This window comes from Lynx rufus, unplaced genomic scaffold (genome assembly GCF_022079265.1).
Source record: "Lynx rufus isolate CCGP_SWC_20201006 ecotype Redwood Valley unplaced genomic scaffold, mLynRuf1.p SCAF_40, whole genome shotgun sequence".
In the NCBI taxonomy this organism is placed as follows: Eukaryota; Metazoa; Chordata; class Mammalia; order Carnivora; family Felidae; genus Lynx; species Lynx rufus.
The window spans coordinates 2930971-3001470 of NW_025814857.1; the positions used below are offsets into that span (position 1 = coordinate 2930971).

At 55.2% G+C, this 70500-nt stretch overlaps 1 protein-coding gene across 1 annotated transcript; it reads left to right on the forward strand.

Moving 5' to 3' along the window:
• The first annotated feature begins 25022 nt into the window (after positions 1 to 25022).
• LOC124525368 (melanoma-associated antigen 8-like) lies at positions 25023 to 26367 on the forward strand. Its single transcript, XM_047097746.1, has 3 exons — positions 25023 to 25461; positions 25684 to 25988; positions 26132 to 26367. The coding sequence occupies exons 1-2, from the start codon at positions 25141 to 25143 to the stop codon at positions 25873 to 25875; spliced, it is 513 nt and encodes a 170-aa protein (XP_046953702.1). The 5' UTR covers positions 25023 to 25140; the 3' UTR covers positions 25876 to 25988; positions 26132 to 26367.
• Positions 26368 to 70500: the final 44133 nt, after the last annotated feature.

Genomic DNA, 70500 nt, shown 5'->3' on the forward strand with positions numbered 1-70500 from the left:
CCCCTGGAGCCCACCTCCGGTCGATGATGACAGCGCCAGGGGACCCCTGGCCACCGGGTCCAGATGTGACGTCCACTGAAGTCCACATGGCAGGCAGGGTGACAGAGGTGGGAGCGTCGGTTTGGGAGGTCCGGTTTAGGTCGGCCGAGAGAAGGGGCCTAGGCCCGGCAAACAGGCATATACATCGACCTGTGAGGGAGCACAGCCGGCCCCCCACCCCAGAATCCAGGTCAGTCCAGCAGGCCTCCCCGAGAGACCCCGGCAGGGTTGTCAGGCAGAGCCCCTCTCCCAGCAGGGCTAAGGGCGGTGGACTCGGGGCCCCAGAGAGACACGCCCCGGCTCTTCTGGAGCGGATGTCGGGACCTGAGGGACAACCACGGGGACCATTCCACCCCGGGGAGAGCCGCTCAGCCCCTGGCACAGCCCAGGGGTTTCTGGGGAGGGAGGCCAAAGGCTGAAACCGCTCAACTGTGCCTTGGGGGTCTGAGGGAGCTGAGGACCTTGGTGTGAGGGACAGGATCCCAGGTCAGGAAAGGTCACGGCACGGGTCAGGAGATCAATATCTTATCATTTAACAATGAGCCTGGGCATCTTGTAGTGCCGGAAAGTAGGGACATGGTAAAAAACAAAAACAAAACCGAAAACAAATAACAAGATAAACCGAACCACACTGTATGTCAAAAGGACTCAGACGGTAACTGACTCAGCTTCTGATGACCAACGATGGAGCAGTCTGAGCAACCAAAGAAAGTAATATTGGAATATAACCCAAAGTATAAAACAAATATCCTTGAGTCCATCGTGAGAGCAATGCATGACCAAATGGCAAAGACACAAATGCCTGAGAGTAGACAAATTTCCCCTGCATTAGAATTCCAATTGACTGAAGTAGATACTCCTCCCGCAAAGAGTGGGAGCATCATCCCTCACCCCAGTGAAGTGAGGGCTGTACAGAGCGACTTCCTTCCAAACAGGACAATGTGGAACCGGCAAATAAAAGAGTGCCTTTACAGAGGGGACACCTGACAGCCTCTACCTCAGCCACATGCTCAAGGTCAATATCAAGAAGAAAACTGAGGAAATCTGAAGGCATGGTGAACTTTAGCTAATCATATCGCATCCACATTAGCTCACGAGTTGTACCTCATGAACTCTACTGATCTGAGAGGTTAATATTAGGGGAAACTGGGGGTGCAGTATATGGGGACTCTCCGTACAAGGAGTGCAGACTTTCTATAAATATAAAACTCTCCAACATCCAGTCTACAGAAATTTAAAAAGTTAAATGGATGATGAACATGTGTTAAAACGCAAGAAATCAAGCGAGCACACACACCCAGTAGCAGGCAGGTGCAGTAGCCTTCCTGATGATGACCTCAGCGCTTTGCCCTCTCCGAGCCCCCAAGCCTGATTCCTACACCACTCTGGCCTCCTCTACCTCGCTTTCATCTCAGGAGCCCGTCCCTCCTCTCTAGCCCCCGGCCAGGCCTAAAGCAGCCTCACATTCATCCTCTCTGGACAATGACGGGAGCCCCCCAAAGGCCCAGCTCCACCCGCAGCCCCCACATCACTCTCCTGAGTGGCCTTCCCAGAACGCGAGTGCGATGGCACCCTGCTTCTGCACCAAGCATTTCGGCATCATACACCATTGAAGAAGCGCCCCCAGGCCTGGGACCAGCCTCTAAGGCCTCGTGGGATCAGCCCCATGCACAGCACGCTGCCCCCTGCCTTGAGCTACTTACAGTTCGTGGGTGCTCTCCCAGGCCTCGGCTCAGGCCCCCATGAGCAACCTGCTACCCACCTGCATCCCTGCAACCTGGTATAAAGTAGATGCTCAGGAAGTGCCCACAAAATAACGGGGGGGGGGAGGTGGTGGTGGTCAGACCATCCCTAGGGGTGTACAACAAGCGGTTCTCCTTCACACAGCCTCAAACCAGGCACCACGAGGTGCTCCAAAGCTCCAGGTTGAGGCGCTCAGAGCAGGAGAGGCAGCCTGGGGGAGGTTAGATGCCTGCCCCAGCCCCATGTCCTCTCTATGCCCACTCTAGGAGCCCTGACGTTCGCCCTGGCCGACTCTAGAACAACTTATACCGTGTTTGCCCAGTTCTGACATGTGAGAGGAATTAGCTAGGCAACAGGTTTGCAGCGGGAAAGAAAAACTCCATCATGTGATGCTCACAGGGATCACAAGACATGCACTGACTGGTTCAGCATCCATCCTCACAATAAGGGGGAAAGGTACAGCTTAGACGCACAAGAACACTAGGTGAGGCTACTGACACCTAATTTGGGCCAGGCGTTTTACACACAGGTCACGTCGTGTACAACTCGAAGCTACACGTTGAATGTGTACTGATACTGTCTGTACCCATTTGGCCATCCAGAAATAGAGCCAGAGAGAGTTGACATGCGGTGTTCAGCTTATGAGTGGCAGCATTCCCATTCAAATTGAGCCTGCTACAGGTGCAAAGCTGTGGTCCTACACTGGCCAGAGGTGTTCTCCCCACAACCAGCAGGGTTCTAGCTGTCCTCTGTGAGGATGTCAAGCACGATGCCTCATGTCCCTTTATGAAGGGACCCCAGGAAAAACGATGCCATCAAGATGCCAGACACTGCACCTTGCCGACACGGCCTCTCCTAGCCCCTTTGGGTCACCATCTGTCCTAAATGGATTCCATGGCTCTGGACACCAAGTGGGGGTGAGGATGGAAGGTGTGAGGATGGAGAAGATCACTCTCGCACGTGGCTGTAGGAGCTTGGCCAACTGAAGGCTGCTCTGGTGTTCATGCTTGGCCCCTGCTGTCCCATTCTCCTGCCCAGCCCGGTCCCCTTCTATCCCAGCTGGCTGGGTGGCCCAGCGTTCTCCTGCAGGCTCACTCCCTGGGCAGGCTGGACGTCAGGCACTCAACGGGCCAGCAGTTCAGAGCACACACCCACTGGGCCTGTGGACTCTCGCTGCATCCCCACAGGGGTGGGGAGCGTCGTGGGGAAACTTTGGACAGATCCTCTGGGCACCTGGCAAGGGTGGCTCGGCTCGGTGACTGAGGACAGGCAGCGAGGTCAATTACTTGCTCATGAAGCACCTAGGGCAGCTGCCAGCGATAACTGCCACAGAGGAGGGCAGGTGGGTGGCAGCCAGACTGCAGGTCAGACCCCTGCCAAGGAGGCTGGAGTTCAGAGCAGGCTTTGCTGGGGAATGAGGGCTTCTCAGAGGAGCAGGACCATGGCTGAGACCCCTCACAGCAGCTCTTTGCAAATAACTGCTTCTCAGGTGCATTCTCGCACAGTCACATGGCTATGATTGTTATTTACCAAGCCCTAGGAGACTGACCACCAGGTTTGTCTAGTCAGCTCTACAGGAAGCACAAGTACACTGAAAGAGGATTCTTGTCTGGGGACTCCCAAGGGAAGAGGAGGGCAAGTGACTATCGGCACTGGGGAGTGAGGGGGGGGGCGGCATGGGGAGACAGGAGGACAAAACCCCAAAGTATGCAGACTGAGGCCAGGGTCAGGATGGACTGGGTAGTGTGGGTAGCAACGGACGTGGGGCCTGCTGGCTGGGCCCCAGGGGAGGACACCCCCAATCCCAACATGGCCAATGTGCAGCTGGCTGCTGGTTTCCCAAAAGAGACAGACACATCACAGCCCTGAGCAGACTGATGGCAGTAGCTCAGGGACCTGAGGGTGCAGGTGGCATGAATGAATTCCTCCAACCCATTTCCTGTGGGGTGCCTCTGTGGTGGAATACCTCTAGCCATGCCCGGGGCTTTAAAGGCACAGAAATCGGGCATGTCACATCTAAGGGTCATACATCCCTGACATAAGTCTCTGGCTGAGTAAACAGCATGATAGAGATGAGAAAAAAAAGCAATGATCTGAAAATACAATAGGAAGTTTCAGAGTGATTCACACACACTAAGTGTAGAGACTCTTTCATGAAATGTTATCCATATTCTAAGTAGACGCTTGGTAGAGACATAAAATACGTGTTTTTTTAACTAGAGGTGAGGGTTAAGAAAGTGAAAATCACTGCACTCAATGATGCAATGTTAGATAACTGGTAACAGAAGGATCTCCCCAAATCCTGCCGCTCACCTTCTTCCACGTGGAAAATAAATCTTTTCGAACAAAACGAAGCCTGGCTGGCTGGCTGGCTGGCTGGCTGGTGAAGAAACATGATAGAAAAGGATGCTTCTTCTCTGACCTCCCACCACAAGTCTTAGGTGCTGCAGCTGGCCACTAACATCAACTATGGGATCCTGAGTCATTCTCTGCAAGGATTGTAGCTAAGCAAAAACTTGGATCTAACAGGGAAGGGGCGTTTCCAAGGCAGCATCTAATCAAGGAGCCAGAAGCTGAGGACACTCACGACTATGGACTGAGGGGGTCCACCCTCTCCAGAGGGCCCAGAGAATCTAGTCCCAACTTTGATGACAGGCTTGGGAGGCCCTGGCAGAACTGTCAGGCTGAGAGGTCCCCTACCCCTCTTCATTCTGCCTCAGTGGTGTAAGAGCAATGAAAGCCTTGGCCAGAAGGGGAAGGGCTCAGGTCAGCAGAGGGAGGAGCCTAAGGCCATGCCAGAAGCCAAGGTGAGGATCTTTAAGGAGCATTGAAGGAACGTCCCAAACCTTAAGAGAGCGATCCCGGCTTAGCCCTGTCCCTGTGGTCATCTACTAGAGGCCTCATGTCAGAAGGATGTAGAGGCCCCTGACTTCCTCCTGGGGAAGAGAGATGCAGGTCTCAGGAAAGTGAGACTTGGATGAGGGGTATGTCTTCAGATCAGCAGAGAAAGGCGTGCCAGTACCTTCCATGAATCAAAATATCCTGTTGAAGGAGTAAAGGGACCCTCGATCACAGAAAAGAAGGGTCCTCAGCCCAACCCCACATCTGCTATTAGCCTTGGGAGTCCCAAGGAATACAAGGCCCTATGTGTCTGCCTTTGAGATCTTCTGGAGGCAGGGGAGATCTCAAGGAGAGGAAATCTTTGATCTGAAAGGTGCTGCACTTGGGTCAGCAGAAGGGAGGGCCTAGGTCCCGTCGGTAATCAAAGGGAGGGTCCTGAGGGAGGCTTGAAGGGGCCCTGGACTCCGGAAGAGAGGGGACCTCCACCAGCAACAAAAACCCAACCTAGCTGTCAGCTGTTGGAAGCCCCATGACAGTCTGGGCAAATGTAGTATTTGTCACTTCCACCTGGGGACTGGGAAGGCAGTTTGGCTTCCTCTGAGGTGTGAATCCTCAAGTCAGCACAGAGAGGACTCCCAGACCCTGCGATGTGAAGGTAAGTAAAGACCCTGAGGGAAGATCAAGGGACCCAGGACGCCAGAAAACACAGAGGGGACCTCCCAGAGTTCGCGATCTTGCATCCTTCATGGAAGGGCCCTGGGCCTGTACAGACTTCCGGATTTCCACAGCCGGGTCTCAGAGACACGGGGGGGGGGGGGGGGAGGGGTTTGGGACGCCTCAGGTCACCCGAGAGCAGGGCCTGGATCTCGGGGCGATTTCTGGTGAGGACGCAGAGGGAGGACGGAAGGAGCCTGGACCCCTCAACAGAACCAGTCCGAGTAGGCCCCCAGACGGGATGGGGACACTGTTAGAGCCTGGGCTTCAGCATCTGGGTCTCCAGGGGCGGGGACCGGGGAGTGGGGGGAGGTTCGGGGGTCGGACGGGTGAGCTGGGGAGGACGGGGGACCCACCATATGCACAGGAGGCCACCTAGGGAACACGGAGGGAGGGACTCTGGCCCCCAGAACGCAGGCCCCGGCCCGGAAGGCGACCCCTAGCGGCAGCCTAGGGGAAGCCCCTAGTGGGAATGAGGCCCCGCGGGGTGTCTGGACTTCCGCATCCGGGTCTCAAGAGACTGGCGGGGCGGGGCGGGGCGAGGGGGCCTCGGCGTCGGCGTGGGCGTCGGCGTCTTCCGGCCGCGCCTCGAATCCAGTCAGGCGCGGCAAGGGCGCAGAGCCTCGTGGGCTTCGAGGTGAGGCCCAGAGGGACGAGCGAGGGAGCCGGGACCCAGAGGGGAAGGAGTCCGGCGGTGGCGGCGGCGGTGGAGGCCGCAGGGTGGCGCGACCACGACGACTGTGACCAGGGCGTGAGGCGTGGGCGGACTCGGGCTCTGGGTCCCAGCCCGACTGAGAGCTGGTTGCGCGCGAGGAGCCGGCGTCAGGCGGCAGAGCCCGAGGCCCAGGCCGCCCAGGGAGTCCGGATGGGGACGAGAGGATAGGGCTGAGGGACCCCAAGGAAGCCACGTGAGCCCCCCGCCATCGGCCCCGGGCCTCCCCGGACTTGGTCGCCTCGTGCGACGCCAGCCGCCTTGGCCCGGACCTCGCCGGGCCGTGAGGGTTCTGGTGGGGGGCAGCGGGCGTGGGGCTCCCCGGGAGAGCCCTGCGGGAGGACGGCCGGGGGCCCCTTGGACCCCAGCCCCGGGGCCGCCCTCGGAGAGCCGCCCCCGCGGTGGGTCTGGGCGAGGGGAGGGCCTTGGTGTGCGGGGCTGGACCCCGGTCAGCCGAGGCAGGATCCCGGGCCCTGGCCGGGGTGCAGGGGAGAGAGGAGGCGCTGCGTCCCAGCCCAGGACACCTGCGTAGGGCCCAGGCCTGCCCTGCCGCTCGGGTCCGCTCTGGCTGTCAGCGGAGGCCCAGAAGGGGCAGGCCCAGGCCTGATGGGGGGTGGGGGGGTGGGGGCTCCCGGGGCGGGGCCGCCCAGAGTCCTGGCCAGAATCCCCTGGCCGCAGTGGGGGGTGGGGGCCCGGGGCGGTGCTCGCGGTCTGCACCCACCCTGAGACCCTGAGGCGCCCCCTCCCTCCCCCCCTCCCTCCCTCCATCCCTCCCTCTTCCAGGGGCTCTGCGAGCTCTGCAGTTGAGGCCTTGGTCTGAGGCAGGAGTCCTGAGGTCACAGAGCAGAGGAGGCGCGGCCGCGTGCCAGTCGGTTGTCCAGGCGAGGTGGGTGCTCCCGCGCGTGGGGCCGGGGGCTCGCCCATCCCACCCCAGAGGGGACCCCTCGGCCCCCAACCCCCACGCGGCCCCGCTCTCAGGCCTGGGAGCTCGGGGTCTGGGTGGGCTGGGCCTCCCCCTGAGGAGCCACCCCTCTTCTGTCTTCAAGGTCTGGCGACCATCATGCCCCTGCGTCAGACGAGTGAGCTCCGCAAGGTCGAGGAGGAGCCCAGACAGGCCCCGCTGCCATGGGATGTACCGCTGTGGGAGGCGGAGGACGAGGAGGTGGAGGTGGTGGAGGTGGAGGTGGAGGTGGTGGAGGTGGAGGAGGTGGATATTGTGGAAGCGGAGCAGGTGCATGCCGAAGAGGAAGAGGAGGTGGATGTGGCGGAGGACGTGCAGCACGTAGAGGTGGAGGAGGTGGAGGAGGTGGAGGAGGTGGAGGAGGTGGATATTGTGGAAGCGGAGCAGGTGCATGCCGAAGAGGAAGAGGAGGTGGATGTGGCGGAGGACGTGCAGCACGTAGAGGTGGAGGAGGTGGAGGAGGTGGAGGAGGTGGAGGAGGAGGGCGAGGCACAGTCTGCCCGAGAGTCAGAGGAGTGAGCTCTGGAAGCTCGAGGAAGAGCAGTGCATCCTGCTCCTGTTGGATGCACTGCTGTGGGATGGGAGGACGAAGAGGAGGAGGTGGATGTGGAGGAGGAGGAGGCACCATCTCCCTCTCCGTCCTCCTCTTCCTCCCTGTCCTCCTCCTGCTCTGCCCAGTTTCTGGTCCCCTGGAGGAGGGATCTGCTGCTGGCTTGCAAAGCCCCAGAGCCCTCACAGCCCCTGCCCTTCCCCAAATGCCATGGCAGGTGCTCCATTGAGCCCGTGGGACCTTGGCCCCAGCAGCCCGGAGGAGATGGGGTGGAGTACCTGGGGGCACTTGGAAGTGGCCCAGTCCCTGGGTCAGATGTGAATTCTTGTACAGTTTTGGCGGGACCGTGACAGGATACAGTTGTGGTGGAAAACGGTTTGGTGTGCCATCGAAAGATTCAGAATGGAATCCCTGCGTGGTCCAACAATCCTAATTAATTCTGGGTATCTTCGCAAAGAGTAGAAAGTTGGGTTCCAAACTTCTTTCGCTCCTTTGCTCACAGATGCAGTATTCACGATAGTTGAAGTGCTGGTGTGATAGTACGGCATATGCAGAAAATATATTTGTGGTCATTGAGATGACTAAAATACATTTCTTTCAAATATCTGTGTGGAGCATCTGGGCGTCTCATTCGGTTAAGTGTGCGACTTTGGCTCAGGTCGTGATCTCACGGTTTGTCTGTTGGAGCCCTGCGTCGTAGGGTCTGTGCTGACAGCTCAGATCCTGGAGGCCGCTTTGGATTCTGTGTCTCCCCGTCTCTCTCTTTGCCCCTCCTCCTTTGTGGGGGAGTGAGTGTTCTCTTTTTGTCTCTCAGAAATGAATAAATAAACATTAAAAAAATCATAAAAAAGTAAACCAAAATACATAGCTGGTCTTGTTCCAGGGTCTGTCTCAGACCTCCCCAAATGCTTTTAATCCCAAAGCTTGAGGAAGGAATCCCTAAAAGATGAAGGTGTCTTGTTATGTCAATGAGGTGAGTCTGGGCATCTCCCAAGCACGGGGCCTGATTGCCAGGTGAGTGGACCATGTGCTTAGAGGACGGGCGCTTTCATTCCTCCTCCCTCCACTGCCAGGGAGGGCCGAGGGGCTGCAGACTGAGTGAGGAAGCCTCCAGAAAACCCCGAAGGGAGGCGTTGAGGGAGGTTTCAAGTGTTTGAACTTGCAGGTGTGTGGGGGAGGGCCGCACTCTGATGGTACGGCAGCCTCGCCCCTCTGCCCACATACGCAGGCAGCTCTTGTGTCTGGCTCTTCCTGAGCTCCATCCTTTTACAGTCAAGAGGTGAGCTACCGGGTAGCTTGTTTGCCTGAGTTCCGTGAGCCACTCTAGCCAATTCATGGAACCTGAGGACGGGGTGGTGGGAACCTCTGATTTAGAGCCTCTCGGTCGCAAGCAGGGGTGACGGCCCGGGGTTTGGGACTGGCGGGAGTAGGGGTGGGCAACCTTGTGGGCCCGAGCCCCGGCCCTGTGGACTGCGATGCTGTCTCTGGGTGGAGAGTGGCAGAAGCAGGATGAACTCTGGGCCACCCCGCCGGGCCCGCCCCTGGCCGTGTGAGAGTGCTGTCAGGCTGCCTCCAGGCCCGGCAGTCAGTTTGCATCGCCAGCGTCGTGGCAGCTTAGGAGGGCAGCGCCTCCGGCTTCCCTCAGGAGGAGGGCTAAGCTTCCAGGAGCAGTTCTGGAACACCAAGATCACAAAGCCTTGTCCGTGCCCGGCGGGGTGTCCGATCCCCCCAAGCCTAGGGCTGGCTTTTGCCCCACGGTCGCAGAATCACTGTGTCCTTTGAGTAATCAGACTATGTCGTTTCCATCGGCCCCTCTTCTCCCCCAGACCCTTTTGTCTGCAGGGGTCCTACCCAAGAGGGACTGAAGCATCTTGGCAGAGCAACGTTGTCGTAAAAGTGAACCACAAAGACTCGTCACGGTCAGGGGCTAGTCAGGGTGACAGCCTGAATTTTCAGCAGTGTTTGAAATGGGGGCACGTGACCCTTTTCATCCTGATCGCTTACCCGGTGAGGGGTGGACAAAAGAGCCTTGCCTTCCTGGGAAAGCTGAGGGAACACGCACACGGCCTGGTGGGTGCGGCGGGAGGAAGGCGAGGGAACAGGCGGCCAGTGCTTGTTGCGGACCGCAGATAACCAGGCCGGGCCCGCACAGCGAGCCGAGAGCAGAGGGCCGCCCCCTCGAGGGGTTCCGAGTCGGATCTGCCCTGAGTGCACGGAGGCCTCAGGGTCCCTGCGGTTGGCCTTCCCGGGACCTGCAGCTTCAGCGGGCATCCCAAGCTCGGAACACGCTCCCTCGTCTGTGTCAGAAATGCCCCTGGGCGGCTCCGTTTCTCTTGGTCTCCTGGGAGAGCGAGTGCTTCCTTGCGCACACCTGGAAGGGACCCAGATGGTGCAGGGCGGCACCCAGGATATTTTGACAGATTTGGACCCCACAGAGGGGTGTCCCAAATCTGCAACACGCCCAGAGGCCAAGACCTGGCGGTCGGGCTTTGCCTGCTCTCGGTCCAGCACAGCACCTGCTGAGGCTGAAAAGGCCCGCCCACGGGGGCCACGTTCAGGTTTGGCTCGGCATTAAAGCCAGGCAGTTAGGCTTTGTGGTTCGGGTCTAACAAAGTCGGTGGCGCTTCCGCAGCAACTTCCCGCAAGAAAGCCAAGACCCGGCCAGGCCAGACAGCAGATGCCCAAGTCCCCATGGCAAGCAGATGCTTTCCTAAGCCTTTCCGGCCTCGCCATCCTTAGAGTCTCGCCACCTGACCGCTGCAAAACCTGCACCTCGGGCCAGATAATCGTCATCCTCTAAGGGTCAGACCTGTGATTTCCCCAGGGCTCCTTAGCAAACTGTAGGGGGTTCTGGGGATTGGGGGCTGCTCCGGGAAGAAGACATGACCAGGAGACACAGCAGCACACAAGCTCTCCTGGGTGGCGCCTGAACAGCCCCATTACCCAGGAGTCCCTCACAGCATGAGACCATCCAGGGGCTTATGGGCAGGGAGCCTATGCAGAACGGGAGTGCTATGGTCTGAATGTTTGTGTCCTCCCCCCCTCCACCCCCCAATACATCTGTTGAAATCCTAAGTGCCAAAGAATGATGGCATTTGGAGGTGGGGCCTTTGGGAGGTGCTTAAGTCACGAAGGTGGAACCCTCATGGGTGGGAGGAGCACCTTGGGAAAGAGGCTGCAGGGAGTTCCCCAGCCCCTGCCACCATGAAAGGACACAGCGAGAAGATGGCGGCTGTGACCCAGGAGGAAGGCTCTCGCTGCACCGTGCGCGGGCCCCTTGCCGGCACCTTGCACTTCCAGCCTTCAGCACCGTGAGGAATAAATGTCCCTTCTTCATAAGCCGCTCAGTGTGCGGCGTTGTGTTACCGCAGCCCCATGGGCTAAGGGATGAAGGCAAGGGAAGGGGCCCCTGGGGGAGGCCTCCCTCAAGGAGGGGGCTCAACTCAGCAGCTCAGGGCCCTGGCCTGGGGTCTTAGAAGCATAAGGCTCTATCTTGTGTATTCTCCGCAGATGCAGGGTGAGGTTTGGCGAGGCACGCCAAGCACGCAGGCTCCAAACGGCCCAAACTCTGCTGCTTTGGGCTACGTTGGAAACAATCACAAACGTGAGAGAAAATGTGAGTCGGGTGCTGGCGGGTGTTTGAGCCAACAGGGTGCAGCAGCCTGCCATGAAGAAGTCCACCGCCTCGGGGGCCCCTGTGCGCAGGACCCGTTTGGCCCATTTGTAGAACACGACCTGAACCCTGCTTTTCCAGTCTCTAAAAGGCTCTGCAGGCTGCCTCTCTCTCCCACGTGGTCCTCCTTTCCCCAGGGCCTCCAGTAGGCAAAAAGCACCAGGAGACGCCTTCTGTTACCAAGATTCAGAGTTCACAACAGAGAGAGACACTGATGGAGAGTGACTCTAATGGCACAGTTCCCGATGGGAGAACATCTCCGAAGGAGACACGTCCGATACTGCAGAAAAGAAACGCTGATGGAAACCCCGAGGACCCGGGTCTCCCTGTCTACAGCATGGGAGGGAAACCGGCTATTAACAACACTTGCACATGGTTCCTCGAGAAAGCACCCAATGGCCCCGTGCCATTTGCAACCTTCCCAGTGTCCCCGAGCCGTGGGCGACTACAGAATGTAACGCCACCAGATAGGAAAGGCTCCTTTGCTGCTGGTCTGTGCAGTACACGGGAGGCTTCATGGCTTCAGGGCTCTATCAACTTGGTCAGGTGGAACCTGGGCCCCTGACTCCACCTTCCACGGTCTAGGTTGGGCCTTTTCTGACACCTTCCCAGGGGACCGGGGCCCAGAGGAAATGGCCCAGACCCCGTGGAGTGCTCAGCACAGCCGCTGTGATGCGGGGCCCTCCGTGCCTGCTCCTGCTGTCCCGTTACCTTGCAGGGCTGTAACGTCAAAGACGCTAAACCCCGCCCAGCTCCTGGTGGGTCACACACAACTTTCTTCCTTCCAAAATGTACCCCCTGGGACCGGGTTCACATCGTGGTCTCCACTGTCCCCAAGGACTTCCTTAGTCTGGAAGGGGAGACGGAGCACCCAACTGGGACTCCACGTGGGAGCTGGGCCGGATGCGGGAGCCCCGGGAAGGGAATCGTGAGGGGGACCGGGCCAGGAGTTAGGACTTCCGGAGACAGCGACCTCGAAGCCAGACCACAGGAGAGGGTAGCACGGGGTCTGACCCTGACACGGGCTCCAGGTGTGTCAGACAACAGTGCTGGACAGACGAGCGGCGGGCCGGGCCAGGGGCCGGTGCCCTGCAGAGGGTGAGAAAAAGCGGCTGGAGGGCTGGAGGGCTGGAGGGCTGGTGGGTGCAGGCGAGGGTGAGGTGAATGCAGTGGCCAGCAGGGCTGGAGAAGGCAGGCCTGGGACGTGGCGGGGATTTGTGTCCACAACGGACGTGCTCCTTCTGGGCCGTGGCTGAGATAGACCCTCGGGGTGTGAGGTGACCCAACAGCAGGGGAAGGGTGGTGCCTTCCGGGGATGGGGACCAGGAAGGGGGTGGCTCCCGGGACACTGGGAGCAACGGTGGGGGGGGGGGGGGACAGGGGGATGTTAAAGGATGGAGTCCAGGGGGTGGGGGGTGGGGGCGGCCGAGGGCAAGGCCACAGAGCCAGGCTTGCCTGGTGGAGACGCCGGGCCTCGGGCCCTGTAACCTGGAGCTCGGTGCCTTCCCAGTGGGCACCAGGCTGTGTGGGAGCCGCGGAGAGTCAAGATTGAAATCGCTTTCCCTTCAGCATGGCTGTCCTCCTGGCCTGGTCAGCTGTGCTCTGCTGGAGTCGCCCAGCCTGGGGTTTGGTCCCTGTAAGGTGGCGACACGTCTGGGTCATCTGTGGGGCCTTTGAAGCCCTGAGGGCCAGTCATTTCTCCCAGAGGGTCTCGCGCACAGAAGCTACCTGAGACAGACTCGTCTGAGCGGTGGTCATGGGTCCCAGGGTTGTAATGCTGGGACTGAGAAGGTCAGAGGGTCTCGCGCACAGAAGCTACCTGAGACAGACTCGTCTGAGCGGTGGTCATGGGTCCCAGGGTTGTAATGCTGGGACTGAGAAGGTTTAGCCAAGAGAGACTGGGATTTCCATCGTGCCCTTCTTCATGTAGACTGAAGATGGCACGGTGGCTATTTCTTCTTCAGGGGACGAGCTGAGCCTCCTGCCCTAGACTGTTAACCCCAGTGGAGATTCGGGGACTCTTGAAACAAAGAACATAAGGCAACAGTCCTACAGAAGACTTTGGACCTAACAGTGCCTAAATCCAATCAAATCTCTGCCTGCTCTCTGTAGAGCACCACACTGTGTCTTCATGAATCTTCTTCTCTCCCACATCCCTCCCACCAATAGGTCCTGTCCCTGTCAGTAACCAACAGAGCTCAGGGGCTCTCAAGGGCCACAGTGAAATACCGCTTCCACTCCTTAAAGAGCTCACTGAAGGGAAAATCCTTATGTGTGCAACTAAAGGAAGCCGAGATGCTGTGGAAGAAGAGATGCTAGGAGCCCCCTTCTGAGAAACCACGAATGACTTTGAAATGGTGGCTTTGTTTTACTTTTACCTCCCGTTTAAATCCTTATCCTCTCAGGGCACGGCCATACAAGACACGCTGACTTCTGGAATGAACACTTGGTAAACCTGTCTAGAAGCACACAGCCCACGGAGCAAGCCTGACTCTAGACCTGAGGCTCCGTCGAGGGTTCCAGCCATTGGACTGAAAGGCACCTTGGGAGACCCTCTCTCAGACCCTCTTGGTGTTCCCCTTTTAGACACAAAGTATGGACTCTCAGAGAGGGCCAATGACGCTCCTCAGTGGTGGAGCTGGCACAAGGAGCTAGGATCCTCGCAGGCGGGGCCCTTTCCTCCTATCCAGAGTGAAGATTAAGAACAAAGTTGTCCAGATGCCTAGAGAACACGTATCCCCAAATCCACTGTCCCATCCTCTCACCTGTGGCGAAGATGACTTTCATTTGGGTTTTGTGCCACCCCACACTCAGACTCTCCTCTATTTTCAGATACTTCATATTGGTTCCATCTAGTCACGTCTAGCTAAACAAGTAGGAATGGTCCCTGGGAGTGAGTCTGTGTAAAGAAGGCCCTATGAAAAGTAGCCCCACAGTAAAGAACATTATTCAGTGTATCTCCAATCAAGGTAATGGCAGGAGAGGACACACGGGGTGGGGTGGGAGTGGGCTCGGGACAAGAGAAGCAGGGTGGGCATGGCAGTGGACCCGTGAAGTGCTTTGTGTCAACAGAACGGAGTATATTGTGAACTTGCAAATCAAGTAATTAAAGGGGGAAATACCGAAGGAGATCCAATTTGCAAGCAGGAGGCCAGAAATCTGGGAGAGCGGAAGCGAAACCACCATATGGAAGAAAGGAAATAGGGCTTCAGAGGTAGGCTTGAGGGACCCTGAATCCAAGTGTCTGCAGAAGGTGATCTGCAAAAGGCATACTCAAGTGCTCCCAAAGTGAGCAGGTCTTGGGCAATGAGAAGGTTTTCCATAGGGAACAAATGGAAACTAAAGACAATCCCCTTGTGATCTGGAGAGGGATGAGCTGAGGAACATGGAGAAGCACAATAAGAGACTCTCAAGCACAGCGGAGGAAGCGGCCGTTCACGCCTAACACCGACGCGTTGGGTAACGCTGTGTCTGAGGTGTTGTGGGTAAAATTGAGGTTGAGGAACAAGACGAATGCTCACACCGTGCTCCATCACAGCCCTACTCTGGGGACAGCATGACCCGGGGGCAAGAAACCAGGACTTTTTGTTGAAAACAGGCCCAACTAACCAGCAGGAGGAGTTGGAAGAGACCAAAGAAAGAAATGGGGGGGGGGGAGGCGGCAGGAAGAAACGGGGGGGGTTACCAACCAAACCCTACTCTGAGGAAACTTGACCTGGGGGCAAGAAGACAAGATTCTTTGAGCCTATCTGAGCAGGACCAACTAACCATCAGGAACAGTTGGAAGAAAACAAAGTGGGAAGTGAGGGGGGGCAGGAATAAAAGGGGGGCTACCAACTGGAACACTGCTCTGAGGAGAACTTGACCGTGGGGCAAGATAACAGGACTTTTTGTTGGGGTCTCTCACAGCAGGACCTACTAACCAGCAAGAGTAATTGGAAGACACAGAAAGGGAAGTGAAGGTGGGGCAGTAATAATGGGCTACCAAGTGAGACACCACTGTGAGGACAACTTGACGTAGGGGGCAAAAAACAGGAGTCTGGGTTGCACACTATCTGAGCAGGACCAACTAACCAGGAGGAAGAGTGGGAAGAGACCAAAGACAGAAGTGTGGGGCACGCAAGAAAACCTAGGGCAAGTAAACGGGACTCTTTGTTGGGGCCTATCTGAGCAGGACATCTAACTAGGAGGAACAGTTAGACGAGACCAAAGTGGGAAGTGTGTGTGGGGGGGGGGGGGGGAATAAGATGGGAGCTATGAACTGAGACCCGACTCTGAGGACAACTTGACTTAGGGGACAAGAAAATACGACTGTTTGATGGGGCCTATCTAAGCAGGACCAACGAAGCAGCAGGAACTGTTGGAAGAGACCAAAGCGAGAATTGGGTGGGGGCAGGAATAACGGGGGGCTAACAACTGAGACCCTACTCTGGGGACAAATTGACCTAGGGAGCAATAAAACAAACAATACTCTTGGTGGGACCTATGTGAGCAGGACCAACTAACTCGCAGTAACAGTTGGAAGAGACCAAACCTGGAAGAGTGTTGGGGTCAGGAAAAAAAGTGGGGCTAACAGTTGAAACCCAACTCTGGACAATTTGACCTGGTGACAAGAAAATGACTCTTTGTTGGGGCTTATCTGAGCAGGACCAACTAACCAGGAGGAACAGTAGGAAGAGTTGGAAGCAGGAAGTGTGTGTGTGGGGGGGGGGGAGAAGCAGGAATAAAAGGGGGGTACCAACTGAAACCCTAGTCTGAGGACAACTTGACCTGGAGGCAAGAACACAGGACTCTTTGTTGAGGGCTATATAAGCAGGACCAAGTAACCAGCAGGAACAGATGGAAAAGACCAAAGCGGAAAGTATGTGGGGGGCAAGAATAAAAGGGGTACTACCAACTGAACCCCGATTCAGAGGACAACGTGTCCTGGGCGCAAAAAAACAGGATTTTTCATTGGGGCCAATCTGAGCAAGACCAACCAACAAGCAGGAACATTTGGAAGAGACCCAAGCAGAAAGTGTGTGTGGGGGTGTGGGGCAGAAATCAAAGAGGAGGCTACCAACTAGGACCCTCCTCTGGAGACAACTTGACCTGGGGGGAAAGAAAACAGGAATCGTGGTGCAGCCTATCTGAGCAGGGCCAACTAACCAGCAGGAAGAGATGAAAGAGACCAAAGTGAGAAGTATGGGGGGGGGAGCAATAAAAGGGGGCCTACAAACTTAAACCCAACTCTGAGGACAACTTGACCTGGGGCCAAGAAAACAGGACTTTGTGTTGGGCCTTATCTGAACAGGACCAACTAACCAACAAGAGCAGTTGAAAGAGACCAAACTAGGAAGTGTGTGTGTGGGGGGGCGTGGTCAGCAGGTACAAAAGGGGGGTGCCAAATTAAACACAACTGTGAGGACAACTTGTCCTAGGGGCAGGAAAATAGGATTCTTTGTTGAGACATATACAAGCAGGACAAACTAACCTATAGGAACAGTTGGAAGAGACCAAAGCAGGAAGGGGGAGGCAGGAATAAAAGGGGAGGCTACCACCTGAAATCCCACTCTGAGGTCAACTTGACCTAGTGGAATAAAAATAGGACTCGTAGTTGAGACCCTACTCTGGGGACAACATTTTCTAGGGGGCAACAAAATAGGACACTTTGTTGGGCCCTACCTGAGTAGGACAAACTAACCAACAGAAGAGGTTGGAAGAGACCAAGGAGGGAAGCGTGTGGGGTGCCGGAATAAAAGGGGGGCTACCAACTTAAATCCAACTCTAAGGACACCTTGACCTGGGGACAAGAAAATAGGACTCTTTGTTGGGACCTATCTGAAAGGGAACAACTCACCGCCAGGAACACTTGGAACAGACCAAAGTGGGAAGTGGCAGTTGGGAGGGGCATTAATAAAAGGAGGGCTCCCAACTGACACACTACTCTGAGGACAACATGACCTTGGGGGCAAGTAAACAGGACTCTTTTGCGGGGCCTATCTAAGCAGGACCAGCTAACCAGCAGGAACAGTTGTTAGAGACCCAAGCAGAAAGTGTGGGGAGGAAGGAATGAAATGGGAGGCTACCAACTGAGACCATACTCTGGGGAAAACTTGACCTCGAGGGCAAGAACAGGACTCTTTGTGGAGGACTATCTAAGCAGGACCGACAAACCAGCAGGAACAGTTGGAGCAGACCAAAGTGGGAAATGTGGGGGGGACAGCAATAAAAGTGGGGCTACCAATTTACACCCTACTCTGAGGACAACGTGGAACAAGAGAACAGGACTCTTTGTTAGGGCCTATCTGACCAGGACCAACTAACCAGCAGGAGAATTTGGAAGAGACCAAAGAGGGGTGTTGGCTTCAAAGGGGCCTACGGACTGAGCCCCTACTCTGAGGACAATGTGACCTGGAGCAGGAAAATAGGACTCTTTACTGGGGCCTATCTGAGAAGTACCAACTAAGCAGCAGCAGGAGTAGTTGGTAGGGATCAAAGCGGGAAGTGGTGGGGGAGGGAATAAAAGGGGGGCTTCAAACTGAGACACTACCCTGGGGACAATTTGAACTAGGGATCAAGAAAACAGGACTCTTGGTGGGGCCTATCTGAGCAGGACCAAGCAACCAGCGGGTACAGTTGGAGCACACCGATGTGGGAAGTGTGCGTGGGGGGAGCAGGAATCAAAGGGGGTCTACCAACTCAGATCCTACTCTGAGGACAACTTGACCTAGGGGCAATAAATCAGGACTCTTGGGGGGCCTATCTGAGCAGGACCGACTAACCCACAAGAACAGTTGGAAGAGGCCAAAGTGGGAATTGGGGGGGAAGAAATAAAATGGTGGCAACCAACTGAGACCCTACTCTGAGGACAACTTGACCTGGGGGTCAACAAAACAGGAAACTTGGTCTGGGCCTCTCTGAGCAGGATCAACTAATCAGCAGGAAGAGTTGGAAGAGACCAAAGCGAGAAGTGTGGGGGTTCAGACATAAAACAGGGGCAACCAAGTCAGACCCTACTCTGAGGACAACTTGACCTTGGGGGCAAGAAACGGGACTCTTTCTTCGGGGCTATCTGAGAAGACGCACTCACCAGCAGGAACAGTTGGAAGAGACCAGAGCAAGAAGCGTTGTGGGACAGGAATAAAAAGGGGGCTACCAATGGAGACAGTACTCTGAGGGCAAGTTAATCTGGGCGTAAGAAAACAGGACTTTTTGTTGGGGCCTATCTGAGCAGGACCAACTAACTAACAGGAGAAGTTGGAAGAGGCCAAGAAGGGAAGTGTGTGAGGTACAGGAATAAAAGCGGGGGCTACCACCTTATACCCAACTCTGAGAACAACTTGACCTGGGGGCAAGGAAACACGATTATTTTGGGGCCTATCTGAGCAGTACCGACTAACCAGTAGTAAGAGTTAGAAGAGAACAAAGCAGGAACTGTGTGTTGCGGCTGGTGGTGGCAGGAATAAAAAGGGGGCTACCAATTAAACCCTACTCTGAGGACAGCTTGACCTAGGGGCATGAAAATAGGACTCTTTGTTGGGGCCTATCTGAGCAGGATAAAGGAACAGTTGCAAGAGACCAAATTGAGAAGTGGTGGCGGGGGGGGGGGGGGAGCTATAAAAGGAGTGCTACCAACTAAGACCCTACTCTGGAAACAACTTTAGCTAGGAGTCAGAAAATATGTTTCTTTGATGGGGCCTATCTGAGCAGTACCAACTATACCAGCAGGAAGGGTTGGAACAGTCCAAAGCGGGAAGTGTCGGGGGGCAGCAATAAAAATGGTGCTCCCAACTGAGACCGTACTCTGAGGACAGCTTGACTCTGGGGGCCATAAAACAGGACAATGTTGGGGGGGCCTATCTGAGATTGATGTCTAACCAGCAGGAACAGTTGCAAGAGACTAATGCAGGAAGTGTGGGGGGCAGGAATAAAAGGGGGGGCTAGTAACTGAGACCATACGCTGAGGGCAACTTGATCTAGGGGGCAAGAAAACAGGGCTCTTTGTTGGGACCTATCTGATAAGGACGAACTAACCAGCAGGAACAGTTGGAAGAGACCAAAGCAGGAAGTGGGGTGGGGAGGGAATAAAAGGGGGACTACAAACTGAAATCCTACTCTGAGGACAAGTTGACTTGGTGGCAAGAAAATAGGACTTTTTGTTGTGGCCTATCTGAGCAGGACCAACCAACCAGCAGTAAACTCTGGAAGGACCGAACCAGGAAGGTGGGGGGGGGGCAGGAACAAATGGGGGGCTACAAATTGAGATGCTACCCTGTGGACAACTTGACACACGAGGCAAGAAAACATGACTCTTATTGGGGCCTATCTGAGTCGGACCAACTAACGAGCAGGAACAGTAGGACGAGATCAAAGCAGGAAATGGGGAGGCAGGAACAAAAGTGGACACCAACTGAGATCCTACTCTATGGACAACGTGACCTGGGGGGGCAAGAAACCAGGGTTCTTCCTTCTGGCCTATCTGAGCAGTACTACCTAATCAGCAGGAAGAGCTGGAAGACACCAAAGCAGGAAGTGTGGGAGGCATGAGTAAAAGGGGGGCTACCAACGAAGACCCTACTCTGAGGACAACTTGAAGTGGGGCAAGTAAACAGGGCTCTTTGATGGGACCTATCTGACCAGGACCAACTAGCTACCAGGAGTACTTGAAGAGACAAAAGCGAGAAGTTTGCCGGGGCAGGTATAAACGGGGGCTACCAACTGAGACCCTAATCTGAGGACGACTTGGCCTGGGGGCAAGAAAACAGGACTCCCTTTTGTGGCCCATGTGAGCAGGACCAAGTAACCAATAGAGCAGTTGGAATGGACCAAAGCAGGAAGTGGGGGGGGGGCAGGACAAAAGGGAGGCAACCAACACACACCCTACTCTGAGGACAACGTGACCTCGGGGGCAAGAAAACAGGACTCTTGGTTCGTGCCTATGTGAGCTGGACCAACTAACCAGCAGGAACAGTTGGAAGAGACCAAACCAGGAAGTGTGTTTGGAGGAGTGGCAGGAATCTAAAGGGGACTACCAAATTAAACCAGATGCTGAGAACAATGTGACCTAGGGGCATGAAATTAGGACTGTTTCTTGCAGCCTACTTGAGAAGGAACAATTAACCAGCAGGAACACTTGGAAGATACCAAAGCAGGAACTGGTGGATCGGGAATAAAAGGGGGCTGCCAACTAAGACCCTACTCTGGAGACAACTTGACCTGGGGGGAAAGAAAACAGGAATCATGGTGCAGCCTATCTGAGCAGGGCCAACTAACCAGCAGGAAGAGATGAAAGAGACCAAAGTGAGAAGTATGGGGGGGGGAGCAATAAAAGGGGGCCTACAAACTTAAACCCAACTCTGAGGACAACTTGACCTGGGGCCAAGAAAACAGGACTTTGTGTTGGGCCTTACCTGAACAAGACCAACTAATCAGCAGGAGCAGTTGAAAGAGACCAAACCAGGAAGTGTGTGTGTGGGGGGGGCGTGGTCAGCAGGTACAAAAGGGGGGTGCCAAATTAAACACAACTGTGAGGACAACTTGTCCTAGGGGCAGGAAAATAGGATTCTTTGTTGAGACATATACAAGCAGGACAAACTAACCTATAGGAACAGTTGGAAGAGACCAAAGCAGGAAGGGGGAGGCAGGAATAAAAGGGGAGGCTACCACCTGAAATCCCACTCTGAGGTCAACTTGACCTAGTGGAATAAAAATAGGACTCGTAGTTGGGGCCTATCTGAGCAGGACCAATTAACCAGCAGGAACAGGTTGAAAAGACCGAAGCAGGAAGTGTGGGGTGGGCAATAGGAATAAAAGGGGGGGCACCAACCGACTCCCTACTCTGATGACCACTTGACCTGGGGGAAAGAACATAGGACTCTTTGTTGGGCCCTATCTGAGCAGGACCAAGTAACAAGCAGGAACCGTTGGAAGAGACCAAAGTAGACAGAGTGGGAGGGCAGGCAAAAAAAAGGGGGGCTACCAAGTAAGACCCTACTCTGGGGACAACTTGATCTAGACGGTAAGAAAACAAGACTGTTTGTTCGGTCCTATCTGAGCAGGAGCAAATAACCAGCAGGAGCCTTTGGAAGAGAACCAAACGGGAATGGGGGGGGGGGATAAGAGGGGGGCTGCCAAATGGGACCCAATTCTGAGGGCAACTTAACCTGGCGGCAAGATAATAGGACTCTTTGGGGGCCAATCTGAGTAGGACCAACTAACCAGTGGGAACAGTTGGAAGAGGCCAAAGCAGGAATTAGGGTGCAGGAATAAAAGGGGGGCTACCAGCTGAGACCATACTCTGAGAACAACTGGACAAAGCGGGCAAGTAAATTAAGACTCTTTTTTGGAGCCAATCTGAGTAGGACCATCTAACCAGCAGGAAGAGTTGGAAGAGACCAAAGCAGGAAGTGTGGTGACCAGGAATGAAAGGGGCCTAGTAACTGAGACCCTACTCGGAACACTACTTGACCCAGGGGGCAAGAAAACAGGACTCTTTATTGGGGCCTGTTGAGCAGGACCAACTACACATCAGGAATCGTTGGAAGAGACCAAACCGGTAAGTGGGAGGGAGCAGGAGTAATAGGGGGGCTGCCAACTGAGTCCCTACTCTGAGGACAACTTGTGTTGGGGACAAGGCAACAGGACGCTTTGCTGGGACATAGCTGAGCATGACCAACAAACCAGTGATTACAGTTGGGAGAGACCAAAGCAAGAAATGTGTGGGTGGGGGTGTGGCAGGAATAAACGGGGGGGGGGGGCTACCAACTGCAACAGTACTCTGAGGACAACTTGACATGGGGTCAAGAAAACAGAACACTTTGTTGGGGCCCTGTCGGAGCAGAACCAACCAACCAGCAAGAACAGCTAGAAGAGACCAAAGCAAGAAGAGAGGGGGGAGGAATAGAAGGGGGGCTACCAACTGAGACCCTCCTCTGAGGACAACTTGTCCGAGGAGCAAGAAAACAGGAGGCTTTGTTCAGGCCTATCTGAGCAGGACCAAGTAACCAGCAGGAACAGTTGGAAGAGAGAAAAGTCGGAAGCGTGTGTGGCGGGGCGGCAGGAATAATAGGGGGGACGGGCCCAGGCTCTTCTGCAGCAGATGTCGGGACTTCATGGAGATCCGCAGGGCCCATCCCGCCCCGGGGAGAGGAGAGCAGCCTGGGCCGCGGTGCCGGGGTACGTGTAGAGAGTGGCCGCAGGCCCCGTCCACTCAACTGTGCCTCGGGGATCTGAGGAAGCTGAGGACCTTGGGGTGAGGGACAGGATCCTAGGTCAGGAAAGGGCAGGGATACAGGACGGGGCCACGGTGTCCAGGTGGGGGTCAGAGGGAGGACTGAGGGACTCGGGTCCCCAGGACAGAGGGGACGTCCCAAAGTTCAAGACCTCAGGCCTTCTGAGAAGGGCCCTTGGGAGGCATGGGGACTCGCGGAGGAGAGTCGGGCCAGACTTCCGCAGCAGCCGGGTCTCAGAGACACCGGAGGAGGCGCAGGGGGCGGGGGGGGGGTGGCTGGGCCACCTCAGGTGGGCAGAGGGCAGGGCCCGTGTCCCGGGGCGATTCCTAATGAGGAACAGAGGGACCTGCAGGCAAAGGAGCCTGGACCCCACAACAGAGTCAGTCCGCGCAGGCCCCCGGGAGGGATGGGGACACTGGGCGAGGCTGGACTTGGGCATCCGGGTCTCGGATCACCTGGACGGGGGAGTGGGGGTCGGATGGGTGAGCTGGGCAGAACCTAGGACCCGCTGTCTGTCGGGAGCAGCCGCTCCGGTGGGCAGACGGGAGGAGGGCCCAGGTGCTGTCAGGAGACCAGGTCCACCCCAGCCCAGAGCTACGAAGTCAGTCCGTGCCGCAGGCCCGGGGAGCCCCTGCATCGGGTGGCCAGAGGTGGCGGGCACCCCGTCACTGAGCCTGGGCGGTGCGTCCCAGAGACCTTCGGACCCCGGTCTGAGGGGCACGAGTTCCCATCGTCAGCGGCCACGCGCACAGGCCAACCCCGGGGTGCAGGAGGCCACCTAGGGAACACCGAGAGAGGGACTCTGGCCCCCAGAACGCAGGCCCTGGCCGGAAGGCGACCCCTAGCGGCAGCCTAGGGAAGCCCCTAGTGGGAATGAGGCCCCGCGGGGTGTCTGGACTTCCGCATCCGGGTCTCAAGAGACTGGCGGGGCGGGGCGGGGCGGGGCGAGGGGGCCTCGGCGTGGGCGCCGGCGAGGGCGTCGGCGTGGGCGTAGGTGTCGGCGTCGGCGTCGGCGTCTTCCGGCCGCGCCTCGAATCCCGTCAGGCGCGGCAAGGGCGCAGAGCCTCGTGGGCTTCGAGGTGAGGCCCAGAGGGACGAGCGAGGGAGCCGGGACCCAGAGGGGAAGGAGTTCGGCGGTGGCGGCGGCGGTGGAGGCCGCAGGGTGGCGCGACCACGACGACTGTGACCAGGGCGTGAGGCGTGGGCGGACTCGGGCTCTGGGTCCCAGCCCGACTGAGAGCTGGTTGCGCGCGAGGAGCCGGCGTCAGGCGGCAGAGCCCGAGGCCCAGGCCGCCCAGGGAGTCCGGATGGGGACGAGAGGATAGGGCTGAGGGACCCCAAGGAAGCCACGTGAGCCCCCCGCCATCGGCCCCGGGCCTCCCCGGACTTGGTCGCCTCGTGCGACGCCAGCCGCCTTGGCCCGGACCTCGCCGGGCCGTGAGGGTTCTGGTGGGGGGCAGCGGGCGCGGGGCTCCCCAGGAGAGCCCTGCGGGAGGACGGCCGGGGGCCCCTTGGACCCCAGCCCCGGGGCCGCCCTCGGAGAGCCGCCCCCGCGGTGGGTCTGGGCGAGGGGAGGGCCTTGGTGTGCGGGGCTGGACCCCGGTCAGCCGAGGCAGGATCCCGGGCCCTGGCCGGGGTGCAGGGGAGAGAGGAGGCGCTGCGTCCCAGCCCAGGACACCTGCGTAGGGCCCAGGCCTGCCCTGCCGCTCGGGTCCGCTCTGGCTGTCAGCGGAGGCCCAGAAGGGGCAGGCCCAGGCCTGATGGGGGGTGGGGGGGTGGGGGCTCCCGGGGCGGGGCCGCCCAGAGTCCTGGCCAGAATCCCCTGGCCGCAGTGGGGGGTGGGGGCCCGGGGCGGTGCTCGCGGTCTGCACCCACCCTGAGACCCTGAGGCGCCCCCTCCCTCCCCGCCTCCCTCCCTCCATCCCTCCCTCTTCCAGGGGCTCTGCGAGCTCTGCAGTTGAGGCCTTGGTCTGAGGCAGTGGTCCTGAGGTCACAGAGCAGAGGAGGCGCGGCCGCGTGCCAGTCGGTTGTCCAGGCGAGGTGGGTGCTCCCGCGCGTGGGGCCGGGGGCTCGCCCATCCCACCCCAGAGGGGACCCCTCGGCCCCCAACCCCCACGCGGCCCCGCTCTCAGGCCTGGGAGCTCGGGGTCTGGGTGGGCTGGGCCTCCCCCTGAGGAGCCACCCCTCTTCTGTCTTCAAGGTCTGGCGACCATCATGTCCCTGGGTGAGAGCAGTATGTTCTGCAAGCTGAAGGAGGAGCCAAGAGAGGTCCCACTGCCATGGGATGCACCGCTGCCAGAGCCTGAGGACAGGGAGGTGGAGGAGGTGGAGTTGAAGAAGGAGGAGTTGGAGTTGAAGAAGGAGGAGTTGGAGGAGGAGAAGGTGGAGGAGGAGGAGGTGGAAGAAGTGCATTTGGAGGTGGAGGTTGAGGTGGAGGAGCTGGAGGTTGAGGTGGAGGAGGTGGAACCCCAGGAAGAGGAGTTGGAGGAGGAGGAGGTGGAGGTGGAGGAGGAGAAAGCAGAGGAGGAGGAGGGGGGGTACCCATCTCCCCCCTCCTCCTCCTCCTCCTCCCCTTCCTCCCCGTCCTCCTCCTGCTCTGTCCTCATTCTGGTCCCCCTGGAGGAGGGGTCTGCTGCTGCCGGGTCCCCGAGTCCTCCCCAGAGCCCTCGGAGCTCCTGCCCCTCCCCCAGTGCCATGGCAGGCGCTTCGGGGAGCCAGTCCCACCAGGGCTCCAGCAGCCCCGATGAGGAGGGGTCGAGCACCTGGGGGGCCCCGGCAGGGGCCCAGGCCTCGCTCCCAGATGCGCTCCGCGTGAAGGTGGCCGGCCTGGTGCTGCTTCTGCTCCTCAAGTATCGCACCAATCAGCCGACCACACGGGCGGAGATGCTGGCGGCGGTTAGCCAAGATGACCAGGACCGCTTCCCCGTGATCTTCCGCCGAGCCTGCGAGTATCTGCAGCTGGTCTTTGGAGTCGACGTGAAGGAAGTGGACCCCCGCGAGCGCTCCTACGTCCTGGTCAGCATCCTGGGCCTCAGCTGCGATGGGACGCCGAGTGGTAGGCACGGCATGCCCAAGACCAGCCTCCTGGTGCTGGTCCTGTGGGTGATCCTCCTGGAGGAGGACCGTGCCCCTGAGGAGGCGGTGTGGGAAGCGCTGGGGGTCATGGGGGTGTATGCCGGCAGGGAGCACGTATTCTATGGGGAGCCCAGGGAGCTGCTGACCGAAGTCTGGGTGCAGGAAGGGTACCTGGAGTACCGGCAGGTGCCCGGCAGCGAGCCCGCACGCTACGAGTTCCTGTGGGGTCCCAGGGCGCACGCAGAAACCAGCGCCGTGCAAGTGCTGCAGCACATCCTCGCGGTCAACAGCAGGCAGCCCGGGTCTCCGTGTCTGTCCGAAGAGGCTGTGAGCCATGAGGAAGAGCGGGCCTGAGCCCGAGGGGCAGCCGGGCCCGTTCCCACCTGGGGTCGAGCAGCCTCTCCTGCGGGGCACGAAGCCAGGCCACTTCTCCCCTGCGAGTGCGAGCAGAGCGGGCGCTGGGCGTTGTGAGTAGTGGAGGGCCAGGGCGGCTTGGGGGAAAGCGGGGCCAAGCGCACGTTTGGGTGGGTTCTTGTTCTCTGTCTACGTGGCCTCGGAAATCGATCTTTGTTTCGTCGAGGAAGTTTTCAGATGTTGTTCCTTGTCATAGAAGGTTTCGTGAGCCTCGGGCTCAGTGTGGGAGTGGCACCCACGCCACAGGTGTTCAAGAGTCAGAGTTTTGCCGTTTGGTGCAACGAGCTGGGAACCCTTCCGTCCTCGTTCGGGATCCAGAAGGGAATCGCGGTGCCTGGGCTGGGCACAGACAGGGATGTCTTGCAAACGTGAAGACCTTGGCAGTAAACGGATGGCTTCAGGACATGGAGAAATAAAAGATGTTCGTTCTTGCTTCTTGTCCCTTGTCATCTGTCATTCTGGACAAGGGACATAGAGATGTGTGCCTGCCTTTGCTTGGGTCTCCAAGAAAGGAGGAGACACTCGATCTGAGCAGAGGTCCCCAGCTCACTGGGACATTTGTGGCCGGACATTCGCTGAGCTCTGCTCACTCTCGGAAGGGCCCTGTGTTGGCAGTGAGGACACTAGGAGAGGCAGGACACGTCCCACCCATAGGTGACTATCTAGCAGCTGCGGTCCCCATGGGAAGGCAGGGAAAGGTCCCCTAAGAGGAGCAGAAGAAATGAAAGAAGGCTGAGGCGGTGGGGCTCCAGGGGGGGAGCCCCGCAGTGGAGATGCCCTGCCCGAGCCAGGCTGGCCTGGGATCTCTGTTCAGTGCGATGCTTCTGGGCAGCTCATCACAATGTAGCGGGGAGGGGACCGTGGCTGCGGTGTGCTCCCTGCCTCTGTCTCCAGGAAGTCGGGGAGTGAGAGCCTGGATCTGAGGCGCACAGACTCAGCTGTTCAGATGGCGGGGCACGGCCCGAGCCGGTCAGAGTCAAGGTGAAGATCCCGGAAAGGATAGTGACAGAGGTGGGGCCTCGGTCTTGGATGCCTGGTTCGGGCCGGCAGAGAGAAGGGGCCCGGCCGGGCAGCAAGGCGTGCACGTCGACATGTGAGGGAGCACGGCCGGCCCCCCATCCCGGAATCCAGGTCAGTCCAGCCGGCAGCCCGAGAGCCCCCGGCAGGGTGGTCAGGCGGAGCCCTTCTCCCAGCGGGGCTAAGGGTGGTAGACTCGGGGCCCCAGAGGGACGAGCCCAGGCTCTTCCTGGAGCTGGTGTCTGGACCGAGGGAGAGCGGTAGGGCCTAGTACACCCACCCACCCTGGGTAGAGGCGCTCAGGCCCCGCTGAGGCCGGGGTTTCTGGAGAGGGCGGCCGCAGGCTGCGTCCACTCAACTGTACCTCGGGGGTTTGAGGGAGCTGAGGACCTTGGGGTGAGGGACAGGATCCCAGGTCAGAAAGGGCAGGGGCACGGGCCGGGCTAGGGAGTCCAGGCGGGGACATGGGGGGAGGACCGAACGACTCAGGTCCCTAGGACACACAGAAGGAACCTGCCGGAGTTCGGGCACCCGCGTCCTTCTGTGAAGGGCCAGGGGCAGGATGGGCATTTGGGTGGACGAGTCGGGCCAGACTTCCACAGCGGAGTCTCACAGACACAGGGTGTGTGTGTGTGTGTGTGGGTTGGGGGAGGCGGCTGGGACACCTCAAGTGGGCAGAGGGCAGGGCCTGGGTCCTGTGGCCATTCTTGGCGAGGATGCAGAAGGAGGACAGAGGGAGCCTGGGCCCCTCAACAGAGTCAGTCTGAGCCTTCCGAATGCCTGCCCCTCCCCCGCTGACATGGCAGGTGCTCCGGGGAGCCAGTCCGATGAGGACCCCAGCAGCCCCGATGAGGAGGGGTCCAGCACCAGAGGGGCCCCAGAAGGAGCCCAGCCCTCGCTCCCAGATGCATTCGGCATGAGGCTGGCTGACCTGGTGGCATTCCTGCTCCTCAAGTATCGCACTCAGCAGCCGACCGACCACACAGGCGGAGATGCTGGCGGCGGTCAGCCAAGATGACCAGGACCACGTCTCCGGGATCTTCCGTCAAGCCTGCGAGTATCTGCAGCTGGTCTTTGGTGTTGACGTGAAGGAAGCGGACGCCAGAGACCACTCCTTCTTCCTGGTCACCATCCTTGGCCTGATATGTGATGGGATGCTAAGCAGTAGGCAGGGCATGCCCACGGCCAGCCTCCTGGTGCTGGTCTTGGGGGTGGTCCTCCTGGAGAACAACTGTGCCCCTGAGGAGGAGGTGTGGAACGTGCGGGCTACCAACTGAGACCTACTCTGATGACAACGTGACCTAGGGGCAAGAAATCAGGACGCGTTATCAGGGCATTACGTGAGCAGCACCAACTAACCAGCAGGATCAGTTGGAAGAGACCAAAGTGGGAAGTGTGTGGCCACCGTGGATAAAAGGGGAGCTAACAACTGAAAAGCAACTCTGAGGACAACGTGACTTGGGGGCAAGAAAACAGGACTTTCTTTTGGGGCTTATCTGAGCAGGACCAACTAACCAGATGGAACAGTTGGAAAAGACCAAAGCAGAAAGTGGGGGGGAGGGGCTACCAACTGGGATCCTACTCTGAGGACCACTTGATCTAGAGGACAAGAAAACAGGACTCTTTGCTCGGGCCTAAATGCGCAGGACCAACTAACCAGCAGGAATATGTGGTGGAGACCAAAGGTGGGAGTGTGTGCTGGGGAGGGGTGGCTGGAATAAAATGGGGGCTACCAACTGGAACCCTACTCTGAGGACAACTTGACCTGGGGGAAAGATAAAAGGACTCATTGTTGTGGCCTATTTGAAGAGGACCAACTAACCGGCAGGAGCACGTGGAAGAGACCGAGGCGGAACTTTGTTGGCGGTAGGAATAAACGGGGGGCTACCAACTGAGAAACTACTCTGAGGGCAACTTGAACTGGGGGCAAGAGAACAGGACTCTTTTTGGGGCCTATCTGAGCAGGAACACCTAATCAGCGGGACCAGTAGGAAGAGACCAAAGCAGAAACTGTGAGGGGGGCAGCAGGAATAAAAGGGGGGCAACCACCTGAAACCATTCTCTGAGTAGAACTTTACCTGGGGGCAAGAAAAAAGGACTCTTTGTTGGGGCCTATCTGTGCCGGAGCAACTAACCAGCATTAACATTTTGAAGAGACCAATGCAGGAAGTGGGGGGAAACGAATAAAAGGGAAGGCAACCATCTGAGACCCTATCCTGAACACAATTTGACCCGGTGGCAAGAAACCAGGACTACTGGTGCGTGTCTATCTGAGCAGGACCAACTAAGAAGCAGGAACAGTTGGAGGAGACCACAGCGGGAAGAGTGGGGAAGGGAACAAAGGGGGACTAAAAACTGAAACCCTACTTTGAAGACACCTTGACCTGGGGCATGAAAATAGGACTCTTTCTTGGGGCCTATCTGAGCCGGACCATCCAACCAAAAGGAAGAGTTGGAAGAGACCAAAGCAGCAAGTGGAGGCAATAAAGGGGGGCCTACCAACTGAGACCCTACTCTGAGGACAACTTGACCTGGGGGCAAGTCAACAGGACTCTTTGCTGGGGCCTATCTGAGTAGGACCAACTAACCAGCAGGAACAGTTGCGAGAGACCAAAGCGGGAAGTAGGGAGGGGCAGGAATAAAAGGGGTGCTGCCAAGTGAGACACTACTCTGAGGACAATTTGACATAGGGGGCAGGAAAACAGGACTCTTGGTGGTGCCTATCTGAGCAGAACCAACTCATCAGGAACATTTGGAGGAGACCAAAGCAGGAAGTGTGTGTGTGTGTGTGTGTGTGTGTGTGTGTGTTGGGGGGTGGCAGGAATGAAAGTGGGGCTACAAACTGAAAACCAACTCTGAGGACAAATTGACCTGGGGGAAGAAAATCAGTCTTTGTCGGGGCCTATCAGAGCAGGTCCAATTAACCAGAAGGAACTGTTGGAAGAGATCAAAGTGGGAATTGGGGGAGGACAAGAATAAAAGGAGGGTACAAACTCAGACACTACTCTGAGGATAACTTGACCGAGGGGGCATGAAAACATAACTCTTTGTTTGCCCTATCTGAGCAGGAACAATTAACCGGCAGGGACATTTGGAAGAGACCAAAGTGGGAAGTGAGGAGGCAGGAATAAAAGACAAGTACCCCCTGAAACCCTACTCTGAGGACTCCTTGACCAGAGAGCAAGAATATAGGACTTGTTGTTGGGGCCTATCTGAGCAGAACCAACTAACAAGCAGGAATACTTGGAAAAGACCAAAGCAAAATGTGTGGGGTGAGGCTGTGAGTATAAAGGGGGGCTACCAACTGAGACCCTACCTTGGGGACAGCTTCATCTAGGCGGCAAGAAAATAGGACTTTTCGTTGGGGCCTAAGCAGAGCAGGGAACCAGCAGGGACATTTGGAGCAGACATAAGCGGGAAGTTGGGATGTGCAGGAATAAAGGCAGGGCTACTGCCTGCAACTCTACTCTGAGGACAACTTGACTTGGGGGCAAAAAACCAGGACTCTGTGTTGGGGCCTATCTGAGCAGGATGCACTCATCAGCAGGAACAATAGGACGAGACCAAAGCAGGAAGTGCGGCGGGGGGGGGGCAGGAATGGGGGGGAGCTACCAACTGAGAGCCTACTCTGAGGGCAACTTAACCTAGGGGGCAAGAAAACAGGACTCTGTGTTGGGACATAGGTGAGCAGGACCAACTAACTAGAAGGAACAGTTAGAAGAGACCAAATAGGGAAGTGTGTGGGGGGTGGGAATAAAAGGGGAGCAACCAACTGAGACCCGACTCTGAGGACAACTTGACTCAGGAGGCAAGAAAACAGGACTCTTTGTTGTGGGCCTACCTGACCAGGAACAACTAACCAACAGGAGCAGTTGGAAGAGACCAAAGCGAGAAGTGAGGGAGGGGCAGGAATAAAAGGGGGACTACCAACTGAGAACTTACTCTGAGGACAAGTCGTCCTGGGGCAAGGAAACAGGACTCTTGGTTGGGGCCTATCTAAGCAGGACCAGCTAACCAGCAGGAACAGTTGGAAGAGAGCAAGCGGGAAGTGGGGGTGGGGCAGTTATAACAGGGGGGCTAAAAACTGAGACCCGACTCTGACGACAACTTGACCTATGGGACAAGAAATCAGGACTCTAAGTTGGGGCCTATGTGAGCAGGACCACCTAAGCAGCAGGAACATTTGGAAGAGACCAATGCAGGAAATGTGGGGGGGGGGGGGGTGCGGGAATAAAAGCAGGGCTACCAACTGAGACCCTACTCTGAGGACAACTTGACCTAGGGAGTAAGAAAACAGGACTCTTCTTTGGGGCCTATCTGAGCAGGACCAACTAAGCAGCAGGAACTGTTGGAAGAGACCAAAGCAGGAAGTAGGGGGTGCAGGAATAAAAGGGGGCTAACAACTAAGACCTTACTCTGGGGACAACTTGACCTAGGGGGCAAGTAAAGAGGACTCTTTGTTGGGCCCTATCTGAGCAAGACCAAGTAACCAGCAGGAATAGTTGGAAGAGATCAAAGTGGGAAGTGGGGGAGAGAGAATAAAAGGGGGGCTACAAACTGAAACACTACTCTGAGGACATCTTGATCTGGAAAAACAGATCTTGATCAAGAAAACAGGACTCTTTGTTGGGACTATCTGAGGAGGGCCAGCTCACCAGGAGGAACAGTTGTTAGACAGCCCAGCAGAACGTGTGCAGAAGGGTTAGGAATAAAAGGGGAGGCTACCAACTGAGACCATACCCTGAGGACAACTAGACCTAGGGGGCAAGGAAACAGGACTCTTTGCTGCGGCCTATCTAACCAGGCCCAACTAATCAGCAGGAACAGTTGGAGAAGACAGAAGCTTGAAGCAGGGTGGCAGCGTTAAGGTGGGGCTACCAAGTAAGGCCTTACTCTGAGGACCATGTAACCTGGGGCCAAGAAAACAGGACTCTTTGTTGGGGCCTATCTGAGCAGGACCAGCTCACTAACAGGAACAGTTGGAAGAGGCCAAAGTGTGAATTGCAGGGGCAGGAATAAAAGGGGGGCCACCGACTGAGACCCTACTCTGAAGACAACTCGATATAGGGGACAAGAAAACAGGACTATTGGTTCTGGCCTATCAGAGTAGGACCAACTAACTAACAGGAACAGCTGGAAGAGACCAAAGCAGGATTGGGGTCAGGAAAAAAGGGGCTGCCAACTGAGAACCTGTTCTTCAGACAAGTTGACATTGGGGGCAAGAAACAGGGCTCTTTGTTGGGACCTACCTGAGCAGGACCAACTAACCAGCAGGACCAGCTGGAAGAGACCAAAGCGGGAAGCGTGGGGGGAGAAAACAATAGGGGGGCCACAAACTGAAACCCTACTCGGAGGAGAACTTGACCTGGGGCAAGAAGAAAACAGGACACTTTTTGGGGGCCTATCTGAGCAGGAGTAACCAACCAGCAGGAAAAATTGGATTAAACCAAAGGCAGAAGCGGGGGGGGGGGGCAGGAATAAATGGGGAAGCTACAAACTGAGACCCTACTCTGCAGAAAACTTGACGTAGAGGGCAAGAAAATAGGACATCTTCTTGGGGCCTATCTGAAGACAACCAACTAACCAGCAGATACAGTTGGAACATACCAAAGCAGGCAGAGGGGGGTGGCAGGAATAGAAGGGGTACAACCAACTGAGACCATACTCTGAGGATAACTTCATCTAGGGGTCATGGGAAATGGACTCTTTGTTGCGGCCCATCTGAGAAGAACCAACTAACCAGCAGATACAGTTGGAACAGACCAATGCGGCAAGTGTTTGGTGGAGGCAATCAAAGGGGGTCTACCAACTGAGGTCCTACTGTGAGATCAACTTGACCTAGTGGGAAAAAAAAAACAGGACTCTTTTTTGGGCCCATCTGAGCAGGACCAACTAACCAGCAGGAAGAGTTGGAAGAGACCAAAGCTGGAAGTGTGTGAGGGGGTGCAGGAATAAAAAGGGGCTACCAGCTGAAACCCTACTCTGAGGACAAACTGACATGGGGGCAAGAAAACAAGACTCCTTGTTGGAGTCTATCTGAACAGGACCAACTAACCAGCAGGAACCTTTGGAGCAGATCAAAGCTGGAAGTGAGGGGAGGCATCAATAAAAGTAGGGCTACCAACTGAGACCCTACTCTGAGGACCATTTGACCTGGAGCAAGAAAACAGAACTCTTTGTTGGGGCTTATCTGACCAGGAACAACTAACCGGCAGGAGCAGTTGGAAGAGACCAGGAAGTGGGGAGGGCAGGTATAAAAGAGGGCCTACCAACTGAGACCCTGCTCTGAGGACAAGTTGATCTGGGGGCGTGAAAACAGGACTCTTTGTTGGGGCCTATCTTAGCAGGACCAATGAACCAATAGCAGCAGTTGTGAGAGACCAAAGCAGGATGTGGGGAGGCGGGAGAAAAAGGGAGGCAACCAACTGAGACCCTACTCTGAGGACAAATTGACCTAGGGGGCAAGAAAACAGGACTCTTGTTTCGGGCCTACATGAGCAGGACCAACTCACCAGCAGGAACCATTACGAGAGAAGAAATGAGGAAGTGTGTGTAAGGGGGTGGCAGGAATAAAAAGGGGGCTACCGACAGAAACCCTACTTTGAGGACAACATGACATAAGGACATGAAAATAGGACTGATTGTTGCGGCCTACCTGAGTAGGACCAACTAACCAGCAAGAACTGTTGGCCCAGGAATAAAGGGGGGGCTAACAACTAAGACCTTACTCTGGGGACAACTTGGCCTAGGGGGCAGGTAAAGAGGACTCTTTGTTGGGCCCTATCTGAGCAAGACCAACTAACCAGCAGGAATAGGTGGAAGAGACCAAAGCAGGAAGTGGGGGAGAGAGAATAAAAGGGGGGCTACAAACTGAAACGCTACTCTGAAGACAACTTGACATGGGGGTAAGAAAACGGGACTCTCTGTTGGGACTATCTGAGGAGGACCAGCTCACCAGTAGGAACAGTTGTTAGACAGCTAAGCAGAAAGTGTGCAGAGGGGGTAGGAATAAAAGGGGTCTACAAACTGAGACCCTACTCTGAGGACAACTTGGCCTAGGGGGCAAGGAAACCGGACTCTGCTGCAGCCTATCTAACAAGGCCCAACTAATCAGCAGGAACAGTTGGAGGAGACAAGAGCTTGAAGCGGGGGTGGCAGCATTAAAGTGGGGCTACCAGCTAAGGCCCTACTCTGAGGACCATGTAACCTGGGGCCAAGAAAACAGGACTCTTTGTTGGGGCCTATCTGAGCAGGACCAAGTTACCAAAGTAGTTGGAAGAGGCCAAAGGGGGAAGTGTGTGGGGGCAGGAATAAAAGGGGGACTACCAACGGAAACACACCTGTGAGGAAAACATGCCCTGGGGGCAAGGAAACAGGAATTTGGGGGGGGGGGTTCTGAGTAGGACCAACTACCTGGAGGGAACAGTTGGAAGGGACCAAAGCAGGCATTGTGTGGGTGAGGCAGCAGGAATAAAAGTGGGGCTGCCAACTGAAACCCTACTTTGAGGACAAATTGACCAGGGGGCAAGAAAATAGGAGTCTTTACTGGGGTCTACCTGAGCAGGACCAAGTAAGCAGCAGGAACTGTTGGAAGAGACCAGAGCAGGAAGTAGGGGGTGCAGGAATAAAAGGGGACGCCAACAACTAAGACCTTACTCTGGGGACAATTTGACCTAGGGGACAAGTAATTAGGACTCTTTGTTGGGCATATCTGCGCAGGACCAACCAAGCAGCAGGAATAGTTGGAAGGGACGGAAGCGGGAAGTGTGGGAGAGGGAATAAAAGAGGGCCTACCAACTGAAACCCTACTCCGAGGACAACTTGACTTGGGGGCAAGAAAATAGGACACTTTGTAGGGACTATCTGAGGAGGACCAACTCACCAGTAGGAACAGGTGTTAGACAGCTAAGCAGAAAGTGTGCGGAGGGGGTAGGAATAAAACGGGGGCTACCTACTGATATGCTTCTCTGAAGACAATGTGACCTAGGGGGCAAGAAAACAGGGCTCTTTCCTGGGGCCTATCTTAGAAAGATCAACTAACCAGCCTGAGCAGTTGAAGAGACCACCTAGGGAAGTGTTGGGTGGAACAGGAATAAAACTGGGGCACCCAAAGGAAACCCTACTCTGAGGGAAACTGGGCCTCGGGGGCAAGAAAAGAGGACTCTTTTTTGGGGGCCTATCTGAGCAGGACCAACTAAGCAGCAGGAACTGTTGGAAGAGACCAAAGTGGGAATTGGGTGGGGGCAGGAATAACGGGGGGCTAACAACTGAGACCCTACTCTGGGGACAACTTGACCTAGGGAGCAATGAAACAAACAATACTCTTGGTGGGACCTATGTGAGCAGGACCAACTAACTCGCAGTAACAGTTGGAAGAGACCAAACCTGGAAGAGCGTTGGGGTCAGGGAAAAAAGTGGGGCTAACAGTTGAAACCCGACTCTGGACAATTTGACCTGGTGGCAAGAAAATGACTCTTTGTTGGGGCCTATCTGAGCAGGACCAACTAACCAGGAGGAACAGTAGGAAGAGTCGGAAGCAGGAAGTGTGTGTGTGGGGGGGGAGAAGCAGGAATAAAAGGGGGGTACCAACTGAAACCCTAGTCTGAGGACAACTTGACCCGGAGGCAAGAAAACAGGACTCTTTGTTGAGCGCTATGTAAGCAGGACCAAGCAACCAGCAGGAACAGAGGGAAGAGACCAAAGCGGAAAGTACGTGGGGGGCAGGAATAAAAGGGGTACTACCACCTGAGCCCCAACTCAGAGGACAACTTGTCCTGGGCGCAAAAAAAAACAGGATTTTTTGTTGGGGCCTATCTGAGCAAGACCAACTAACAAGCAGGAACATTTGGAAGAGACCCAAGCAGAAAGTGTGTGTGTGGGTGGGGGGCAGAAGTCAAAGAGGAGGCTACCAACTAGGACCCTCCTCTGGCGACAACTTGATCTAGGCCGCAGGAAAATAGGATTTTTGTTGAGGCCTATCTAGGTAGAACAAGTAACCAGCAGGAACAGTTGGAAGAGACCAAACCAGAAAGTGTGGGCGGGCAGGAATAAAAGGGGAGGCTACCATCTGAGACCCTACCCTGGGGACAACTTGACCTAGGGAGCAAAACAAAACAAAACAAAACAAAACAAAACAGGAATCTTGGTGGGGCCTCTCTGAGCAAGACCAACTAACCAGCAGGAACAGTTGAAAGAGACCAAAGAGGGAAGTATGTGGGAAACAGGAATAACGGCGGGGGGGGGGGGGGATACAAACTGAAACTCAACTCTGAGGACAACTTGAACTCGGGGCAAGAAAACAGGAGTATTGTTGGGGCCTGAGAAGGAACATCTAACGAGTAGGAACAGTTGAAAGACACCAAATCAGGAAGTGTGTGTCGGGGGGTGGCAGTAGTAAAAGGGGGACTACCAACTGAAATCATACTCTGAGGACAACTTGATTTGAGGGCAGGAAAACAGCACTTTTTGTTGGGGCCTATCTAAGCAGGACAAACTATCCACCCGGAACAGTTGGAAGAGACCAAAGCAGGAAGTGTGTGGGGGTTGGGGGGGGCGGAATAAAGGGAGGGGGCGACAAACTAAGACCCTACTCTGGGGACAACCTGACCTAGGGGGCAAGAAAACAAGACTGTTTCTTTGGGCGCATCTGAGCAGGACCAAGTAACCACAAGGAGAATTTTGGAAGAAACCAAGGAGGGAATTGTGTGTGGTGCAGGAATAAAAGGGGTGCTACCATCTTAAACCCAACTCTGAGGACAACTTACTTTGGGGCAAGAAAACATGACTTATTCTTGGGGCCTATCTGAGCAGGACCAACTAAACAGCAGGAAGTGTTGGAAGAGAACAAAGCAGGAATGGGGGGAGCAGGAATAAAAAGGGAGGCTACAAATGAGAACCAACTCTGGGGACAACATGACCTAGGGGAGAGAAAATAGGACTCTTTGTGGGGCCCTATACGAGCAGGACAAACTTCCCAACAGGAGCGGTTGGACGAGACCAAGGAGGGAAGCGTGTGGGGTGCAGGAAACAAGGTGGGCTACGAACTTAAACCCAACTCTGAGGACAATTTACCTGGGGGCAAGAAAACATGACTTATTCTTTGGGCCTATCTGAGCAAGACCAACTAACCAGCAGGAACAGTTGGAAGAGATAGGAATTGGAGGGGGGACAGGAATGAAAAGGACGCTACAAATGAGACCCTACTCTGGGGACAACATTTTCTAGGGGGCAACAAAATAGGACACTTTGTTGGGCCCTACCTGAGTAGGACAAACTAACCAACAGAAGAGGTTGGAAGAGACCAAGGAGGGAAGCGTGTGGGGTGCCGGAATAAAAGGGGGGCTACCAACTTAAATCCAACTCTAAGGACACCTTGACCTGGGGACAAGAAAATAGGACTCTTTGTTGGGACCTATCTGAAAGGGAACAACTCACCGCCAGGAACACTTGGAACAGACCAAAGTGGGAAGTGGCAGTTGGGAGGGGCATTAATAAAAGGAGGGCTCCCAACTGACACACTACTCTGAGGACAACATGACCTTGGGGGCAAGTAAACAGGACTCTTTTGCGGGGCCTATCTAAGCAGGACCAGCTAACCAGCAGGAACAGTTGTTAGAGACCCAAGCAGAAAGTGTGGGGAGGAAGGAATGAAACGGGAGGCTACCAACTGAGACCATACTCTGGGGAAAACTTGACCTCGAGGGCAAGAACAGGACTCTTTGTGGAGGACTATCTAAGCAGGACCGACAAACCAGCAGGAACAGTTGGAGCAGACCAAAGTGGGAAATGTGGGGGGGACAGCAATAAAAGTGGGGCTACCAATTTACACCCTACTCTGAGGACAACGTGGAACAAGAGAACAGGACTCTTTGTTAGGGCCTATCTGACCAGGACCAACTAACCAGCAGGAGAATTTGGAAGAGACCAAAGAGGGGTGTTGGCTTCAAAGGGGCCTACGGACTGAGACCCTACTCTGAGGACAATGTGACCTGGAGCAGGAAAATAGGACTCTTTACTGGGGCCTATCTGAGAAGTACCAACTAAGCAGCAGCAGGAGTAGTTGGTAGGGATCAAAGCGGGAAGTGGTGGGGGAGGGAATAAAAGGGGGGCTTCAAACTGAGACACTACCCTGGGGACAATTTGAACTAGGGATCAAGAAAACAGGACTCTTGGTGGGGCCTATCTGAGCAGGACCAAGCAACCAGCGGGTACAGTTGGAGCACACCGATGTGGGAAGTGTGCGTGGGGGGAGCAGGAATCAAAGGGGGTCTACCAACTCAGATCCTACTCTGAGGACAACTTGACCTAGGGGCAATAAATCAGGACTCTTGGGGGGCCTATCTGAGCAGGACCGACTAACCCACAAGAACAGTTGGAAGAGGCCAAAGTGGGAATTGGGGGGGAAGAAATAAAATGGTGGCAACCAACTGAGACCCTACTCTGAGGACAACTTGACCTGGGGGGCAACAAAACAGGAAACTTGGTCTGGGCCTCTCTGAGCAGGATCAACTAATCAGCAGGAAGAGTTGGAAGAGACCAAAGCGAGAAGTGTGGGGGTTCAGACATAAAACAGGGGCAACCAAGTCAGACCCTACTCTGAGGACAACTTGACCTTGGGGGCAAGAAACGGGACTCTTTCTTCGGGGCTATCTGAGAAGACGCACTCACCAGCAGGAACAGTTGGAAGAGACCAGAGCAAGAAGCGTTGTGGGACAGGAATAAAAAGGGGGCTACCAATGGAGACAGTACTCTGAGGGCAAGTTAATCTGGGCGTAAGAAAACAGGACTTTTTGTTGGGGCCTATCTGAGCAGGACCAACTAACTAACAGGAGAAGTTGGAAGAGGCCAAGAAGGGAAGTGTGTGAGGTACAGGAATAAAAGCGGGGGCTACCACCTTATACCCAACTCTGAGAACAACTTGACCTGGGGGCAAGGAAACACGATTATTTTGGGGCCTATCTGAGCAGTACCGACTAACCAGTAGTAAGAGTTGGAAGAGAACAAAGCAGGAACTGTGTGTTGCGGCTGGTGGTGGCAGGAATAAAAAGGGGGCTACCAATTAAACCCTACTCTGAGGACAGCTTGACCTAGGGGCATGAAAATAGGACTCTTTGTTGGGGCCTATCTGAGCAGGATAAAGGAACAGTTGCAAGAGACCAAATTGAGAAGTGGTGGCGGGGGGGGGGGGGAGCTATAAAAGGAGTGCTACCAACTAAGACCCTACTCTGGAAACAACTTTAGCTAGGAGTCAGAAAATATGTTTCTTTGATGGGGCCTATCTGAGCAGTACCAACTATACCAGCAGGAAGGGTTGGAACAGTCCAAAGCGGGAAGTGTCGGGGGGCAGCAATAAAAATGGTGCTCCCAACTGAGACCGTACTCTGAGGACAGCTTGACCCTGGGGGCCATAAAAAAGGACAATGTTGGGGGGGCCTATCTGAGATTGATGTCTAACCAGCAGGAACAGTTGCAAGAGACTAATGCAGGAAGTGTGTGGGGCAGGAATAAAAGGGGGGGCTAGTAACTGAGACCATACTCTGAGGGCAACTTGATCTAGGGGGCAAGAAAACAGGGCTCTTTGTTGGGACCTATCTGATAAGGACGAACTAACCAGCAGGAACAGTTGGAAGAGACCAAAGCAGGAAGTGGGGTGGGGAGGGAATAAAAGGGGGACTACAAACTGAAATCCTACTCTGAGGACAAGTTGACTTGGTGGCAAGAAAATAGGACTTTTTGTTGTGGCCTATCTGAGCAGGACCAACCAACCAGCAGTAAACTCTGGAAGGACCGAACCAGGAAGGTGGGGGGGGCAGGAACAAATGGGGGGCTACAAATTGAGATGCTACCCTGTGGACAACTTGACACACGAGGCAAGAAAACATGACTCTTATTGGGGCCTATCTGAGTCGGACCAACTAACGAGCAGGAACAGTAGGACGAGATCAAAGCAGGAAATGGGGAGGCAGGAACAAAAGTGGACACCAACTGAGATCCTACTCTATGGACAACGTGACCTGGGGGGGCAAGAAACCAGGGTTCTTCCTTCTGGCCTATCTGAGCAGTACTACCTAATCAGCAGGAAGAGCTGGAAGACACCAAAGCAGGAAGTGTGGGAGGCATGAGTAAAAGGGGGGCTACCAACGAAGACCCTACTCTGAGGACAACTTGAAGTGGGGCAAGTAAACAGGGCTCTTTGATGGGACCTATCTGACCAGGACCAACTAGCCACCAGGAGTACTTGAAGAGACCAAAGCGAGAAGTTTGCCGGGGCAGGTATAAACGGGGGCTACCAACTGAGACCCTAATCTGAGGACGACTTGGCCTGGGGGCAAGAAAACAGGACTCCCTTTTGTGGCCCATGTGAGCAGGACCAAGTAACCAATAGAGCAGTTGGAATGGACCAAAGCAGGAAGTGGGGGGGGGGGCAGGACAAAAGGGAGGCAACCAACACACACCCTACTCTGAGGACAACGTGACCTCGGGGGCAAGAAAACAGGACTCTTGGTTCGTGCCTATGTGAGCTGGACCAACTAACCAGCAGGAACAGTTGGAAGAGACCAAACCAGGAAGTGTGTTTGGAGGAGTGGCAGGAATCTAAAGGGGACTACCAAATTAAACCAGATGCTGAGAACAATGTGACCTAGGGGCATGAAATTAGGACTGTTTCTTGCAGCCTACTTGAGAAGGAACAATTAACCAGCAGGAACACTTGGAAGATACCAAAGCAGGAACTGGTGGATCGGGAATAAAAGGGGGCTACCAACTAAGACCCTACTCTGGAGACAACTTGACCTGGGGGGAAAGAAAACAGGAATCATGGTGCAGCCTATCTGAGCAGGGCCAACTAACCAGCAGGAAGAGATGAAAGAGACCAAAGTGAGAAGTATGGGGGGGGGAGCAATAAAAGGGGGCCTACAAACTTAAACCCAACTCTGAGGACAACTTGACCTGGGGCCAAGAAAACAGGACTTTGTGTTGGGCCTTACCTGAACAAGACCAACTAATCAGCAGGAGCAGTTGAAAGAGACCAAACCAGGAAGTGTGTGTGTGGGGGGGGCGTGGTCAGCAGGTACAAAAGGGGGGTGCCAAATTAAACACAACTGTGAGGACAACTTGTCCTAGGGGCAGGAAAATAGGATTCTTTGTTGAGACATATACAAGCAGGACAAACTAACCTATAGGAACAGTTGGAAGAGACCAAAGCAGGAAGGGGGAGGCAGGAATAAAAGGGGAGGCTACCACCTGAAATCCCACTCTGAGGTCAACTTGACCTAGTGGAATAAAAATAGGGCTCGTAGTTGGGGCCTATCTGAGCAGGACCAATTAACCAGCAGGAACAGGTTGAAAAGACCGAAGCAGGAAGTGTGGGGTGGGCAATAGGAATAAAAGGGGGGGCACCAACCGACTCCCTACTCTGATGACCACTTGACCTGGGGGAAAGAACATAGGACTCTTTGTTGGGCCCTATCTGAGCAGGACCAAGTAACAAGCAGGAACCGTTGGAAGAGACCAAAGTAGACAGAGTGGGAGGGCAGGCAAAAAAAAGGGGGGCTACCAAGTAAGACCCTACTCTGGGGACAACTTGATCTAGATGGTAAGAAAACAAGACTGTTTGTTCGGTCCTATCTGAGCAGGAGCAAATAACCAGCAGGAGCCTTTGGAAGAGAACCAAACGGGAATGGGGGGGGGGGATAAGAGGGGGGCTGCCAAATGGGACCCAATTCTGAGGGCAACTTAACCTGGCGGCAAGATAATAGGACTCTTTGGGGGCCAATCTGAGTAGGACCAACTAACCAGTGGGAACAGTTGGAAGAGGCCAAAGCAGGAATTGGGGGGCAGGAATAAAAGGGGGGCTACCAGCTGAGACCATACTCTGAGAACAACTGGACAAAGCGGGCAAGTAAATTAAGACTCTTTTTTTGGAGCCAATCTGAGTAGGACCATCTAACCAGCAGGAAGAGTTGGAAGAGACCAAAGCAGGAAGTGTGGTGAGCAGGAATGAAAGGGGCCTAGTAACTGAGACCCTACTCGGAACACTACTTGACCCAGGGGGCAAGAAAACAGGACTCTTTATTGGGGCCTGTTGAGCAGGACCAACTACACATCAGGAATCGTTGGAAGAGACCAAACCGGTAAGTGGGAGGGAGCAGGAGTAATAGGGGGGCTGCCAACTGAGTCCCTACTCTGAGGACAACTTGTGTTGGGGACAAGGCAACAGGACTCTTTGCTGGGACATAGCTGAGCATGACCAACAAACCATTCGTCAAGGAACAGAAGCAGGGCTCCTTAGATGTACGGATGATTCCAGGATTGGGGCAGGCAGTATGCAGCATTAAGTGACTAACAAAATGTCACTCTTCCTCCTTTTTGCCTTTTCCTCCCACACTGCTACCATACTCACAACACTTTTAACATTCTGTGGGCTTTTCCCCCACAGCAACCAATTCTATGTAACACCAGCTGGGTGTCCTGATTCAATTATTGACTCACCACTGACACTCTCTGCCTGGAGACAATGCCAGATCCCTCAGCTGAAGGGCTCAGTCCCACAAGACTGCCTCCCACTTTAGACGCCAATCATACATAGTAGGTCCCCAGGTTACCCACAGCTTCCGTCTGAGTGGGCTACAAATTGGAGGGTCCCTTGACCCACCGTGGATTCGACTATTTGCTAGAGCAGCTCACAGAACTCAGGGAACCACTTGTGATTGCCACTTTATTAAGGGGCAGGAACAGCCACATGAAGACACACATCAAAGGAAGTCTGGGAGGGTCCTGAGCACAGGATCATCTGCCTCCATGGACTTGGGGTGCACCACCCTCCCGGGACTGGGATGTATTCACCCACATAGAAGCTCCCAAAATCCTAACACTATTGGGATTTTATGGACGCTTCCTCACGTTGGCATGATTGATTATTAATTCCATGTCTGGCCCCTCTCACCAATCTGGAGAATGGGGGAACAGAGCTGAACACTCCAAGTTTCTAATCATGGCTTGGTCTTTCTGGTGAGCGGTCTAGGAGCCACCCAGGAGCCATCCAGGAGCCCACGTAGGGTCACGTCATTAGAAGACAAGATGCTCCTAGTGCTCTTATCGTTGGAGAATTGACGAGGGTTTGAGGAGCCCTGCATCAAACCGTGAGCCAAAGACTACACATTAGAACAAAAGATCCTCCTAGCACCCCTATTTACAGTGGGTTTAGGAGCCCTGTGCCAGGAACAGGGGCAGAAACCTGTATAATAGAAATAAAGACAGAAGGAGAAAAGGAGAGGCACAGAGAGACAGAGACATAGATACAGAGATCAATATCTTATCATTTAACAATGAGCCTGGGCATCTTGTAGTGCCGGAAAGTAGGGACATGGTAAAAAACAAAAACAAAACCAAAAACAAATAACAAGACAAACCGAACCACACTGTATGTCAAAAGGACTCAGACGGTAACTGACTCAGCTTCTGATGACCAACGATGGAGCAGTCTGAGCAACCAAAGAAAGTAATATTGGAATATAACCCAAAGTATAAAACAAATATCCTTGAGTCCATCGTGAGAGCAATGCATGACCAAATGGCAAAGACACAAATGCCTGAGAGTAGACAAATTTCCCCTGCATTAGAATTCCAATTGACTGAAGTAGATACTCCTCCCGCAAAGAGTGGGAGCATCATCCCTCACCCCAGTGAAGTGAGGGCTGTACAGAGCGACTTCCTTCCAAACAGGACAATGTGGAACCGGCAAATAAAAGAGTGCCTTTACAGAGGGGACACCTGACAGCCTCTACCTCAGCCACATGCTCAAGGTCAATATCAAGAAGAAAACTGAGGAAATCTGAAGGCATGGTGAACTTTAGCTAATCATATCGCATCCACATTAGCTCACGAGTTGTACCTCATGAACTCTACTGATCTGAGAGGTTAATATTAGGGGAAACTGGGGGTGCAGTATATGGGGACTCTCCGTACAAGGAGTGCAGACTTTCTATAAATATAAAACTCTCCAACATCCAGTCTACAGAAATTTAAAAAGTTAAATGGATGATGAACATGTGTTAAAACGCAAGAAATCAAGCGAGCACACACACCCAGTAGCAGGCAGGTGCAGTAGCCTTCCTGATGATGACCTCAGCGCTTTGCCCTCTCCGAGCCCCCAAGCCTGATTCCTACACCACTCTGGCCTCCTCTACCTCGCTTTCATCTCAGGAGCCCGTCCCTCCTCTCTAGCCCCCGGCCAGGCCTAAAGCAGCCTCACATTCATCCTCTCTGGACAATGACGGGAGCCCCCCAAAGGCCCAGCTCCACCCGCAGCCCCCACATCACTCTCCTGAGTGGCCTTCCCAGAACGCGAGTGCGATGGCACCCTGCTTCTGCACCAAGCATTTCGGCATCATACACCATTGAAGAAGCGCCCCCAGGCCTGGGACCAGCCTCTAAGGCCTCGTGGGATCAGCCCCATGCACAGCACGCTGCCCCCTGCCTTGAGCTACTTACAGTTCGTGGGTGCTCTCCCAGGCCTCGGCTCAGGCCCCCATGAGCAACCTGCTACCCACCTGCATCCCTGCAACCTGGTATAAAGTAGATGCTCAGGAAGTGCCCACAAAATAACGGGGGGGGGGAGGTGGTGGTGGTCAGACCATCCCTAGGGGTGTACAACAAGCGGTTCTCCTTCACACAGCCTCAAACCAGGCACCACGAGGTGCTCCAAAGCTCCAGGTTGAGGCGCTCAGAGCAGGAGAGGCAGCCTGGGGGAGGTTAGATGCCTGCCCCAGCCCCATGTCCTCTCTATGCCCACTCTAGGAGCCCTGACGTTCGCCCTGGCCGACTCTAGAACAACTTATACCGTGTTTGCCCAGTTCTGACATGTGAGAGGAATTAGCTAGGCAACAGGTTTGCAGCGGGAAAGAAAAACTCCATCATGTGATGCTCACAGGGATCACAAGACATGCACTGACTGGTTCAGCATCCATCCTCACAATAAGGGGGAAAGGTACAGCTTAGACGCACAAGAACACTAGGTGAGGCTACTGACACCTAATTTGGGCCAGGCGTTTTACACACAGGTCACGTCGTGTACAACTCGAAGCTACACGTTGAATGTGTACTGATACTGTCTGTACCCATTTGGCCATCCAGAAATAGAGCCAGAGAGAGTTGACATGCGGTGTTCAGCTTATGAGTGGCAGCATTCCCATTCAAATTGAGCCTGCTACAGGTGCAAAGCTGTGGTCCTACACTGGCCAGAGGTGTTCTCCCCACAACCAGCAGGGTTCTAGCTGTCCTCTGTGAGGATGTCAAGCACGATGCCTCATGTCCCTTTATGAAGGGACCCCAGGAAAAACGATGCCATCAAGATGCCAGACACTGCACCTTGCCGACACGGCCTCTCCTAGCCCCTTTGGGTCACCATCTGTCCTAAATGGATTCCATGGCTCTGGACACCAAGTGGGGGTGAGGATGGAAGGTGTGAGGATGGAGAAGATCACTCTCGCACGTGGCTGTAGGAGCTTGGCCAACTGAAGGCTGCTCTGGTGTTCATGCTTGGCCCCTGCTGTCCCATTCTCCTGCCCAGCCCGGTCCCCTTCTATCCCAGCTGGCTGGGTGGCCCAGCGTTCTCCTGCAGGCTCACTCCCTGGGCAGGCTGGACGTCAGGCACTCAACGGGCCAGCAGTTCAGAGCACACACCCACTGGGCCTGTGGACTCTCGCTGCATCCCCACAGGGGTGGGGAGCGTCGTGGGGAAACTTTGGACAGATCCTCTGGGCACCTGGCAAGGGTGGCTCGGCTCGGTGACTGAGGACAGGCAGCGAGGTCAATTACTTGCTCATGAAGCACCTAGGGCAGCTGCCAGCGATAACTGCCACAGAGGAGGGCAGGTGGGTGGCAGCCAGACTGCAGGTCAGACCCCTGCCAAGGAGGCTGGAGTTCAGAGCAGGCTTTGCTGGGGAATGAGGGCTTCTCAGAGGAGCAGGACCATGGCTGAGACCCCTCACAGCAGCTCTTTGCAAATAACTGCTTCTCAGGTGCATTCTCGCACAGTCACATGGCTATGATTGTTATTTACCAAGCCCTAGGAGACTGACCACCAGGTTTGTCTAGTCAGCTCTACAGGAAGCACAAGTACACTGAAAGAGGATTCTTGTCTGGGGACTCCCAAGGGAAGAGGAGGGCAAGTGACTATCGGCACTGGGGAGTGAGGGGGGGGGCGGCATGGGGAGACAGGAGGACAAAACCCCAAAGTATGCAGACTGAGGCCAGGGTCAGGATGGACTGGGTAGTGTGGGTAGCAACGGACGTGGGGCCTGCTGGCTGGGCCCCAGGGGAGGACACCCCCAATCCCAACATGGCCAATGTGCAGCTGGCTGCTGGTTTCCCAAAAGAGACAGACACATCACAGCCCTGAGCAGACTGATGGCAGTAGCTCAGGGACCTGAGGGTGCAGGTGGCATGAATGAATTCCTCCAACCCATTTCCTGTGGGGTGCCTCTGTGGTGGAATACCTCTAGCCATGCCCGGGGCTTTAAAGGCACAGAAATCGGGCATGTCACATCTAAGGGTCATACATCCCTGACATAAGTCTCTGGCTGAGTAAACAGCATGATAGAGATGAGAAAAAAAAGCAATGATCTGAAAATACAATAGGAAGTTTCAGAGTGATTCACACACACTAAGTGTAGAGACTCTTTCATGAAATGTTATCCATATTCTAAGTAGACGCTTGGTAGAGACATAAAATACGTGTTTTTTTAACTAGAGGTGAGGGTTAAGAAAGTGAAAATCACTGCACTCAATGATGCAATGTTAGATAACTGGTAACAGAAGGATCTCCCCAAATCCTGCCGCTCACCTTCTTCCACGTGGAAAATAAATCTTTTCGAACAAAACGAAGCCTGGCTGGCTGGCTGGCTGGCTGGCTGGTGAAGAAACATGATAGAAAAGGATGCTTCTTCTCTGACCTCCCACCACAAGTCTTAGGTGCTGCAGCTGGCCACTAACATCAACTATGGGATCCTGAGTCATTCTCTGCAAGGATTGTAGCTAAGCAAAAACTTGGATCTAACAGGGAAGGGGCGTTTCCAAGGCAGCATCTAATCAAGGAGCCAGAAGCTGAGGACACTCACGACTATGGACTGAGGGGGTCCACCCTCTCCAGAGGGCCCAGAGAATCTAGTCCCAACTTTGATGACAGGCTTGGGAGGCCCTGGCAGAACTGTCAGGCTGAGAGGTCCCCTACCCCTCTTCATTCTGCCTCAGTGGTGTAAGAGCAATGAAAGCCTTGGCCAGAAGGGGAAGGGCTCAGGTCAGCAGAGGGAGGAGCCTAAGGCCATGCCAGAAGCCAAGGTGAGGATCTTTAAGGAGCATTGAAGGAACGTCCCAAACCTTAAGAGAGCGATCCCGGCTTAGCCCTGTCCCTGTGGTCATCTACTAGAGGCCTCATGTCAGAAGGATGTAGAGGCCCCTGACTTCCTCCTGGGGAAGAGAGATGCAGGTCTCAGGAAAGTGAGACTTGGATGAGGGGTATGTCTTCAGATCAGCAGAGAAAGGCGTGCCAGTACCTTCCATGAATCAAAATATCCTGTTGAAGGAGTAAAGGGACCCTCGATCACAGAAAAGAAGGGTCCTCAGCCCAACCCCACATCTGCTATTAGCCTTGGGAGTCCCAAGGAATACAAGGCCCTATGTGTCTGCCTTTGAGATCTTCTGGAGGCAGGGGAGATCTCAAGGAGAGGAAATCTTTGATCTGAAAGGTGCTGCACTTGGGTCAGCAGAAGGGAGGGCCTAGGTCCCGTCGGTAATCAAAGGGAGGGTCCTGAGGGAGGCTTGAAGGGGCCCTGGACTCCGGAAGAGAGGGGACCTCCACCAGCAACAAAAACCCAACCTAGCTGTCAGCTGTTGGAAGCCCCATGACAGTCTGGGCAAATGTAGTATTTGTCACTTCCACCTGGGGACTGGGAAGGCAGTTTGGCTTCCTCTGAGGTGTGAATCCTCAAGTCAGCACAGAGAGGACTCCCAGACCCTGCGATGTGAAGGTAAGTAAAGACCCTGAGGGAAGATCAAGGGACCCAGGACGCCAGAAAACACAGAGGGGACCTCCCAGAGTTCGCGATCTTGCGTCCTTCATGGAAGGGCCCTGGGCCTGTACAGACTTCCGGATTTCCACAGCCGGGTCTCAGAGACACGGGGGGGGGGGGGGGGAGGGGTTTGGGACGCCTCAGGTCACCCGAGAGCAGGGCCTGGATCTCGGGGCGATTTCTGGTGAGGACGCAGAGGGAGGACGGAAGGAGCCTGGACCCCTCAACAGAACCAGTCCGAGTAGGCCCCCAGACGGGATGGGGACACTGTTAGAGCCTGGGCTTCAGCATCTGGGTCTCCAGGGGCGGGGACCGGGGAGTGGGGGGAGGTTCGGGGGTCGGACGGGTGAGCTGGGGAGGACGGGGGACCCACCATATGCACAGGAGGCCACCTAGGGAACACGGAGGGAGGGACTCTGGCCCCCAGAACGCAGGCCCCGGCCCGGAAGGCGACCCCTAGCGGCAGCCTAGGGGAAGCCCCTAGTGGGAATGAGGCCCCGCGGGGTGTCTGGACTTCCGCATCCGGGTCTCAAGAGACTGGCGGGGCGGGGCGGGGCGAGGGGGCCTCGGCGTCGGCGTGGGCGTCGGCGTCTTCCGGCCGCGCCTCGAATCCAGTCAGGCGCGGCAAGGGCGCAGAGCCTCGTGGGCTTCGAGGTGAGGCCCAGAGGGACGAGCGAGGGAGCCGGGACCCAGAGGGGAAGGAGTCCGGCGGTGGCGGCGGCGGTGGAGGCCGCAGGGTGGCGCGACCACGACGACTGTGACCAGGGCGTGAGGCGTGGGCGGACTCGGGCTCTGGGTCCCAGCCCGACTGAGAGCTGGTTGCGCGCGAGGAGCCGGCGTCAGGCGGCAGAGCCCGAGGCCCAGGCCGCCCAGGGAGTCCGGATGGGGACGAGAGGATAGGGCTGAGGGACCCCAAGGAAGCCACGTGAGCCCCCCGCCATCGGCCCCGGGCCTCCCCGGACTTGGTCGCCTCGTGCGACGCCAGCCGCCTTGGCCCGGACCTCGCCGGGCCGTGAGGGTTCTGGTGGGGGGCAGCGGGCGCGGGGCTCCCCGGGAGAGCCCTGCGGGAGGACGGCCGGGGGCCCCTTGGACCCCAGCCCCGGGGCCGCCCTCGGAGAGCCGCCCCCGCGGTGGGTCTGGGCGAGGGGAGGGCCTTGGTGTGCGGGGCTGGACCCCGGTCAGCCGAGGCAGGATCCCGGGCCCTGGCCGGGGTGCAGGGGAGAGAGGAGGCGCTGCGTCCCAGCCCAGGACACCTGCGTAGGGCCCAGGCCTGCCCTGCCGCTCGGGTCCGCTCTGGCTGTCAGCGGAGGCCCAGAAGGGGCAGGCCCAGGCCTGATGGGGGGTGGGGGGGGTGGGGGCTCCCGGGGCGGGGCCGCCCAGAGTCCTGGCCAGAATCCCCTGGCCGCAGTGGGGGGTGGGGGCCCGGGGCGGTGCTCGCGGTCTGCACCCACCCTGAGACCCTGAGGCGCCCCCTCCCTCCCCCCCTCCCTCCCTCCATCCCTCCCTCTTCCAGGGGCTCTGCGAGCTCTGCAGTTGAGGCCTTGGTCTGAGGCAGGAGTCCTGAGGTCACAGAGCAGAGGAGGCGCGGCCGCGTGCCAGTCGGTTGTCCAGGCGAGGTGGGTGCTCCCGCGCGTGGGGCCGGGGGCTCGCCCATCCCACCCCAGAGGGGACCCCTCGGCCCCCAACCCCCACGCGGCCCCGCTCTCAGGCCTGGGAGCTCGGGGTCTGGGTGGGCTGGGCCTCCCCCTGAGGAGCCACCCCTCTTCTGTCTTCAAGGTCTGGCGACCATCATGCCCCTGCGTCAGACGAGTGAGCTCCGCAAGGTCGAGGAGGAGCCCAGACAGGCCCCGCTGCCATGGGATGTACCGCTGTGGGAGGCGGAGGACGAGGAGGTGGAGGTGGTGGAGGTGGAGGTGGAGGTGGTGGAGGTGGAGGAGGTGGATATTGTGGAAGCGGAGCAGGTGCATGCCGAAGAGGAAGAGGAGGTGGATGTGGCGGAGGACGTGCAGCACGTAGAGGTGGAGGAGGTGGAGGAGGTGGAGGAGGTGGAGGAGGTGGATATTGTGGAAGCGGAGCAGGTGCATGCCGAAGAGGAAGAGGAGGTGGATGTGGCGGAGGACGTGCAGCACGTAGAGGTGGAGGAGGTGGAGGAGGTGGAGGAGGTGGAGGAGGAGGGCGAGGCACAGTCTGCCCGAGAGTCAGAGGAGTGAGCTCTGGAAGCTCGAGGAAGAGCAGTGCATCCTGCTCCTGTTGGATGCACTGCTGTGGGATGGGAGGACGAAGAGGAGGAGGTGGATGTGGAGGAGGAGGAGGCACCATCTCCCTCTCCGTCCTCCTCTTCCTCCCTGTCCTCCTCCTGCTCTGCCCAGTTTCTGGTCCCCTGGAGGAGGGATCTGCTGCTGGCTTGCAAAGCCCCAGAGCCCTCACAGCCCCTGCCCTTCCCCAAATGCCATGGCAGGTGCTCCATTGAGCCCGTGGGACCTTGGCCCCAGCAGCCCGGAGGAGATGGGGTGGAGTACCTGGGGGCACTTGGAAGTGGCCCAGTCCCTGGGTCAGATGTGAATTCTTGTACAGTTTTGGCGGGACCGTGACAGGATACAGTTGTGGTGGAAAACGGTTTGGTGTGCCATCGAAAGATTCAGAATGGAATCCCTGCGTGGTCCAACAATCCTAATTAATTCTGGGTATCTTCGCAAAGAGTAGAAAGTTGGGTTCCAAACTTCTTTCGCTCCTTTGCTCACAGATGCAGTATTCACGATAGTTGAAGTGCTGGTGTGATAGTACGGCATATGCAGAAAATATATTTGTGGTCATTGAGATGACTAAAATACATTTCTTTCAAATATCTGTGTGGAGCATCTGGGCGTCTCATTCGGTTAAGTGTGCGACTTTGGCTCAGGTCGTGATCTCACGGTTTGTCTGTTGGAGCCCTGCGTCGTAGGGTCTGTGCTGACAGCTCAGATCCTGGAGGCCGCTTTGGATTCTGTGTCTCCCCGTCTCTCTCTTTGCCCCTCCTCCTTTGTGGGGGAGTGAGTGTTCTCTTTTTGTCTCTCAGAAATGAATAAATAAACATTAAAAAAATCATAAAAAAGTAAACCAAAATACATAGCTGGTCTTGTTCCAGGGTCTGTCTCAGACCTCCCCAAATGCTTTTAATCCCAAAGCTTGAGGAAGGAATCCCTAAAAGATGAAGGTGTCTTGTTATGTCAATGAGGTGAGTCTGGGCATCTCCCAAGCACGGGGCCTGATTGCCAGGTGAGTGGACCATGTGCTTAGAGGACGGGCGCTTTCATTCCTCCTCCCTCCACTGCCAGGGAGGGCCGAGGGGCTGCAGACTGAGTGAGGAAGCCTCCAGAAAACCCCGAAGGGAGGCGTTGAGGGAGGTTTCAAGTGTTTGAACTTGCAGGTGTGTGGGGGAGGGCCGCACTCTGATGGTACGGCAGCCTCGCCCCTCTGCCCACATACGCAGGCAGCTCTTGTGTCTGGCTCTTCCTGAGCTCCATCCTTTTACAGTCAAGAGGTGAGCTACCGGGTAGCTTGTTTGCCTGAGTTCCGTGAGCCACTCTAGCCAATTCATGGAACCTGAGGACGGGGTGGTGGGAACCTCTGATTTAGAGCCTCTCGGTCGCAAGCAGGGGTGACGGCCCGGGGTTTGGGACTGGCGGGAGTAGGGGTGGGCAACCTTGTGGGCCCGAGCCCCGGCCCTGTGGACTGCGATGCTGTCTCTGGGTGGAGAGTGGCAGAAGCAGGATGAACTCTGGGCCACCCCGCCGGGCCCGCCCCTGGCCGTGTGAGAGTGCTGTCAGGCTGCCTCCAGGCCCGGCAGTCAGTTTGCATCGCCAGCGTCGTGGCAGCTTAGGAGGGCAGCGCCTCCGGCTTCCCTCAGGAGGAGGGCTAAGCTTCCAGGAGCAGTTCTGGAACACCAAGATCACAAAGCCTTGTCCGTGCCCGGCGGGGTGTCCGATCCCCCCAAGCCTAGGGCTGGCTTTTGCCCCACGGTCGCAGAATCACTGTGTCCTTTGAGTAATCAGACTATGTCGTTTCCATCGGCCCCTCTTCTCCCCCAGACCCTTTTGTCTGCAGGGGTCCTACCCAAGAGGGACTGAAGCATCTTGGCAGAGCAACGTTGTCGTAAAAGTGAACCACAAAGACTCGTCACGGTCAGGGGCTAGTCAGGGTGACAGCCTGAATTTTCAGCAGTGTTTGAAATGGGGGCACGTGACCCTTTTCATCCTGATCGCTTACCCGGTGAGGGGTGGACAAAAGAGCCTTGCCTTCCTGGGAAAGCTGAGGGAACACGCACACGGCCTGGTGGGTGCGGCGGGAGGAAGGCGAGGGAACAGGCGGCCAGTGCTTGTTGCGGACCGCAGATAACCAGGCCGGGCCCGCACAGCGAGCCGAGAGCAGAGGGCCGCCCCCTCGAGGGGTTCCGAGTCGGATCTGCCCTGAGTGCACGGAGGCCTCAGGGTCCCTGCGGTTGGCCTTCCCGGGACCTGCAGCTTCAGCGGGCATCCCAAGCTCGGAACACGCTCCCTCGTCTGTGTCAGAAATGCCCCTGGGCGGCTCCGTTTCTCTTGGTCTCCTGGGAGAGCGAGTGCTTCCTTGCGCACACCTGGAAGGGACCCAGATGGTGCAGGGCGGCACCCAGGATATTTTGACAGATTTGGACCCCACAGAGGGGTGTCCCAAATCTGCAACACGCCCAGAGGCCAAGACCTGGCGGTCGGGCTTTGCCTGCTCTCGGTCCAGCACAGCACCTGCTGAGGCTGAAAAGGCCCGCCCACGGGGGCCACGTTCAGGTTTGGCTCGGCATTAAAGCCAGGCAGTTAGGCTTTGTGGTTCGGGTCTAACAAAGTCGGTGGCGCTTCCGCAGCAACTTCCCGCAAGAAAGCCAAGACCCGGCCAGGCCAGACAGCAGATGCCCAAGTCCCCATGGCAAGCAGATGCTTTCCTAAGCCTTTCCGGCCTCGCCATCCTTAGAGTCTCGCCACCTGACCGCTGCAAAACCTGCACCTCGGGCCAGATAATCGTCATCCTCTAAGGGTCAGACCTGTGATTTCCCCAGGGCTCCTTAGCAAACTGTAGGGGGTTCTGGGGATTGGGGGCTGCTCCGGGAAGAAGACATGACCAGGAGACACAGCAGCACACAAGCTCTCCTGGGTGGCGCCTGAACAGCCCCATTACCCAGGAGTCCCTCACAGCATGAGACCATCCAGGGGCTTATGGGCAGGGAGCCTATGCAGAACGGGAGTGCTATGGTCTGAATGTTTGTGTCCTCCCCCCCTCCACCCCCCAATACATCTGTTGAAATCCTAAGTGCCAAAGAATGATGGCATTTGGAGGTGGGGCCTTTGGGAGGTGCTTAAGTCACGAAGGTGGAACCCTCATGGGTGGGAGGAGCACCTTGGGAAAGAGGCTGCAGGGAGTTCCCCAGCCCCTGCCACCATGAAAGGACACAGCGAGAAGATGGCGGCTGTGACCCAGGAGGAAGGCTCTCGCTGCACCGTGCGCGGGCCCCTTGCCGGCACCTTGCACTTCCAGCCTTCAGCACCGTGAGGAATAAATGTCCCTTCTTCATAAGCCGCTCAGTGTGCGGCGTTGTGTTACCGCAGCCCCATGGGCTAAGGGATGAAGGCAAGGGAAGGGGCCCCTGGGGGAGGCCTCCCTCAAGGAGGGGGCTCAACTCAGCAGCTCAGGGCCCTGGCCTGGGGTCTTAGAAGCATAAGGCTCTATCTTGTGTATTCTCCGCAGATGCAGGGTGAGGTTTGGCGAGGCACGCCAAGCACGCAGGCTCCAAACGGCCCAAACTCTGCTGCTTTGGGCTACGTTGGAAACAATCACAAACGTGAGAGAAAATGTGAGTCGGGTGCTGGCGGGTGTTTGAGCCAACAGGGTGCAGCAGCCTGCCATGAAGAAGTCCACCGCCTCGGGGGCCCCTGTGCGCAGGACCCGTTTGGCCCATTTGTAGAACACGACCTGAACCCTGCTTTTCCAGTCTCTAAAAGGCTCTGCAGGCTGCCTCTCTCTCCCACGTGGTCCTCCTTTCCCCAGGGCCTCCAGTAGGCAAAAAGCACCAGGAGACGCCTTCTGTTACCAAGATTCAGAGTTCACAACAGAGAGAGACACTGATGGAGAGTGACTCTAATGGCACAGTTCCCGATGGGAGAACATCTCCGAAGGAGACACGTCCGATACTGCAGAAAAGAAACGCTGATGGAAACCCCGAGGACCCGGGTCTCCCTGTCTACAGCATGGGAGGGAAACCGGCTATTAACAACACTTGCACATGGTTCCTCGAGAAAGCACCCAATGGCCCCGTGCCATTTGCAACCTTCCCAGTGTCCCCGAGCCGTGGGCGACTACAGAATGTAACGCCACCAGATAGGAAAGGCTCCTTTGCTGCTGGTCTGTGCAGTACACGGGAGGCTTCATGGCTTCAGGGCTCTATCAACTTGGTCAGGTGGAACCTGGGCCCCTGACTCCACCTTCCACGGTCTAGGTTGGGCCTTTTCTGACACCTTCCCAGGGGACCGGGGCCCAGAGGAAATGGCCCAGACCCCGTGGAGTGCTCAGCACAGCCGCTGTGATGCGGGGCCCTCCGTGCCTGCTCCTGCTGTCCCGTTACCTTGCAGGGCTGTAACGTCAAAGACGCTAAACCCCGCCCAGCTCCTGGTGGGTCACACACAACTTTCTTCCTTCCAAAATGTACCCCCTGGGACCGGGTTCACATCGTGGTCTCCACTGTCCCCAAGGACTTCCTTAGTCTGGAAGGGGAGACGGAGCACCCAACTGGGACTCCACGTGGGAGCTGGGCCGGATGCGGGAGCCCCGGGAAGGGAATCGTGAGGGGGACCGGGCCAGGAGTTAGGACTTCCGGAGACAGCGACCTCGAAGCCAGACCACAGGAGAGGGTAGCACGGGGTCTGACCCTGACACGGGCTCCAGGTGTGTCAGACAACAGTGCTGGACAGACGAGCGGCGGGCCGGGCCAGGGGCCGGTGCCCTGCAGAGGGTGAGAAAAAGCGGCTGGAGGGCTGGAGGGCTGGAGGGCTGGTGGGTGCAGGCGAGGGTGAGGTGAATGCAGTGGCCAGCAGGGCTGGAGAAGGCAGGCCTGGGACGTGGCGGGGATTTGTGTCCACAACGGACGTGCTCCTTCTGGGCCGTGGCTGAGATAGACCCTCGGGGTGTGAGGTGACCCAACAGCAGGGGAAGGGTGGTGCCTTCCGGGGATGGGGACCAGGAAGGGGGTGGCTCCCGGGACACTGGGAGCAACGGTGGGGGGGGGGGGACAGGGGGATGTTAAAGGATGGAGTCCAGGGGGTGGGGGTGGGGGCGGCCGAGGGCAAGGCCACAGAGCCAGGCTTGCCTGGTGGAGACGCCGGGCCTCGGGCCCTGTAACCTGGAGCTCGGTGCCTTCCCAGTGGGCACCAGGCTGTGTGGGAGCCGCGGAGAGTCAAGATTGAAATCGCTTTCCCTTCAGCATGGCTGTCCTCCTGGCCTGGTCAGCTGTGCTCTGCTGGAGTCGCCCAGCCTGGGGTTTGGTCCCTGTAAGGTGGCGACACGTCTGGGTCATCTGTGGGGCCTTTGAAGCCCTGAGGGCCAGTCATTTCTCCCAGAGGGTCTCGCGCACAGAAGCTACCTGAGACAGACTCGTCTGAGCGGTGGTCATGGGTCCCAGGGTTGTAATGCTGGGACTGAGAAGGTTTAGCCAAGAGAGACTGGGATTTCCATCGTGCCCTTCTTCATGTAGACTGAAGATGGCACGGTGGCTATTTCTTCTTCAGGGGACGAGCTGAGCCTCCTGCCCTAGACTGTTAACCCCAGTGGAGATTCGGGGACTCTTGAAACAAAGAACATAAGGCAACAGTCCTACAGAAGACTTTGGACCTAACAGTGCCTAAATCCAATCAAATCTCTGCCTGCTCTCTGTAGAGCACCACACTGTGTCTTCATGAATCTTCTTCTCTCCCACATCCCTCCCACCAATAGGTCCTGTCCCTGTCAGTAACCAACAGAGCTCAGGGGCTCTCAAGGGCCACAGTGAAATACCGCTTCCACTCCTTAAAGAGCTCACTGAAGGGAAAATCCTTATGTGTGCAACTAAAGGAAGCCGAGATGCTGTGGAAGAAGAGATGCTAGGAGCCCCCTTCTGAGAAACCACGAATGACTTTGAAATGGTGGCTTTGTTTTACTTTTACCTCCCGTTTAAATCCTTATCCTCTCAGGGCACGGCCATACAAGACACGCTGACTTCTGGAATGAACACTTGGTAAACCTGTCTAGAAGCACACAGCCCACGGAGCAAGCCTGACTCTAGACCTGAGGCTCCGTCGAGGGTTCCAGCCATTGGACTGAAAGGCACCTTGGGAGACCCTCTCTCAGACCCTCTTGGTGTTCCCCTTTTAGACACAAAGTATGGACTCTCAGAGAGGGCCAATGACGCTCCTCAGTGGTGGAGCTGGCACAAGGAGCTAGGATCCTCGCAGGCGGGGCCCTTTCCTCCTATCCAGAGTGAAGATTAAGAACAAAGTTGTCCAGATGCCTAGAGAACACGTATCCCCAAATCCACTGTCCCATCCTCTCACCTGTGGCGAAGATGACTTTCATTTGGGTTTTGTGCCACCCCACACTCAGACTCTCCTCTATTTTCAGATACTTCATATTGGTTCCATCTAGTCACGTCTAGCTAAACAAGTAGGAATGGTCCCTGGGAGTGAGTCTGTGTAAAGAAGGCCCTATGAAAAGTAGCCCCACAGTAAAGAACATTATTCAGTGTATCTCCAATCAAGGTAATGGCAGGAGAGGACACACGGGGTGGGGTGGGAGTGGGCTCGGGACAAGAGAAGCAGGGTGGGCATGGCAGTGGACCCGTGAAGTGCTTTGTGTCAACAGAACGGAGTATATTGTGAACTTGCAAATCAAGTAATTAAAGGGGGAAATACCGAAGGAGATCCAATTTGCAAGCAGGAGGCCAGAAATCTGGGAGAGCGGAAGCGAAACCACCATATGGAAGAAAGGAAATAGGGCTTCAGAGGTAGGCTTGAGGGACCCTGAATCCAAGTGTCTGCAGAAGGTGATCTGCAAAAGGCATACTCAAGTGCTCCCAAAGTGAGCAGGTCTTGGGCAATGAGAAGGTTTTCCATAGGGAACAAATGGAAACTAAAGACAATCCCCTTGTGATCTGGAGAGGGATGAGCTGAGGAACATGGAGAAGCACAATAAGAGACTCTCAAGCACAGCGGAGGAAGCGGCCGTTCACGCCTAACACCGACGCGTTGGGTAACGCTGTGTCTGAGGTGTTGTGGGTAAAATTGAGGTTGAGGAACAAGACGAATGCTCACACCGTGCTCCATCACAGCCCTACTCTGGGGACAGCATGACCCGGGGGCAAGAAACCAGGACTTTTTGTTGAAAACAGGCCCAACTAACCAGCAGGAGGAGTTGGAAGAGACCAAAGAAAGAAATGGGGGGGGGGAGGCGGCAGGAAGAAACGGGGGGGTTACCAACCAAACCCTACTCTGAGGAAACTTGACCTGGGGGCAAGAAGACAAGATTCTTTGAGCCTATCTGAGCAGGACCAACTAACCATCAGGAACAGTTGGAAGAAAACAAAGTGGGAAGTGAGGGGGGGCAGGAATAAAAGGGGGGCTACCAACTGGAACACTGCTCTGAGGAGAACTTGACCGTGGGGCAAGATAACAGGACTTTTTGTTGGGGTCTCTCACAGCAGGACCTACTAACCAGCAAGAGTAATTGGAAGACACAGAAAGGGAAGTGAAGGTGGGGCAGTAATAATGGGCTACCAAGTGAGACACCACTGTGAGGACAACTTGATGTAGGGGGCAAAAAACAGGAGTCTGGGTTGCACACTATCTGAGCAGGACCAACTAACCAGGAGGAAGAGTGGGAAGAGACCAAAGACAGAAGTGTGGGGCACGCAAGAAAACCTAGGGCAAGTAAACGGGACTCTTTGTTGGGGCCTATCTGAGCAGGACATCTAACTAGGAGGAACAGTTAGACGAGACCAAAGTGGGAAGTGTGTGTGTGTGGGGGGGGAATAAGATGGGAGCTATGAACTGAGACCCGACTCTGAGGACAACTTGACTTAGGGGACAAGAAAATACGACTGTTTGATGGGGCCTATCTAAGCAGGACCAACGAAGCAGCAGGAACTGTTGGAAGAGACCAAAGCGAGAATTGGGTGGGGGCAGGAATAACGGGGGGCTAACAACTGAGACCCTACTCTGGGGACAAATTGACCTAGGGAGCAATAAAACAAACAATACTCTTGGTGGGACCTATGTGAGCAGGACCAACTAACTCGCAGTAACAGTTGGAAGAGACCAAACCTGGAAGAGTGTTGGGGTCAGGAAAAAAAGTGGGGCTAACAGTTGAAACCCAACTCTGGACAATTTGACCTGGTGACAAGAAAATGACTCTTTGTTGGGGCTTATCTGAGCAGGACCAACTAACCAGGAGGAACAGTAGGAAGAGTTGGAAGCAGGAAGTGTGTGTGTGTGGGGGGGGAGAAGCAGGAATAAAAGGGGGTACCAACTGAAACCCTAGTCTGAGGACAACTTGACCTGGAGGCAAGAACACAGGACTCTTTGTTGAGGGCTATATAAGCAGGACCAAGTAACCAGCAGGAACAGATGGAAAAGACCAAAGCGGAAAGTATGTGGGGGGCAAGAATAAAAGGGGTACTACCAACTGAACCCCGATTCAGAGGACAACGTGTCCTGGGCGCAAAAAAACAGGATTTTTCATTGGGGCCAATCTGAGCAAGACCAACCAACAAGCAGGAACATTTGGAAGAGACCCAAGCAGAAAGTGTGTGTGGGGGTGTGGGGCAGAAATCAAAGAGGAGGCTACCAACTAGGACCCTCCTCTGGAGACAACTTGACCTGGGGGGAAAGAAAACAGGAATCGTGGTGCAGCCTATCTGAGCAGGGCCAACTAACCAGCAGGAAGAGATGAAAGAGACCAAAGTGAGAAGTATGGGGGGGGGAGCAATAAAAGGGGGCCTACAAACTTAAACCCAACTCTGAGGACAACTTGACCTGGGGCCAAGAAAACAGGACTTTGTGTTGGGCCTTATCTGAACAGGACCAACTAACCAACAAGAGCAGTTGAAAGAGACCAAACTAGGAAGTGTGTGTGTGGGGGGGCGTGGTCAGCAGGTACAAAAGGGGGGTGCCAAATTAAACACAACTGTGAGGACAACTTGTCCTAGGGGCAGGAAAATAGGATTCTTTGTTGAGACATATACAAGCAGGACAAACTAACCTATAGGAACAGTTGGAAGAGACCAAAGCAGGAAGGGGGAGGCAGGAATAAAAGGGGAGGCTACCACCTGAAATCCCACTCTGAGGTCAACTTGACCTAGTGGAATAAAAATAGGACTCGTAGTTGAGACCCTACTCTGGGGACAACATTTTCTAGGGGGCAACAAAATAGGACACTTTGTTGGGCCCTACCTGAGTAGGACAAACTAACCAACAGAAGAGGTTGGAAGAGACCAAGGAGGGAAGCGTGTGGGATGCCGGAATAAAAGGGGGGCTACCAACTTAAATCCAACTCTAAGGACACCTTGACCTGGGGACAAGAAAATAGGACTCTTTGTTGGGACCTATCTGAAAGGGAACAACTCACCGCCAGGAACACTTGGAACAGACCAAAGTGGGAAGTGGCAGTTGGGAGGGGCATTAATAAAAGGAGGGCTCCCAACTGACACACTACTCTGAGGACAACATGACCTTGGGGGCAAGTAAACAGGACTCTTTTGCGGGGCCTATCTAAGCAGGACCAGCTAACCAGCAGGAACAGTTGTTAGAGACCCAAGCAGAAAGTGTGGGGAGGAAGGAATGAAACGGGAGGCTACCAACTGAGACCATACTCTGGGGAAAACTTGACCTCGAGGGCAAGAACAGGACTCTTTGTGGAGGACTATCTAAGCAGGACCGACAAACCAGCAGGAACAGTTGGAGCAGACCAAAGTGGGAAATGTGGGGGGGACAGCAATAAAAGTGGGGCTACCAATTTACACCCTACTCTGAGGACAACGTGGAACAAGAGAACAGGACTCTTTGTTAGGGCCTATCTGACCAGGACCAACTAACCAGCAGGAGAATTTGGAAGAGACCAAAGAGGGGTGTTGGCTTCAAAGGGGCCTACGGACTGAGACCCTACTCTGAGGACAATGTGACCTGGAGCAGGAAAATAGGACTCTTTACTGGGGCCTATCTGAGAAGTACCAACTAAGCAGCAGCAGGAGTAGTTGGTAGGGATCAAAGCGGGAAGTGGTGGGGGAGGGAATAAAAGGGGGGCTTCAAACTGAGACACTACCCTGGGGACAATTTGAACTAGGGATCAAGAAAACAGGACTCTTGGTGGGGCCTATCTGAGCAGGACCAAGCAACCAGCGGGTACAGTTGGAGCACACCGATGTGGGAAGTGTGCGTGGGGGGAGCAGGAATCAAAGGGGGTCTACCAACTCAGATCCTACTCTGAGGACAACTTGACCTAGGGGCAATAAATCAGGACTCTTGGGGGGCCTATCTGAGCAGGACCGACTAACCCACAAGAACAGTTGGAAGAGGCCAAAGTGGGAATTGGGGGGGAAGAAATAAAATGGTGGCAACCAACTGAGACCCTACTCTGAGGACAACTTGACCTGGGGGGCAACAAAACAGGAAACTTGGTCTGGGCCTCTCTGAGCAGGATCAACTAATCAGCAGGAAGAGTTGGAAGAGACCAAAGCGAGAAGTGTGGGGGTTCAGACATAAAACAGGGGCAACCAAGTCAGACCCTACTCTGAGGACAACTTGACCTTGGGGGCAAGAAACGGGACTCTTTCTTCGGGGCTATCTGAGAAGACGCACTCACCAGCAGGAACAGTTGGAAGAGACCAGAGCAAGAAGCGTTGTGGGACAGGAATAAAAAGGGGGCTACCAATGGAGACAGTACTCTGAGGGCAAGTTAATCTGGGCGTAAGAAAACAGGACTTTTTGTTGGGGCCTATCTGAGCAGGACCAACTAACAGGAGAAGTTGGAAGAGGCCAAGAAGGGAAGTGTGTGAGGTACAGGAATAAAAGCGGGGGCTACCACCTTATACCCAACTCTGAGAACAACTTGACCTGGGGGCAAGGAAACACGATTATTTTGGGGCCTATCTGAGCAGTACCGACTAACCAGTAGTAAGAGTTGGAAGAGAACAAAGCAGGAACTGTGTGTTGCGGCTGGTGGTGGCAGGAATAAAAAGGGGGCTACCAATTAAACCCTACTCTGAGGACAGCTTGACCTAGGGGCATGAAAATAGGACTCTTTGTTGGGGCCTATCTGAGCAGGATAAAGGAACGGTTGCAAGAGACCAAATTGAGAAGTGGTGGCGGGGGGGGGGAGCTATAAAAGGAGTGCTACCAACTAAGACCCTACTCTGGAAACAACTTTAGCTAGGAGTCAGAAAATATGTTTCTTTGATGGGGCCTATCTGAGCAGTACCAACTATACCAGCAGGAAGGGTTGGAACAGTCCAAAGCGGGAAGTGTCGGGGGGCAGCAATAAAAATGGTGCTCCCAACTGAGACCGTACTCTGAGGACAGCTTGACCCTGGGGGCCATAAAACAGGACAATGTTGGGGGGGCCTATCTGAGATTGATGTCTAACCAGCAGGAACAGTTGCAAGAGACTAATGCAGGAAGTGTGTGGGGCAGGAATAAAAGGGGGGGCTAGTAACTGAGACCATACTCTGAGGGCAACTTGATCTAGGGGGCAAGAAAACAGGGCTCTTTGTTGGGACCTATCTGATAAGGACGAACTAACCAGCAGGAACAGTTGGAAGAGACCAAAGCAGGAAGTGGGGTGGGGAGGGAATAAAAGGGGGACTACAAACTGAAATCCTACTCTGAGGACAAGTTGACTTGGTGGCAAGAAAATAGGACTTTTTGTTGTGGCCTATCTGAGCAGGACCAACCAACCAGCAGTAAACTCTGGAAGGACCGAACCAGGAAGGTGGGGGGGGCAGGAACAAATGGGGGGCTACAAATTGAGATGCTACCCTGTGGACAACTTGACACACGAGGCAAGAAAACATGACTCTTATTGGGGCCTATCTGAGTCGGACCAACTAACGAGCAGGAACAGTAGGACGAGATCAAAGCAGGAAATGGGGAGGCAGGAACAATAGTGGACACCAACTGAGATCCTACTCTATGGACAACGTGACCTGGGGGGGCAAGAAACCAGGGTTCTTCCTTCTGGCCTATCTGAGCAGTACTACCTAATCAGCAGGAAGAGCTGGAAGACACCAAAGCAGGAAGTGTGGGAGGCATGAGTAAAAGGGGGGCTACCAACGAAGACCCTACTCTGAGGACAACTTGAAGTGGGGCAAGTAAACAGGGCTCTTTGATGGGACCTATCTGACCAGGACCAACTAGCCACCAGGAGTACTTGAAGAGACCAAAGCGAGAAGTTTGCCGGGGCAGGTATAAACGGGGGCTACCAACTGAGACCCTAATCTGAGGACGACTTGGCCTGGGGGCAAGAAAACAGGACTCCCTTTTGTGGCCCATGTGAGCAGGACCAAGTAACCAATAGAGCAGTTGGAATGGACCAAAGCAGGAAGTGGGGGGGTGGGCAGGACAAAAGGGAGGCAACCAACACACACCCTACTCTGAGGACAACGTGACCTCGGGGGCAAGAAAACAGGACTCTTGGTTCGTGCCTATGTGAGCTGGACCAACTAACCAGCAGGAACAGTTGGAAGAGACCAAACCAGGAAGTGTGTTTGGAGGAGTGGCAGGAATCTAAAGGGGACTACCAAATTAAACCAGATGCTGAGAACAATGTGACCTAGGGGCATGAAATTAGGACTGTTTCTTGCAGCCTACTTGAGAAGGAACAATTAACCAGCAGGAACACTTGGAAGATACCAAAGCAGGAACTGGTGGATCGGGAATAAAAGGGGGCTACCAACTAAGACCCTACTCTGGAGACAACTTGACCTGGGGGGAAAGAAAACAGGAATCATGGTGCAGCCTATCTGAGCAGGGCCAACTAACCAGCAGGAAGAGATGAAAGAGACCAAAGTGAGAAGTATGGGGGGGGGGAGCAATAAAAGGGGGCCTACAAACTTAAACCCAACTCTGAGGACAACTTGACCTGGGGCCAAGAAAACAGGACTTTGTGTTGGGCCTTACCTGAACAAGACCAACTAATCAGCAGGAGCAGTTGAAAGAGACCAAACCAGGAAGTGTGTGTGTGGGGGGGGCGTGGTCAGCAGGTACAAAAGGGGGGTGCCAAATTAAACACAACTGTGAGGACAACTTGTCCTAGGGGCAGGAAAATAGGATTCTTTGTTGAGACATATACAAGCAGGACAAACTAACCTATAGGAACAGTTGGAAGAGACCAAAGCAGGAAGGGGGAGGCAGGAATAAAAGGGGAGGCTACCACCTGAAATCCCACTCTGAGGTCAACTTGACCTAGTGGAATAAAAATAGGGCTCGTAGTTGGGGCCTATCTGAGCAGGACCAATTAACCAGCAGGAACAGGTTGAAAAGACCGAAGCAGGAAGTGTGGGGTGGGCAATAGGAATAAAAGGGGGGGCACCAACCGACTCCCTACTCTGATGACCACTTGACCTGGGGGAAAGAACATAGGACTCTTTGTTGGGCCCTATCTGAGCAGGACCAAGTAACAAGCAGGAACCGTTGGAAGAGACCAAAGTAGACAGAGTGGGAGGGCAGGCAAAAAAAAGGGGGGCTACCAAGTAAGACCCTACTCTGGGGACAACTTGATCTAGATGGTAAGAAAACAAGACTGTTTGTTCGGTCCTATCTGAGCAGGAGCAAATAACCAGCAGGAGCCTTTGGAAGAGAACCAAACGGGAATGGGGGGGGGGGATAAGAGGGGGGCTGCCAAATGGGACCCAATTCTGAGGGCAACTTAACCTGGCGGCAAGATAATAGGACTCTTTGGGGGCCAATCTGAGTAGGACCAACTAACCAGTGGGAACAGTTGGAAGAGGCCAAAGCAGGAATTGGGGGGCAGGAATAAAAGGGGGGCTACCAGCTGAGACCATACTCTGAGAACAACTGGACAAAGCGGGCAAGTAAATTAAGACTCTTTTTTTGGAGCCAATCTGAGTAGGACCATCTAACCAGCAGGAAGAGTTGGAAGAGACCAAAGCAGGAAGTGTGGTGAGCAGGAATGAAAGGGGCCTAGTAACTGAGACCCTACTCGGAACACTACTTGACCCAGGGGGCAAGAAAACAGGACTCTTTATTGGGGCCTGTTGAGCAGGACCAACTACACATCAGGAATCGTTGGAAGAGACCAAACCGGTAAGTGGGAGGGAGCAGGAGTAATAGGGGGGCTGCCAACTGAGTCCCTACTCTGAGGACAACTTGTGTTGGGGACAAGGCAACAGGACTCTTTGCTGGGACATAGCTGAGCATGACCAACAAACCATTCGTCAAGGAACAGAAGCAGGGCTCCTTAGATGTACGGATGATTCCAGGATTGGGGCAGGCAGTATGCAGCATTAAGTGACTAACAAAATGTCACTCTTCCTCCTTTTTGCCTTTTCCTCCCACACTGCTACCATACTCACAACACTTTTAACATTCTGTGGGCTTTTCCCCCACAGCAACCAATTCTATGTAACACCAGCTGGGTGTCCTGATTCAATTATTGACTCACCACTGACACTCTCTGCCTGGAGACAATGCCAGATCCCTCAGCTGAAGGGCTCAGTCCCACAAGACTGCCTCCCACTTTAGACGCCAATCATACATAGTAGGTCCCCAGGTTACCCACAGCTTCCGTCTGAGTGGGCTACAAATTGGAGGGTCCCTTGACCCACCGTGGATTCGACTATTTGCTAGAGCAGCTCACAGAACTCAGGGAACCACTTGTGATTGCCACTTTATTAAGGGGCAGGAACAGCCACATGAAGACACACATCAAAGGAAGTCTGGGAGGGTCCTGAGCACAGGATCATCTGCCTCCATGGACTTGGGGTGCACCACCCTCCCGGGACTGGGATGTATTCACCCACATAGAAGCTCCCAAAATCCTAACACTATTGGGATTTTATGGACGCTTCCTCACGTTGGCATGATTGATTATTAATTCCATGTCTGGCCCCTCTCACCAATCTGGAGAATGGGGGAACAGAGCTGAACACTCCAAGTTTCTAATCATGGCTTGGTCTTTCTGGTGAGCGGTCTAGGAGCCACCCAGGAGCCATCCAGGAGCCCACGTAGGGTCACGTCATTAGAAGACAAGATGCTCCTAGTGCTCTTATCGTTGGAGAATTGACGAGGGTTTGAGGAGCCCTGCATCAAACCGTGAGCCAAAGACTACACATTAGAACAAAAGATCCTCCTAGCACCCCTATTTACAGTGGGTTTAGGAGCCCTGTGCCAGGAACAGGGGCAGAAACCTGTATAATAGAAATAAAGACAGAAGGAGAAAAGGAGAGGCACAGAGAGACAGAGACATAGATACAGAGATCAATATCTTATCATTTAACAATGAGCCTGGGCATCTTGTAGTGCCGGAAAGTAGGGACATGGTAAAAAACAAAAACAAAACCAAAAACAAATAACAAGACAAACCGAACCACACTGTATGTCAAAAGGACTCAGACGGTAACTGACTCAGCTTCTGATGACCAACGATGGAGCAGTCTGAGCAACCAAAGAAAGTAATATTGGAATATAACCCAAAGTATAAAACAAATATCCTTGAGTCCATCGTGAGAGCAATGCATGACCAAATGGCAAAGACACAAATGCCTGAGAGTAGACAAATTTCCCCTGCATTAGAATTCCAATTGACTGAAGTAGATACTCCTCCCGCAAAGAGTGGGAGCATCATCCCTCACCCCAGTGAAGTGAGGGCTGTACAGAGCGACTTCCTTCCAAACAGGACAATGTGGAACCGGCAAATAAAAGAGTGCCTTTACAGAGGGGACACCTGACAGCCTCTACCTCAGCCACATGCTCAAGGTCAATATCAAGAAGAAAACTGAGGAAATCTGAAGGCATGGTGAACTTTAGCTAATCATATCGCATCCACATTAGCTCACGAGTTGTACCTCATGAACTCTACTGATCTGAGAGGTTAATATTAGGGGAAACTGGGGGTGCAGTATATGGGGACTCTCCGTACAAGGAGTGCAGACTTTCTATAAATATAAAACTCTCCAACATCCAGTCTACAGAAATTTAAAAAGTTAAATGGATGATGAACATGTGTTAAAACGCAAGAAATCAAGCGAGCACACACACCCAGTAGCAGGCAGGTGCAGTAGCCTTCCTGATGATGACCTCAGCGCTTTGCCCTCTCCGAGCCCCCAAGCCTGATTCCTACACCACTCTGGCCTCCTCTACCTCGCTTTCATCTCAGGAGCCCGTCCCTCCTCTCTAGCCCCCGGCCAGGCCTAAAGCAGCCTCACATTCATCCTCTCTGGACAATGACGGGAGCCCCCCAAAGGCCCAGCTCCACCCGCAGCCCCCACATCACTCTCCTGAGTGGCCTTCCCAGAACGCGAGTGCGATGGCACCCTGCTTCTGCACCAAGCATTTCGGCATCATACACCATTGAAGAAGCGCCCCCAGGCCTGGGACCAGCCTCTAAGGCCTCGTGGGATCAGCCCCATGCACAGCACGCTGCCCCCTGCCTTGAGCTACTTACAGTTCGTGGGTGCTCTCCCAGGCCTCGGCTCAGGCCCCCATGAGCAACCTGCTACCCACCTGCATCCCTGCAACCTGGTATAAAGTAGATGCTCAGGAAGTGCCCACAAAATAACGGGGGGGGGGAGGTGGTGGTGGTCAGACCATCCCTAGGGGTGTACAACAAGCGGTTCTCCTTCACACAGCCTCAAACCAGGCACCACGAGGTGCTCCAAAGCTCCAGGTTGAGGCGCTCAGAGCAGGAGAGGCAGCCTGGGGGAGGTTAGATGCCTGCCCCAGCCCCATGTCCTCTCTATGCCCACTCTAGGAGCCCTGACGTTCGCCCTGGCCGACTCTAGAACAACTTATACCGTGTTTGCCCAGTTCTGACATGTGAGAGGAATTAGCTAGGCAACAGGTTTGCAGCGGGAAAGAAAAACTCCATCATGTGATGCTCACAGGGATCACAAGACATGCACTGACTGGTTCAGCATCCATCCTCACAATAAGGGGGAAAGGTACAGCTTAGACGCACAAGAACACTAGGTGAGGCTACTGACACCTAATTTGGGCCAGGCGTTTTACACACAGGTCACGTCGTGTACAACTCGAAGCTACACGTTGAATGTGTACTGATACTGTCTGTACCCATTTGGCCATCCAGAAATAGAGCCAGAGAGAGTTGACATGCGGTGTTCAGCTTATGAGTGGCAGCATTCCCATTCAAATTGAGCCTGCTACAGGTGCAAAGCTGTGGTCCTACACTGGCCAGAGGTGTTCTCCCCACAACCAGCAGGGTTCTAGCTGTCCTCTGTGAGGATGTCAAGCACGATGCCTCATGTCCCTTTATGAAGGGACCCCAGGAAAAACGATGCCATCAAGATGCCAGACACTGCACCTTGCCGACACGGCCTCTCCTAGCCCCTTTGGGTCACCATCTGTCCTAAATGGATTCCATGGCTCTGGACACCAAGTGGGGGTGAGGATGGAAGGTGTGAGGATGGAGAAGATCACTCTCGCACGTGGCTGTAGGAGCTTGGCCAACTGAAGGCTGCTCTGGTGTTCATGCTTGGCCCCTGCTGTCCCATTCTCCTGCCCAGCCCGGTCCCCTTCTATCCCAGCTGGCTGGGTGGCCCAGCGTTCTCCTGCAGGCTCACTCCCTGGGCAGGCTGGACGTCAGGCACTCAACGGGCCAGCAGTTCAGAGCACACACCCACTGGGCCTGTGGACTCTCGCTGCATCCCCACAGGGGTGGGGAGCGTCGTGGGGAAACTTTGGACAGATCCTCTGGGCACCTGGCAAGGGTGGCTCGGCTCGGTGACTGAGGACAGGCAGCGAGGTCAATTACTTGCTCATGAAGCACCTAGGGCAGCTGCCAGCGATAACTGCCACAGAGGAGGGCAGGTGGGTGGCAGCCAGACTGCAGGTCAGACCCCTGCCAAGGAGGCTGGAGTTCAGAGCAGGCTTTGCTGGGGAATGAGGGCTTCTCAGAGGAGCAGGACCATGGCTGAGACCCCTCACAGCAGCTCTTTGCAAATAACTGCTTCTCAGGTGCATTCTCGCACAGTCACATGGCTATGATTGTTATTTACCAAGCCCTAGGAGACTGACCACCAGGTTTGTCTAGTCAGCTCTACAGGAAGCACAAGTACACTGAAAGAGGATTCTTGTCTGGGGACTCCCAAGGGAAGAGGAGGGCAAGTGACTATCGGCACTGGGGAGTGAGGGGGGGGGCGGCATGGGGAGACAGGAGGACAAAACCCCAAAGTATGCAGACTGAGGCCAGGGTCAGGATGGACTGGGTAGTGTGGGTAGCAACGGACGTGGGGCCTGCTGGCTGGGCCCCAGGGGAGGACACCCCCAATCCCAACATGGCCAATGTGCAGCTGGCTGCTGGTTTCCCAAAAGAGACAGACACATCACAGCCCTGAGCAGACTGATGGCAGTAGCTCAGGGACCTGAGGGTGCAGGTGGCATGAATGAATTCCTCCAACCCATTTCCTGTGGGGTGCCTCTGTGGTGGAATACCTCTAGCCATGCCCGGGGCTTTAAAGGCACAGAAATCGGGCATGTCACATCTAAGGGTCATACATCCCTGACATAAGTCTCTGGCTGAGTAAACAGCATGATAGAGATGAGAAAAAAAAGCAATGATCTGAAAATACAATAGGAAGTTTCAGAGTGATTCACACACACTAAGTGTAGAGACTCTTTCATGAAATGTTATCCATATTCTAAGTAGACGCTTGGTAGAGACATAAAATACGTGTTTTTTTAACTAGAGGTGAGGGTTAAGAAAGTGAAAATCACTGCACTCAATGATGCAATGTTAGATAACTGGTAACAGAAGGATCTCCCCAAATCCTGCCGCTCACCTTCTTCCACGTGGAAAATAAATCTTTTCGAACAAAACGAAGCCTGGCTGGCTGGCTGGCTGGCTGGCTGGTGAAGAAACATGATAGAAAAGGATGCTTCTTCTCTGACCTCCCACCACAAGTCTTAGGTGCTGCAGCTGGCCACTAACATCAACTATGGGATCCTGAGTCATTCTCTGCAAGGATTGTAGCTAAGCAAAAACTTGGATCTAACAGGGAAGGGGCGTTTCCAAGGCAGCATCTAATCAAGGAGCCAGAAGCTGAGGACACTCACGACTATGGACTGAGGGGGTCCACCCTCTCCAGAGGGCCCAGAGAATCTAGTCCCAACTTTGATGACAGGCTTGGGAGGCCCTGGCAGAACTGTCAGGCTGAGAGGTCCCCTACCCCTCTTCATTCTGCCTCAGTGGTGTAAGAGCAATGAAAGCCTTGGCCAGAAGGGGAAGGGCTCAGGTCAGCAGAGGGAGGAGCCTAAGGCCATGCCAGAAGCCAAGGTGAGGATCTTTAAGGAGCATTGAAGGAACGTCCCAAACCTTAAGAGAGCGATCCCGGCTTAGCCCTGTCCCTGTGGTCATCTACTAGAGGCCTCATGTCAGAAGGATGTAGAGGCCCCTGACTTCCTCCTGGGGAAGAGAGATGCAGGTCTCAGGAAAGTGAGACTTGGATGAGGGGTATGTCTTCAGATCAGCAGAGAAAGGCGTGCCAGTACCTTCCATGAATCAAAATATCCTGTTGAAGGAGTAAAGGGACCCTCGATCACAGAAAAGAAGGGTCCTCAGCCCAACCCCACATCTGCTATTAGCCTTGGGAGTCCCAAGGAATACAAGGCCCTATGTGTCTGCCTTTGAGATCTTCTGGAGGCAGGGGAGATCTCAAGGAGAGGAAATCTTTGATCTGAAAGGTGCTGCACTTGGGTCAGCAGAAGGGAGGGCCTAGGTCCCGTCGGTAATCAAAGGGAGGGTCCTGAGGGAGGCTTGAAGGGGCCCTGGACTCCGGAAGAGAGGGGACCTCCACCAGCAACAAAAACCCAACCTAGCTGTCAGCTGTTGGAAGCCCCATGACAGTCTGGGCAAATGTAGTATTTGTCACTTCCACCTGGGGACTGGGAAGGCAGTTTGGCTTCCTCTGAGGTGTGAATCCTCAAGTCAGCACAGAGAGGACTCCCAGACCCTGCGATGTGAAGGTAAGTAAAGACCCTGAGGGAAGATCAAGGGACCCAGGACGCCAGAAAACACAGAGGGGACCTCCCAGAGTTCGCGATCTTGCGTCCTTCATGGAAGGGCCCTGGGCCTGTACAGACTTCCGGATTTCCACAGCCGGGTCTCAGAGACACGGGGGGGGGGGGGGGAGGGGTTTGGGACGCCTCAGGTCACCCGAGAGCAGGGCCTGGATCTCGGGGCGATTTCTGGTGAGGACGCAGAGGGA

Excerpts from the sequence above, each read along its gene's own strand:
- LOC124525368 (XM_047097746.1), top strand. The coding sequence starts at position 25,141 with ATGGCAGGCGCTTCGGGGAGCCAGTCCCACCAGGGCTCCAGCAGCCCC. Across the intron at positions 25,462-25,683 it reads GCGAGCGCTCCTACGTCCTG|GAAGGGTACCTGGAGTACCG; the intron begins GTCAGCATCCTG and ends GTCTGGGTGCAG.